Source organism: Mauremys mutica, unplaced genomic scaffold, assembly GCF_020497125.1.
Source record: "Mauremys mutica isolate MM-2020 ecotype Southern unplaced genomic scaffold, ASM2049712v1 Super-Scaffold_100274, whole genome shotgun sequence".
In the NCBI taxonomy this organism is placed as follows: Eukaryota; Metazoa; Chordata; order Testudines; family Geoemydidae; genus Mauremys; species Mauremys mutica.
In genome coordinates, this window is record NW_025423301.1 from 125,835 (window position 1) to 193,628 (window position 67,794).

Genomic DNA, 67,794 nt, shown 5'->3' on the forward strand with positions numbered 1-67,794 from the left:
CAATCTAGGAATACTATTAAAATGTGGCTTCCAGATGAACTTAAGTAATGGACCAAGCTAAAACACTATCATAGAAAAACAGAGCATAGTAAAATTTTAAGCATGGAAAAATTACAGTGTAGACAGGGGGCTACAGGTTTGTTCTGTGCTGATGTGTGCTAAAATTTCCATATGAAAATCTGTGTGTTTTTAAAAGTGACATCCCATGTGAAAAAAAGATACTTCAGTACAGAAAGCAGATCCCTCTGTTTCTTCTGTGTGGAGTATTACCAAGCCCACGCAATAATTCATAGAGCTGAAATAAGTGATGTACTGCAGTAATGCCTATTTGTCCACAAGAGGGTAGCAAGATTGCATAGTTAGCTACAAAAGCTTGTTAAAAATCACAGTCATTTGTAGTGGATCAAAGGTGTATTTAATGATCTAGGGCCAGATCATTAGCTGGTCTAAATCAACTTTCATTGACTCCACAGAAATATGTCAATGTATGCCCGCTGAGGATTTTGCCCTTCATATTCCAAACTCATGGGGCAGGTACATTTTCAAAGTTTGGTGTGTACGTATAATTTATGTATGCAGAAACTCAATAGAGTACTTAGAGAGAGAGAGAGGTTAGTTAGGCACCTAAATGGCAGTGTGTGTGTGTGTGTGTGTGCGCGCACATACATGTACGTGCAGTTAATCTGCATGCACACCTTGGGTATTTGCATATGTAAATTAGGCATTGCACACACTTAACTATCTGCAAAGCTTGTAATTAAGAACAATGCCAAGTTATTGCTATTTTAGTTTTAAAAGAATGCTTTGAAAGGGAAACCCTCAATGAAGACAAACATTTTGGAAGGGATATTAAATCTCACGCTTCAGATTTTCAGCCAATCACAAACTAGCATAGACTAGCTTGAGACCTGGATAGGGAGCAGAGTATCCCACATCTGCCTCCTGCAGAGTTCTGACACCTTCCTCTGAAGCCTCTGGCCACTGTCGGGGTATATCTTCACTGCAGGGTTAAGCCAGGTGATCCACACCCAGGTGAGCCTAGCCCAGGTATGAGTGTCCGCACTGCAAAGCTCTGCTCACATTACTGTGTCCTCACTGTTTCTGCACTTGCCCATGTGTATCCAGGGGCATATCGCATGGTTCTTTGTACTGATCTGCTCTACAATTTTTCCCCAATCAATTGTGTCACGTGTGGGAGAACTTGTCTGTCCTTTGAGAGGAGTCATGGGAAGAGGACTGGAGGACTGTCAGCACTTGAGTGATTTTGGTTGTATCCTCACTGCAAAAGTGAGGTGGGCTCCATCTGAGTTAAAACAGAGCCTGGGTTCTAACCTGTGTACCCAGCCAGGTAAACTGGCTCAGGCTTCAAGCACCTCCAAACCCAGCTCCGTCTTCAACAGCTCCAAACCCAGGTGAGTGGTTTTCCTGTGTGATGGTGGGACTGGGGATGGGAGCAGGAGGGGGGATGGGGTTGGGCTAAACTCTGGGTTAGAGCCTGGGTTAACTGTGCAATAAAGACATACCCGTAGAGAGAGGATAGTGGACTAGTACAGTAGATAGAGATACTACAGAATGTACATCTGCACATCCATACTCTCACCCTCTCCTGTAGAACAACCTGAAATGTGAGCCATCATCTTCCTCACCACCATCACCTTCCCCATCATCACCAGTGGCCATCATTCTGGCACCTCCCAAGGAATACATCTCCTTCTCCTACTGCCTCTGTGCTGAGATGCCATTTTTATATGTTACACTGACACAATTATGTTTGATGCATATTCAGTAGGGCATTTTCCCCCTTTTCCTTATTTGTATTTCCTCACCTTACTAATGTTGGAGTGTCTTTGTTCTAGGTTAGTATATCAATAATTTCAATTTATTATCATATACATCAATTTGTTACCCTGGCCCTTTTGTGATTAGGTATCACATTTTTTTTATTTCTGTCCTAACCAGTTATTTCATTTCTTTCCAAGTTCCAAGTTGTGGTAGACCTGTTAAGTTTAAAAGGATATGAACTTAGGCAGCCTCCTATGCCAACCTACTTCAGTGCATCCTCTATGTTATGGGTTGCAGCCATACATGGACCTTATGCTTTGGATCATCACCATCTATCTAGGTGAAAGGTCCCAAACATATGTATGCTAACTTTGCCTTAGCTCAACATACAGGATGTGACCGGTAGGTCTCTTGCATGACAGCCAAAATATACTCTAATATAAACCTATAAACCTATTATAACAAAACAAATAATCAAACCCATAAGAAAATAAGCTTATAAGAAAAAATATATAGGCAAGGAAGCAGGCGAGCCTTAGATGTATCTCATGTACCTGTTATGTACGTCAGTTCATTGCCAGGATACTTCTGTGGTTGAATCACGTACCTGTGGTGAGAACTTTCCCTGAAACTCTATTTTCAGCTCCCCAAATACTTGGAATTTTCCACGGGGCTGTTTATCTGTGCAAAGTTTATCTGTTGAAAGTTCATAGGCCTCAAGCCTTATGCTAACTTGCTGAAGCTAATGTCTTACAGGATACAGGCCTGTAAGTTTCTTTCATTACTGCTGAATATAATGCAAAGCAGTGAATATAATAAAGGCAAGCTAGCCCACTGGGCTACAGTTCAAAAGATTCATCTGTCAGGCACACAATGAACCCCAGAAACACAGATCCCGATGACATGGCTTTACCTGTTAAACATGCAGTCCTTGTTGAATAGTCAAATGGGAACAAGTTTCTATTGATCATTGTCCAGAGTCCTCTGTGAGCAAACACATCATAAACATAAATCCCATGCTAACTATCAGATTGTGTTTAAGCAAATGGGGGATGCAGGATGGTTATGAGTGAAGTGAAAAGAATCACACTACTGGCTTATGTTTTCCCACAGTCAACAATGCATGGGAAACTTGTTTCATGACACCGGCTGGTTAATATGTCATGAACATAACTCAGCTGTGCCCTGTTACCTCACCTACATCAACTCCCATGAAAGCACTGCTGTTGAAAATACTGTGTTGCTCTTCTGGCAGGTTTTTTTTGACAGGTTCAGGTGATAAATAACATTCCATTTGTGATGACTTAGAGTACTTCCTAAGTCAAATGGGCTAAGAAAATAAAAGAAAAAGCGTGGCTTACTGATTTGAGATGTTTCCCCCTTGAGTAGGAAAAGATATTGCATTAGTTGTAGTTTAGAATAAAACCAGAAGGCATCTCTCTGAATAAATTTAATAGAAGACAAAAAAAGTAAGGGCATACAGACAAGATCTGTGGCAAATGAATGTCTCCATAATGTCTCAGATAACAGATAGAAAATGGTGTTAGAGGAAAAGATATATTTCACAGGCAACCTGCATTCTTGGTCCAAATGGCTATGAAAGGTGTGTGCACCTGGGACAGCTGCCATCCCCCCATCGACTCCGCCTGAGCCTCTCATGGCGCTGGAGTACAGGAGTCGACGGGAGAGCGCTCAGGGGTCGATTTATCACATCTAGACTACACACAATAAATTGACCCCCCCAGCTCGATCTCACAGCATCGATTCCGGCCGGAGCGTAGACCTGCCCTAGATATGGTTTCTTAGTTACTTCCCCCACCCTAGTACGTAGGTGAACCAGGTCCCATCTTTGGATGGAGACTCCAAAAATACACAAGGGAGCAAATTAGCAGGGCAAATCCATGAGCAGCCCATCCTCCCCCGCCCTTCATACGCAGGCTAATAGCAAAAATCAACTTTCCCTTCCCCAGTGAGATGATGAAACCGGAGAGCTACTCGGTTCAAGCTCTTTTGTCATTTCCACTTTCTGTCAGACTGCTTCATCAGCCAGCGGCAGTAGCCACATTAAAGACCCCAGCGAGTGGCAGGAGAGTCAAGTGCTGAAGTGAACGACAACAGTGAGCTCTGAAGCAGCTGTCTAAGGCAGGGAAGACAGCGGGGTCCCCAGTATTTCCCCGGGATTCAATAGCATGGAACATCTCATTGAGTTTAAGACATGAAGGGACCACTAGATCACAGACTATGCCTTGCATGTCTCATTGGTTGCATGAAGTGATGGTAAATGCACCTCTGTGTCGTCATATTATCGCTCTGTCAGTGTGGCATTCAGGCTAAGCAGCGGTTCGCCCAACTCTAACACTACCAAGGAGTGTGCTCACCTGGAGAGATGCTCTGCGGAAAGCAGACCCGGCCCTTAATAATCTCCTCATCATGTTCAAAGGGGAGATTCCTGCAGACCATGTCATAGAGCAGGACCCCCAGAGACCAGACTGTGGCTGACCTGGCATGATATTGGTGATTGAGGATCCATTCTGGGGGGCTGTACACTCTGGTCCCTGTAGAGGAGATCAGAGGAGCACGGTTAGCAGAAATAGTTCATCTCTTACCCTAAGCAGAGCAACCAGATATTAATGATTTGTTCAGGTGTTATCAGGGTGACCAAGAGACCAAGTCTGGTACTTCAGCCCCAAACTTAGGTTGCAATATCTTAATATTGTTTAACTCTCAGCCCAGTTTGATTGGGATTTAAACCCCAGCAGCTGTGCTAGGGCATAGACTACAAATGAAGCAGAACCAAATGGAGTGCAACCAACCATGTTTCCCAGCTGCAATACAAGCCACAATACGTAACAGCTTTCTTAAGGCCACCGTTATCCTGACTTCATCTCTGTCAATGTAACCATTTCTCAGTGAGGTAAAGAGAGAGGCAGCTTGCAGATGCTTCAGTCCATGGTGACCCAGTGCAGCCAGAGCATTTGGGGAGGTGCTGAGGCCTTGTCTACTGCACAAGGACCCCAGACAACCTTACAGTCCTTTCTACATAAAAGGGTTTCCTTGCTTAACCCAAAGAAGAGTTTATTCCTTTTCTGGCACTGACTACTGTTGAGTCAGGCAGGGATAAAGCCTGCCTTCTCCAGAGCTGGGGAGAAAGGTTTGTTGTACAACGTCAAGGGAGTGGTTTTAGTTTGTACCGTTGTGCATGTGATAATTATGCTTGGAACCCTGTTTTGGCCTCTGCAGAGGCTTACGCCCTTTGCCTTTGTTGTATCTGATCTCTTCCCTTCTGGCAGGAAGAGGAGACTGAGGTCAGAGCTCCTAGTCTGGTTTCTGGCCACTTGACTGTTGTTTACAAACTTTGGGTTGTAAAAAGAAACCTGATGTCCCACCAGGGGGCACCACTAGCTTGGGAAATTCTGCAGGAGATGGGTGGTTGGGAGGGGCAAACCCATCCCTTGTCATGAGCCGTTACATTAAAAACAAAAAATGCAGCACCCATCCAGCAGGGCAGAAGCAAAACAAACCCTCAACAACAAACTGATCTGGTTTTTTGAAAGTCAAGGGCCCTATCCTGAATCTGCCTTTCTAGTGGGTCAGAAAGAATGCCTGCTGCTCTGTTTATCTGTCCCCCACGCAGATCCCTGAACCAAGGTCAAACAGTCCTCCCTGGGTCTGGAGCTCCCCCCTCCCCAAAGATCTGACTCAGGTGCCTTTGAGGAGCAGAGGAAAGGGAGCCAGCTGTAAGCAGATCTCCCACCGATCCTATTTCACAACATTCATCTCGTGACAAAATGCAACTTTCCAATGAAACAAATAATTTAGCGAGATGGCGGAGACAGCAGCTTCTCCTCTTGATCCCCTCCCCACATTGATGTCCATCCATCCCCACAGAAAGAAACTGCACAAGAGCCCTCTTCTTTATCCTTGAGGGGGGAGGGGGAGGACTTCCCCTCCCCTGCATTCTAGCTGGTAGATTAGGTTAGGATCCAGCACCTGAGCAGCCATGACTGCAGAGAGGTTTCACTCAATCTTTCTCCATCTAGGAGGTGAGGCAGATCCTGTTTGCACCACCCCTGGAGGGTGGAATACCAGCCAGACCCCTGCTGAAATGCTACAGATGTCGTGGACCTAGAGAAAACCAAATCACTGGAACCAGAGCCCAACTTTCTCCTCTTATTGCTCACAGGGACTCCAGAGATTGATGCTTGTGAGTTCACACCCGGTTTCTGCCATGTGCCCCGCCCCCAGCCCCTGCATGACATGGGCAGCTACCACCGGTTAACACCCAACCAAAGGGCAAACACATTTGTGAAATGCTTTTTGGATACAAGGCAGGGAGGAAAACCCCAAAGGTATCAAAGCTGCACATCACACAACAGTATATTTAGCAAATGAGAATGGCAGGGGGAGGAGGGAACAAACCATTCCCTGGCTGGGAAGTTACTGCACATTTACAGGCAGGGAACAACTCATTTCAAAGAGGAATTTCCCTGGATTCCCTCCCTACGCAGATAAAATAGAAGGGGATGGAAACAGACACTCACCATCAAAATCAGTGTACACTGTGTCCTTGAGTAATGCCCCAGACCCAAAATCTATGGAGTTTCAGTTCCCTGCTGTTCAGATCAACCAGGATGTTCTCGTCCTTGATATCCCGGTGCAATACCCCACAGCTATGACAGTGCTGAACCGCCTCCACAACCTGGTGGAAAAAGCTGCGGGCCTGCTCCTCGGGGAGAGCACCCCGCTCCGTGATGAAGTCAAACAGGTCCTGCACAGGATCCGGTCGCTCCAAAACCAAGACGAAGCTGTCCGGTCTCTCAAACCAGTCCAAGAGCTGAATGACCCCCGGAAGCCTGAGCCCACTCTCTTCAGGAGCAGGATCTCCATAGGCACTCTGCTCCCGCAAGGCTTCACAGAGAGAGAAAGGAGAGCTCCATCAGAGGCAGGCAAACCCACCCACCAAGTCAAGAGCTACTGTGACGAGGTGGGACTGGTTTTAATGTTCCCTCTGAATACTGGGGGGGCCCCTCAGCTCTGGCCGACCCTCTGTGGCCTGGCAACTAATGGCCAGGCCCTTCCTCCCTGCAGACTACGGGTGCCATCGAGCACCCTCGACCTAAAGGGGGGCAGGAAACTGGAAGGGCCTGGCTGGTGCAACTCTTCCCCCATGAAGAGGGGGATGCTGGGGCATCCCTGGGAACTTCCCCAGGTCACTGGCTGAAGTGACCCCGCTCAGTTCGTTCTCGAAGGGGGGAGAGGTGTGATGAAGTGGGACTGGTTTTAATGTTCCCTCTGAATACTGCAGGGGGGGTGGGGGGGGCTCAGCTCTGCCTGACCCTCTGTTGCCTGGCAACTAATGGCCAGGCCCTTCCCCCCTGCAAGGGGATGCTAAAGGTGTTGGAGCCAAAGAGATCAGGTGACCTCCTGGCCCGGGAAAGAGACTCAGCCCAGAGAGGAGGGGCTGGAGGGGGTTTGGCAGTTCTTGGAAGCTGGCTGGGGAATGGAGGGGAGCCCCGAGGAGGCTCGGGCCTCCCGGTGGGGCGGTGGCCTCCCTGGGGCCCCAGATGGACCTAACTAAGGGGGGGTCTTGTGGTCTGTACCGGCAAGACCTGGTTTGGACCGTGTTCTTGTCATCTAAATAAACCTCTGTGTTACTGGCTGGCTGAGAATCACGTCTGACTGCAAAGTGGGGGGGCAGGACCCTCTGGCTTCCCCAGGACCCCGCCGGGGTGGACTCGCTGTGGGAAGCACACGGAGGGGCCTGCTGAATGCTCCACGGGAGAGGAGGCTCCCCAAAGTCCTGACTGGCTTTGTGGGGAGCAGTTCCAGAGCATCGCCCGGGGACTCAGTGACACCTACGACACCTTCACTACAGAGCCAAGACCATGCAATGCAGAGCCACAGCACATATCCCTGCCCAAGACACTTACCAGCTCTCCCCAGTTAGAAACCCGGTCCCGGTCCACGTGCTTGATGGCTACCTAGGACAGAACCAGCCAGACAATCAGAATCGGGTCAGGCAACCCCAGAAAGAGGGGAGGCAAACAAGGGACCAGTGAAGGGGAGGCAAGATGGTGGCTATGCCAGGGCAAAGCAAAGGAGATGTAATGGGGTAAGGGACGGGTCTCTCACCAAAGGTGGAGCTCTATAGAGCGGGCTGCAGGGGTGGGATGGGGGGGTCCCTGTCCAGGTTCTACTCACCGGGGCGCTGTCCAACAGGCGGGTGCCCAAGTAGACAGAACCAAAGCCACCACTTCCCAGCAGCGGGCCCACCTGGTACAGCTTCTCCAGCGGCTCCTTGTCCTTCCCTGCAGGCAGAGAGGCACAGACACCAGGATCAGACCCAGCTGTGTCCTCAAAAGACCGGGCCAACCCTCCAAACCGGACCAGAGCCACATCCCTCCTCAGAACGACTCCTAACCCCCCCAAACTGGACCAGACCCACATCCCTCCCCAAGCCAAACTGGAGCAGACCCACATCCCTCCTCAGAACGACCCCCCACCCGCCAAAACCGGACCAGACCCACATCCCTCCCCAAGCCAAACTGGAGCAAACCCCCATCCCTCCTCAGAATGACCCCCCACACCCCGAAACCAGACCAGACCCACATGTCCAATTGGTCAAGCCCTTGGGCAGTTGATTGGCCCACTGGCCCTACTTAAGCCAGCAGCAAGCACAGAAAAGTATCCAAAACAACTGAGCTCCACCCTGCTCTGGACTGTGCACCTTATGCTTCTTGATTTCCTGGCATCCTTACCCAGCTTGAATCCTGGCATCTGACTTGTGGTTCTGGACCTCCAGTTTGTTTCCTGGCTCTGGCCTCCTGGTATCCTGATCTGGGCTTAACTCTGGTTCCAATTTCTTGTTTGTCTTCTGATCTCCCGGTATCCTGACTCAGCTGACTCCTAACTGCTGTTGCATGACTGCAGACTCTGGCTGCAACTACTAAAATCTAACTACCCATGACCTGGCCTTGACAAGGGGAGTTCTTTGCATCCCAGCACAAAAGGAGGGGAAAGAGATCTTCACACAATTTAATTAAGCATCAACTGTACCACTTAAAGCAGCAATTAAATTTTATTAACTGCTGTCTCAGTCTTAACTATAACATCTCTGCTGTAACATTAGTTGTGTTTTCTGGGTGTTTATACAAATGCTATGTATTTTTTTTAATTACCTACTAGCTAATTAGGTAGCTGAATGACACCCCCCCCCCAGCCTGAGCTTCTAATTGACACAAATTCCTCAACATCTCTTTTAACCCCTGTAGCAGGGGGCTGGTGCAAAAGCACCTAATTAGCCCCTGCTCAGCCAGCCCCAATCAGGAGAAATAGATTGGGGCTGGGGAGAAGTCTGGTGCCTGGCCTCTGGAACTGGCTGCACCTGTGGGCCTGCTCGTTGATGAGCTATAAAGGCAGGCTGGCTGGCAGCCAGTGTAAGGGGGGAATGGCCAGGGAAGGGACAGTCTCCAGGCTGAAGGGAGACTCCCTGTAAAGTTTGTAAATAGTATTGCTGGTGGTGGGAACTGTCTGTAAATAAAAGCCACGGGTGCTGCAGTAAGAAAAGCCTCATAGTGCTTTATTGGTAGAGAGAAAGAGCTCAGCAGGGAGGCAGCCCAGGAAAGGACCCGGTTACAACCCCCCAACTCATTCAAATAGTAAAGTAACTCAGAACTTCAACTCTGTTGGCCATCTTTTCATCTAGTACTTGACTTCAGTGCCTATATTTAACACAGTGTTTTGTAGTATTTCTGTCCATCTCTCCTGGAACCATTGACGCATCTGACACCCTTGTGATTCACTTTAGAGGAATGTTCTGTTGCTTGCAGCTATACCACTTTGGACTGTGATCTTGACACCAATGTCCAATCATGTAAGCAGGTGCAGGCCTGGTCAGTACTTGGATAGGAGACCGCCAAGGAAAATTCAAGTGCTACAGGAAGTAATGTTTATGGATTTCTTTGGCAGAACTCTTATCATAGAATCTCAGGGTTGGAAGGGACCTCAGGAGGTCATCTAGTCCAACCACCTGCTCAAAGCAGGACCAAACCCAACTAAATCATCCCAGCCAGGGCTTTGTCAAGCCTGACCTTAAAAACCTCTAAGGAAGGAGATTCCACTACCTCCCTAGGTAACCCATTCCAGTTCTTCACCACCCTACTAGTGAAAAAGTTTTTCCTAATATCCAACCTAAACCTCCCCCTCTGCAACTTGAGACCATTACTCCTTGTTCTGTCATCTTCTACCACTGAGAACAGTCTAGATCCATCCTCTTTGGAACCCCCTTTCAGGTAGGTGAAAGCAGCTATCAAATCCCCCCTCATTCTTCTCTTCTGCAGGCTAAACAATCCCAGTTCCCTCAGCCTCTCCTCATAAGTCATGTGCTCCAGCCCCCTAATCATTTTTGTTGCCCTCCGCTGGACTCTCTCCAATTTATCCACATCCTTCTTGTAGTGTGGGGCCCAAAACTGGACACAGTACTCCAAATGAGGCCTCACCAGTGCTGAGTAGAGGGGAATGATCACATCCCTTGATCTGCTGGAAATGCCCCTACTTATACAACCCAAAATGCCATTAGCCTTCTTGGCAACAAGGGCACACTGTTGACTCATATTCAGCTTTTCGTCCACCGTAACCCCTAGGTCCTTTTCTGCAGAACTGCTACCCAGCCATTCGGTCCCTAGTCTGTAGCAGTGCATGGGATTCTTCCGTCCTAAGTGCAGGACTCTGCACTTGTCCTTGTTGAACCTCATCATATTTCTTTTGGCCCAATCCTCTAATTTGTCTAGGTCCCTCTGTATCCTATCCCTACCCTCCAGCGTATCAACCACTCCTCCCAGTTTAGTGTCATCTGCAAACTTGCTAAGGGTGCAGTCCACACCATCCTCCAGATCGTTAATGAAGATATTGAACAAAACCGGCCCCAGCACTGACCCTTGGGGCACTCCACTTGATACCGGCTGCCAACTAGACATGGAACCATTGATCACTACCCGTTGAGCCCGACCATCTAGCCAGTTTTCTATCCACCTTACCGTCCATTCATCCAGCCCAGACTTCTTTAACTTGCTGGCAAGAATACTGTGGGAGACTGTATCAAAAGCTTTGCTAAAATCCAGAAATAGTACATCCACTGCTTTCCCCTCATCCACAGAGCCGGTTATCTCGTCATAGAAGGCAATTAGGTTAGTCAGGCATGACTTGCCCTTGGTGAATCCATGCTGACTGTTCCTGATCACTTTCCCCTCCTTTAAGTGGTTCAGGATTGATTCCTTGAGGACCTGTTCCATGATTTTTCCAGGGACTGAGGTGAGACTGACTGGCCTGTAGTTCCCTGGATCTTCCTTCTTCCCTTTTTTAAAGATGGGCACTACATTAGCTTTTTTCCAGTCATCCGGGACCTCCCCCGATCGCCATGATTTTTCAAAGATAATGGCCAATGCCTCTGCAATCTCATCGGCCAACTCCTTTAGCAACAATACTGAAATAAATGACTCAGTCAAGCCTCCCCTCTGGGATGCGCCTGAAAAAAATTATTTTGGATAACATATAAAACTGCTTAGGAATAGGGGAGTTCACTCAAGTAGCCTCACTGAATTCCAGTTTAGATCATTATATTGCCCCTCCTAAAACTCCATGGATTTTCAGACGCATGAGGCATCCCTTACTTTCTAGCCTAGACTGTCACATATTGTTTGTAACTAAACAGAAGCCATATACAAAATGAAATATGGCAATGTTTTGCAGCATATAAAGGATTTTACAAATCTCTCTTCTTAAAGGTTTGGACTTTGCCATCTATCCTTTATAACATGCCGCAGTTTTGCAATTCAGAAATTCAGATCACTTTTCCTTTTTTAAGGATTAGCAAGAATTCTGTCTCACCTGCAAACTTGGCACAACAGGCTTCACCCACTTTTGGTCTGAAGGAGTGATTGTTCTGAGTGCTGCAATATTCTACCAGTTCAGTCATCAACCTACACAACTTCTCTTGATCTACTAAAAATAAGTGAACAGAATTTGTTAGTACTGCATGATGTTTCAAGCCTGATAAATATACATACCATAGGCAGGGCCGGCTCTAACATTTTTGCTGCCCCAAGCAAAAACAAAGAGGGCCGCCCCCCCGTGTTGCGTCGCCCAAGACCCCGCCCCCGAGCATCGCGTCGTCCAAGTCCCTGCCCCCGAGCATCCCCCAAGACCCCACCCCCGAACGTCGCCCCGCCCTAGTCCCCGCCCCCCAAGCGCCGCACCGCCCTAGTCCCCGCCCCCCCGAGTGTCCCATCGCGCCGCCCTAGTCCCCGCCCCCCCGAGCATCCCATCGTGCCGCCCTAGTCCCCGCCCCCCCGAGCATCCCGTCGTGCCGCCCTGCCCTAGTCCCCGCCCCCCGAGCGTCGCGTCGCACCGCCCAAGTCCCCGCCCCTCGAGCGTCACGTCGCACCGCCCAAGTCCCCGCCCCTGGAGCGCTGCGCCGCCCAAGTCCCCGCCCCTCCAGCACGGCGCCGCGCCTCCCATGCCCCGCCCCCCCAGTGCCGCCCGACCGAACCAAAAAAAACAAAACCAAACCCCGATCGCCGCTACGTCCCGAGGTGCCGCCCCAAGCACGTGCTTGGTAGGCTGGTGTCTGGAGCCGGCCCTGTCTGCTGTGTCAGCTATCTGCAGAGCTGGGACAGCACACAGGGGGAGTACACGCACGCAGCCGATTGATATCAACATTGAACAGAGCAGAGCACCGCACTGGTAGCATCTGACAACACACATAACATAAAACTATGGTGTCAAGTATCAGAGGGGTAGCCGTGTTTGCTGCTTTTACAGAACCAGACTAAGAATCCTGTGGCACCTTATAGACTAACAGACGTTTTGCAGCATGAGCTTTCGTGGGTGAATACCCACTTTGTCGGATGCAAGTAGTGGAAATTTCCAGGGGCAGGTATATATAAGCAAGCAAGAAGCAAAACTATGGGTCATCCAATAAAATTAGCAGGCAGAAGGTTTAAAACAAACACAAGGATGTACTTCTTCACCCAATGCACGCTCAACCTGTGGAACTTGGTGCCAGAGGATGTTAAGAAGGCCCAATGTATAAATGGGTTCAAAAAAAGTTCATTAATGGCTATTAGCCAAGACAGTCAGGGACGCAACCCCATGCTGTAGGTGTCCCTAAACTTTGACTGCCAGAAGCCGGGATTGGAAAATGTCAGTGGCCCCGCCCCCCGGGCTCGCTCCGGTACCTAGAGGCTGCAGCTCCGCAGCGGGGGCGGAGCCCGGGTCGGCCCCAGCAGGAGCAGGGCCCGGCCCGGGCACGGGGGGGGGGCGGGATTAACGGGCCCCAGCACAGACCGCGCTGCTCCGCCCAGGCTCCCAGCTCACAATGGAGCAGCCACGCGGCGCTCATCCAGCAGCTGATCACGCTCCGCCCCGCCCCCCTGATCTGCGCATGCCCAGAGCCGGGAACCGCAACCCGAACTACATCTCCCAGCCTGCCCCGGGGCGCTCCCGCCCTCTCCAGCCCAGGTAAGGGAGGGGTCAGCATGTAAAACTGCGCATGCTCCCTGTGAGCCCTGCTGGGGGTAGGAGAATAAAGCTGCCGCTGCCGCCTCTGTGTGAACCGGTGAGTGAGAGACCCCCGGGGGGCGGGCGGGAGAGAAAGTGACTCTGCCCCGGGGAACCTGGGAGAAGCCTCGGAGCTGCCTCGGCCCCAGGGGAGCTGCAGCAGGATCCGCCCCGGCACCGCTGGGATGGGGGGGGGGGGGGGTGTCAGGCAGGGAGGGGAGAAGCCGGAGTTGGGGAGGGGGGGGTTGAACTGTCTCTGGGCAGCCAGGAAATTCCCTGGGGGGGGGGGAGTTAATTGGATCCTGTCCATGTTTGTGCCTCTCGCCCCCAATACAAATTCTCTCCGGTTCTGCCCCTTTTCTCTCTCAGTGTCTCACACGTGGCTATAAGATCTGGGGAGATTCCCCCCCCCCTCCCCCTCCACTGATCCGCTCTCTCGGCTCCCCTGATTTTCCCCGGTCTCTGCATAATCCTGATTTTCCACCTTCAGTTGCATAGTTTGTGACGCGTTTTCTCTGCAGATCTCAAAGACTGATACAAAATACCCTAAACACTTGCCCCACTTGGCAAAGAAAATCTCAGCTTTACACCTTTTCTCAGCTTCTTGAACACGGATATAAAATGTTTGCAACTGGTGCCTATTTCCTCTCTATTCATTTAACAAATATGAGCTAAAATCTGAGTGTTTCACATCAATATCAACAACAGATATAAAATCCCTCTGATTTTCCACTTTCTTCTCTCTAAATTGCAAAAATGGATCTAAAATGGCTCAGATTTCCAGCCTTTGTCTTTCATTTCTATGTTATCATCAAGTGTCAATTAAAAATTCTTTCATGTTTGGGGCTGTTCCCCATGTTTCTAAATCCCAGCAACTTCTTCCTTGGAGGGAACCTGTTGCCCTGAGTCCTTCTCCATCTTGGAGGTTGCAGGGGGTTAAATTTCCCAGAGATCATCTTTCCCCTCTCCTTTGAGAACCATTTCTTCCCCTACTTTATCTCTGTTAAAATCTTTGCCGGTGAAAGAGACCAGCCACATATTTAATACATATCAAAGCCAGAGGCCTCTCCCTGTCTGGGGGCTCAGTGGTTCCCAGCTGGTAACGGGAGAGTTGGCTGGACCCTTTTCTTTTCTCCAGCTGGCACGGGATGAGGAGGTCACTCTGAGTGCAGGGTGGGTCCAGAAGTATCTCAAACCCCATGAGAAATGGTCTCTGTGAGGGGTTGATTCCTGCAGTGCTAAGCGGATGTAGCCACCTCTGGGGTGGATCCATGGTGGCCATTATTTGCTAGTGACAGGCCATGGACATTTCTTGCCTTTCTTGCCCTCCAGGCCTTCCATTCTCCTGTTCAGGAGGCATCCCCCAGGGCTCCCTCTGCCTGTGTGGCTGGCCAGCAGGGGGCAGTGATAACTTTCTATCCACTTATCACACACTGTGAGGTAACACTGTTGCTGGGGGGTGGGGTGGGGTGTCTTTGTGGGGAGATTTCAGCTGGAGCTGAAGGAGCATTGTGGTGGGGGAGGTGTTTGGGTGGCTGGACAGGGGGTACTCTAGTCAGGTAATAAAAAAGGTAATAATTGGAGATATACCAATCTCCTAGAACTGGAAGGGACCTTGAAAGGTCATCTAGTCCAGCCCGCTGCCTTCACTAGCAGGACCAGTTTTTTTTGCCCCAGATCCCTAAGTGGCCTCCTCAAGGACTGAACTCACAACCCTGGGTTTAGCAGGCCCATGCTCAAACCACTGAGCGATCCCTCAGTGGTTGGTGTGTTCTGGAGATTTGGGGTTTGGGGGGGTAGTTCTGATGTGCCCAGCCCTGAGGCTGTGGGTCCTGGAGGTGGGTATTGCTGGGGGTCTGTTGGTTGCAGAACAGCAACGGTGGGTGTCTCTTGGGGAGGCGGGGTAAGGGGTTAGAGGGAGCCTGATGCTGTGCCAGGGGCTCTGTCTGGGCTTCCCCCACTGGCTCCTGGGATCGTTGCCATGCTCAGGCCCCTTGGCCGCCCCGTACCCGGGACCTGCAGATACAGTGACGCAAAGGCGGCGGCGTAGACGGTGGCCAGGTCGCCCAGGAGCAGCTGCCGGGCCACGTGCGGCGGCTCCCCCATGGCGCGCGGCGGGAACGGGACTCCGCCTCCGCGCACCCGACACGTCCCCGGCCTGCACGGGGACTTGGGCGACGCGACGCTCGGGGGGGGGGGGGGCGCTCTTTGTTTTCGCTTGGGGCGGCAAAAATGTTAGAGCCGGCCCTGCCTGTGGGACCATCGTGCCCGGCCCCTGAGATCCTGGCAGGGGAGCCTAGTCCCCGGCCCCTCCCCTCCCCCACAGCCACACCACCATGCTGACTGTGCTCTGGCCCGCCTCTCCCACTGGGCAGCGTGAGGCGCGCAGCCGGCTCTGGCATGGTGTCATGGCTGCGAGCTCCTGCCGCTGGTAAGGGGGCGGGGAGTGGGGGGGTTGGGTAAGAGTGGGAGGTCTTGTGGGGGAGGAGGGGGTGGTTGGATGGGGCGGAGGTTCTGGGGGCGTGGTCAGGGGATGGGGAACAGGGAGGGTTGGGAGTGGGAGTTCCGAGGGGCCTGTCAGGGGGTGGGGATGTGGATAGGGATCGGGAGGGCAGTCAGGGAGCAGGGGGGGTTGGATAAGGGGGTGGGATCTTGGGGGGGAAATCAGGGGTTGGGGAGTCCCGGGGGGTGGTGGTCAGGGGACGAGGAGCAGAGGGGGGTTGGATGGTGGTGGGAGTCCCGGGGAGGCTGTCGGGGCGGGGATGTGGATAGGGGTCGGGAGGGCAGTCAGGGAGCAGGGGGTATTTGGATGGGTTGGAGGTTCTGAGGGGGGCAGTCGGGGGTGGGAAGTGGGAGGGGGCAGATAGGGGGGCGGGGGCCAGGCTGTTTGGGGGGGCAGAGCCTTGCGCAACCCCGATGTGGCCCTCGGGCCAAAACGTTTGCCCACCCCTGTGCTAGGGCCTTGCTGATGCGGGATGGGCCAGAGCCAACAGGGCAGGGTGCTGCTGGTGTTGCAGGGAGCTGGAACTGCTAGAAATGGAGGCTGTTAAAGGTTCTCTCCAAGCTGCGGGCTGGCTGCCTCGAAGTGAAACGTGCCCTCCGCTTCCCCTTCCCCGTTCCCTGATGGAAACGGAATCGACTCAACGAGCAGGGGATTTGCTGGCCAGGCCTAAGCCCCCCTCCCCACTGCAGCCAGATCCCATTTCCTCTGAGCCACTTGCGCCCCTGCACGGGAGTGGTGGGCTCCAGCTCTGAGCCAGGCCTGCATATAGGAACCAAGTGCACGTTAGCTGGCTCCCCTCAGAAGAATAACATACTGACGTGGCTGTCTCCCCCCTGGGCTATTCAACGCTGGGCCCGTCTATAGCACTTCACAAGGACCAAAGAGGCCCCGGTAGCTTTATCTGCCGCCCACTCCTGGGCTGGAGGGGACCTGCTACATCCCTGTGTCTGTTGTCAGAGTAGCTGGGCAACCCCCAGCACACCCACCAGTGACTCAGACATCCCCGGCTCTGCCCCAGGAAACTGCCCAGCTGACAATAATGGTTTTAGAAAACTCCAGTGCCCTCTTGTGTTTTTTCCCTCCCTGACCCAGGCGGGACAAACAGCCTACGTCCATGGGGGAGGACGGCACCGACACTGACGTGAGCGCTGGGCCCAGGACGGAGGAGGAAGAGGTAAGACAGCAGGTGTGGTGTGCGTCCTCCTGTGTGCAGTCCCTCTGTGTGCCAGCAGGAGGAGTGCGGGCAGTATCCCAGCAGCCTCTGCCTGGCGTGTGCTAGGCACCGGGCTGGTAGGTTAAATGGTGGTGGGTGACCTGAGGCTGCAGACTCAGGCACCAAGTCTAATTGTGCCCTGCCTGATTAGCTGCTATGATCACTTGCCAGCAGGCCAGTCCCAAACTGCTCTTCTCTGGCTACGGGGTATTTAGCTTCCACAGCACTTGCCCCTGCCCCAAACACCCTGGGCCTGAGGGTTTGGTCTCTACAGCTTTGTCTGCACTTATGGTGGTGAGTCGAGCACAGACACACCTGTAGCTACACACCAGCGGGAAAGGCTCCTGCAGTGGGGAGGCAGCCGGGACCTGCCGGGGCTTTTCCCTGCTGGCAGAACCGTTCACCGCGGCGGGGGAAGGCTCCTGCAGTGGGGAGGCAGCGGGGACCTGCCGGGGCTTTTCCCCACTGGCAGAACCGTTCACCGCGGCGGGGAAAGGCTCCTGCAGTGGGGAGGCAGCGGGGACCTGCCGGGGCTTTTCCCCGCTGGCAGAACCGTTCACCGCGGCGGGGAAAGGCTCCTGCAGTGGGGAGGCAGCGGGGACCTGCCGGGGCTTTTCCCCGCTGGCAGAACCGTTCACTGCGGCGGGGAAAGGCTCCTGCAGTGGGGAGGCAGCGGGGACCTGCCGGGGCTTTTCCCCGCTGGCAGAACCGTTCACCGCGGCGGGGAAAGGCTCCTGCAGTGGGGAGGCAGCAGGACGCTGCACTGCTAAAAGTAGCAGTGTGGACGTGGGAGGCCCTGCTTGGGCATGTTTATACCCAGGGCTCAGGCCTGTGGGGAACTGTATTCTACTTGCCTAAGTCGTGTCTACGCTGCTAGCTGGGCGTGCAGTATCTGTACTCTACACGCCACCGTAAGTGTAGCCTTATAGCATTCCCCCCTTCACCTCGTGGGACAGAGCCCTTGGCCTCTGCAGTCCTCCAGCTCCACCCCAGAGACTGAACGCTTGACCTCCATAGCTCTCTCCCTCCCAGGAGGTGGAGGGCTGCCCGCTGAAGGGGGTGTGAATGCTTGCCTGGCTGGGAGAGCCTTTTGCAGGTGCCCCATACAGCTGTAATGGCTAACCAGCAGCGCTGCTTGGTGGAGCCTGGCGTGCCGCCCTCGGCGGAGCAGTGGCTGCCCTGTGGAGATGAAAGGTTCCCAGCTCCAAGGCCCCTGGGAGCGAGGGACATTTCTCAGGGCCTGTTGAGGCTCGCAGGCTCGGGGATGTGTGGGTGTGTGTGTCACACTGCCTCTATACAGATACCAGTGTATCAGTGAATTCTGCGGCTATCCCCAAACTCACTGGCCACCATGTTCTAAGGCATTTTTGCTAAGAGGCTAGCTTGAATTGGAAGGAGTTTGCCACCAAGTATCTGGGAGCCCACAGTCCCTGTGCACCGCTTGGAGAGCTCCTACTGGCTCTCTGCCTCCTCTCGGTCCCAGGTTCAGGTGCAGATCTGCAGAACTGTTCTCGTTTGGATCAGGGTAGACTGGGCCTGGGACAAGGAGTCAGGAGTCACTCCATGACCTTGGACGTGTCACTTCCCTCCCCCGTGGCCCAGAGATCCCGACCTGCCTTCGGGGGCGCTGTGGGGATCAGCAGAGTGTCTGTACAGCATGTCAGAGAGAGACAGCTCTCTGTGCGAAGTGCTCCATCTTACTGCTCTCGCTCTGCAGTTCCTTTCGTTGGATGACATCAAGGACACCAACGTGGTGAGCTTGGACATGAAGAAAGATCACCAGCCTAATGTAAGTGACGTGGTCCCCGTCCTTCATGCCCCTCTCATGTCCCTCCTGCCTCCTGATCTGGGGGTTTCCGAGACTAGAGTCTGCCGTGTCCAGTGTGCCAGCTTGCGCACCCCAGCACCCCCTGTAATTGAGCAGTGCTGTTAGGGGAGACCCCTGCCAGCGAGGGAGTAGTTCCAGGCATTCCTGCAGCCAGAACCCTCCTCAGCAGCAAGTGGTGACACACGGTGGGTACCAATGGCTGCCATCTGACTGTTTGTACCCTGGCAGGATGGTGCTGCCCAGCACCCAGCCTGCCTTGATAGTCCTGAGAAGCAGATGAAAACACTCTCTGTATGTGTGAACGCTTCTTCTTGGCTGCAAGGGCTCTGTCCGTGGAGTGCAGCCGGGCCCCTCTCTTCCCGCGATGGGCAGCTGGGATCATGCTGTCCTATCTCTGCAGACTGTGAACATTGTCCCCTTGACGCCGATGGCCCTGGTACCCCCAGAGGAGACAGAAAAGAAGGACAACCCCCTGTTCAGGTAATGGCTTCCCTCGTAACGCCTTTCAGTCACTCCTCTCCTGCCATCTGCTTTCTGTCTCGCTTGGATTTTCTCACCACTGGTGTTAGGGTCTGGCCCTGCTCAACATCTTCATTAACGAGCTAGAGGAGGGAGAACAGCGGGGCAGGGAAATAATCCAGAGGGCTCCAGCGAGTTCAGAGATGTGGGCAGGACATTGCATGAGATTCCTCATGGGAAACGCAACTGGGGGAAGAACAATCATGCAAGGACAAGCCTGGGGATCAGCCAGGGACCGTCAGGAATGGAGGCGGGAGAGTGCGAAGCCAATCCGACGTGAGATTGCCATGTGAGATGGGCCACCATGAGCCTGGGCTGATAGAGGCCTTGCGTCCTGGAGCAGGGAGGGGATAGCTCCCTTCTGCCTGGCTCCGGGGAGATCCTAGCTGGGATTCTGGCCCCATTGTATTGGAAAGGGGGGGTGTCATTAACAGATAGTTAAGGGTTAAGGTCTCTTTTACCTGTAAAGGGTTAACAAGCTCAGTAACCTGACGGACACCTGACCAGAGGACCAATCAAGGGACAAGATAATTTCAAATCTCTGTGGAGGGAAGGCTTTGTTTGTGTTCTTTGTTAGATCCAAACAGAGAACAACCCCCAAAGAGGGGCCAGACGTATATCCAGGCTCTCCAAGCTTCCTGAAGTATTCTCTTCTATTCAGTATAGTGAGTATTAGAAAGGCGGATTAGTCTTATAATTAATTTCTGTATTTGCAAATGTGTGTTTGCTGGAGAAATCTCTTTATTTCTGTTACTTTTGATTATTCTGAGAAAGTGGGGAGGGGGGAGTCCCTCTAGGTTTATAAGCTAGACCCTGTAATATTTTCATCCTGGTGTTACAGAGATAGTGTACTTTTTCTTTCTTTTAATAAAATCTGTTCTTTTTAGAACCTGATTGATTTCTTCCCTTGTTTGGAATTTCAGGGGAAGAGGGGCGGGGGGGGGAAGGGAATCCCTCTTTGTTTGATTCAAGGAGTTTGAATCAAGGTGATCTCTCCCGACGGCTAAGGGAGGGGGAGGGGGGGGAATGGGCTATTTCCCTTTGTGTTAAGATCCAAGGAGTTTGGATCGGTGTTCCCCAGGGAAAGTTTTGGGGGAACAGGGAGTGTGCTAGACACTGGAATTTCTAGCTGGTGGCAGCACAACCAGATCTAAACTAGGATTTAAGTTTAGAGGAGTCCATGCAGGTCCCCATCTTGTGGACGCTAAAGTTCAAAGTGGGGAATAAACCTATGACAGGGGGTCTATGCAGGGGTGGGTGCAGTTCAGAGAGTAACAAAGCGTTTTGGGGTGCAGAGGGAGAGATGAGCGGAGCTAAACCTGTCCTGTCTCGCTAAGCAACAGGGGGATGTGACACCAGCCTGTGCTGCTTAGAAGAGCGTGGGCAGCCTGGAGACAAGGAGATCTTGGTCTCCCTTATGTAGCCCCCCCCCCCTCCCCCGCTAGGATCTGAGCCAACAAGAAATCCCATTCTGTGCTGGCTTGGGGATGTGACTGGGCTCAATGGGACCCAGCGGGTCTCTCCCAGGTCTCGGTCTCTTTCCCTTCTTCCCGGCACCCCATGCGACCTTTTACGAACCCATGCTCTGGCTGCACCCTGGAAACCAGCGATGGTGCTGGGTCAGAGCTGTTCTAACGCCCTCTTTCTCCTCTCAGCCGGAAGGGGGAGATCCTGGCCAGCCGGAAGGATTTCCGCATGAACACGTGCACCCCTCACGCCAGCGGAGCCTTCATGCTGGAGCTGGCGGGCCTCTCACCCACGCAGTGCTTCCAAGCAAGACGCCAGGCTGGGGACCTTGGCAGTGCTACAGGTGCAGGATTGGGCTGGGGATCTCCCCTTACCCTCCCATAGCCACTCCAAAGACCTCCTGGGAGGGGATGTGGGAGGTGCAGAGTCCATGGGAGAGGCCGACCTGAGGGGTATGGGGGAAGCTGGCTATACAAGCCAGCCTTGGTCACCAACCCAGCAGCTATTCAAGGGGGGTCCTCAGGGAGCCAAGGGCTGAGACCCCAGTGGGGTGATGCTTGGGGGACATCATTAACAAGTCTCTCCCTCTCCCCCGATTCTGCCTCATCCCTGCCAGGAGGGCAGACTGCCGCCCCGGGATCTGGAAACGCGCCCATGGAGGTCAGTGCCTGTGAGACTCCTGTCCCAGTCTTGAACTTCTCTGAAAATGAAGGTGAGATGCGGCCAGTTTGCTGTGTGAGATCCAGGGTGCTGGCGGGCTTTGAGTGGGGTGGCACCCCCATAGCATGGGCCCAGCAGGTTGGTTCCTAACCACAGGGGTCACTGGGGATGCTCGAGTTCTGCCTGGCCTATGTTATGAACGAAACCAAGTCTTGTTCTCTCAAGAGTTGCAGCCTTCAAAGGGGGTTGGTTTCCAGAATGGAAGGAGAGGTTCCCTCTCGGGAGCAGGGAGGGTGGAAGATGAGTGGCTTTCCAGGGGCTGTTCCTATGCTGGTTGTGGCCCCATGGATGGAAAGGGAACCAGGAGTGACTGTGCTCCTCTCTGGTAGGCGCTGTGGCACCAGACGGGGGTGGTGGTGGTGATGACGATGATGATGCAGGAGGAGGAGGTGATTTCTTGCCTGATGCCCCAGAAGGGGGCGTGGAGACCAGTCCTGCTGCTGTCGAGCACATTCATCAGCAGAAGGTAGGAGAAGGGCCATCGTCGTGGGGGCGGCATGGGGAGATGGGGCTGCCGCACTCACCCCTGTCCAGCAGCCTGGGGTCCCCACAGGCCCAGCTGATCACTCTCGCCTCTGTACGATGCTTCAGGAAACGAACTGTCTTGTTCTCTGTCTGCTAGAGTGTGCCCGAGGGCAAGGGGTACATGCTGCGGGAACGGGCCCCGGCCGTGGAGCCCAGTGTCCACATCAAGGTGAGAGAGGTCTGTAGGGACACATCCAGAGGGGCAGCAGAGTCCCTTTGGGAATATGAGCAGTTCCCAGATAGTAACTCAGGTGGAGGCTGGTGATCTGGGAGCCAGTGTGTATGCCAGGGAGCCGCTCCCTATGGGCATCTGAAGAAGTGGGTATTCACCCACGAAAGCTCATGCTGCAAAACGTCTGTTAGTCTATAAGGTGCCACAGGATTCTTTGCTGCTCCCTATGGGCACAGGCCCTAGAGCTCATCACTGTGGGTCCTGAACTGGCTGCCTAAGCCATGCTTTGGTGAGACGGGGTGCTCCCTGCCTGCTCAGGGAGGGGGACTGCCGTGGGGAATCGAGTGGGAACTGGCAGCCTGGCCACCGAGCTGTCCCATTCACCGTTCACTCACGTTCTGTGCCAGGAGATGCTGGATCCGTGGCGAAGCCTTGACCCCTTTGACGACTCTGAGGATAAGCCCTTTAAGAAAGGTAATGGGGGGCCAGCTGATGGGTGGCTTGGCCTGGCTGCTCTCCGGGGTTTAGCAGCTGCTTGACCATAGCAGGGCCTGGGATGATATCCTAGCCTTGGTGTTTAGCCCCAGGAAGCAGGAACCACTGGAAGGGCGCCTGTGGTGTGAGCAGGGAAGCCCCCATCTTAGCGCCTCCTGCTGTCCATGGAGCAAACTACCGTTCCCCCAAATGGGGGTGGCTAGTGGAGTGAACGTGGCTGCCCCATCCTGAGCTGAGCCGTGCGACCCGGAGAGAGTGTCCCTGGCTGCCTGGACCGGAGCACCCAGCCAGAGAGCGGCTGCAGCCCAGGCTGTCAGATATCCTGGGCTGCACTTTGACACCCTGATGCTGTAAAGCAAAGGGGCCTTCCTCCTTCCTGGCCAGCCCCAAACCCGTCTCCCCAGGCACTTGCAGGATTGCTCCGTGCTGGGAAGAGGGGTGGTGTCAGGCCCCAGCAGCACGTCTTCCAGTGCAACAGAGCCACAGAGCGTGCGGAGCTGCCTCTGAAGTGGAAGACAGATCCAGCGGGGACTACGCTTACAGACCTTGTCCTGAGTCCTGCGGCATGTGACTGTATGGCTGGGTGTCAGTGGCTGCTAACGCACACCCAGCCGCCCAGGGGTCTCCCTAGAATCTGCACCTGGTGCTGGTGGCTGCAGAGACTGGCAGAGCCCCCCTCCTGCTTCCTTCCTTTTCCCATCCACTGTGACTGCAGCTTACTCCCTTCTCTGCACCCGGCTCCAGGCAGACCCTTCACGGTGCCGCATGACCTGGACAATGTGCCCGGCAGCAAGCGGAAGAGGCAGACACCCAGGAAGCTGCAGGACTTCATGAAGTGGTTCTCTGCAAGCCGTGAGTATCTTCACTCCAGCTCTGCTCCCCTACCCTGCAGCCTGCTCCCTGGCAGGGCCCTTCTCTGCCGAGAGGCATGGCCTCTTGACGCCCACGGCCTCAGCATCATAGAATCTCAGGCTTGGAAGGGACCTCAGGAGGTATCTAGTCCCAGCCCCTGCTCAATGCAGGACCAGTCCCCAGACAGATTTTTACCGCAGTTCTCTAAATGGCCCCCTCAAGGATTGAACTCACAACCGTGGGTTTAGCAGGCCAGTGCTCATGGCGGCTGGTGTCTGGACTCTGTCCTGGGGACTCCCCTTGTTCTAGTCACATGGGACCACAGCGCCCGCCCGCACCCCCCAGGTTCGGTGGCCCTTGTACTCAGCCTGTCTCCTGCCTGCCATTTGGTGTGGATCACAGGGACTCCCATCCAGCCCAGTAACCCGCACCAGCTGCATCAGGAAGGGACAGGAAACCCCAGAACAGAATATGCTGCCTGGGAATTCCCCAGCTGGGTAATGGATGTTGAAAGGCAGAGTGACCCCGTCAGCCTATTGTGATAACAAATTCCATTTAGTTCAGGCCATCCCCCCTCCTCAGGTCCACACACACCAGAGACTCTTGCATTGCCTGTCGTAGAACTGCACTGTGGAGACTGTCAGGGGAAAAGGTGAGGGCTTGCAAGCCTGGGGAGGGGGTTTGACATCATGGGACAGGTCATTCTAGTTGGGCGTTCTCGCCAAAATGATCGGCAGTGAAACACTTAATGGTGCTGACATTTAAAGCGGTGTCATCGTGATTCAGAGTCGGTCTAATAGGAGGAATGGTACAGAGCTATTGGTTCAGACTGTCTGCAGACTCAGGCAGATACAGCTGCATCAGCTAGGCATGGTTCACATTGTCCAGGTTTTCTCTAAAGCTAAGGGCCCACAAGCGTCCTAAAAATGAAAACTCATTCTCTGGAGCCCTGTTCCGCTGCCAGGGATGCAGAGCTCATGGGCCCTGCCTGTAGGGGACGGTTCTTCCCAACATCTCTCTGTTACTCTGGTTTCTATTCCTTATACGTTGTTCCCTGCCTAATAGAATTGTGGGTGTTCTCATCTACAGATACTTGTCTGGTCCTTTCTGAGCTCAGTAAGGTCACTGCTACGAGAGGACTGAGCGCGACTCGTGGCGTTTCCTCTCATCAGTGGCTGCCCTTTGCTCGGGTATCATGAGAGAGCAGAGAGCTGTATCTGATATGACTGTCCCTAACCCACTGGTTTGCATCCCTCTATCAGGTCCTCTCGCCGCTTTTTCCCCAGTGGCGCAGGCCTCCTTAGGCTGCCCTGCCTCTCCAGAGCAGGTTCTGGTAACCCTGTAACCGTGTTGTGGTACCAGGGCTGGTAAAGTAGCGTGCATGGCCACGGGGCTCTTTGAGAGGAGGTGGCATCATCATCTGGCATCCGTGTTTGTCCATCTTATCCAGGCCCTATGGCTGTAGTAGCGGAGCCTTGCCATCTGTAATATGGGACTGAGACCCAGGGACATTGTGACTCACCCTAGGAGACACCGGGAGTCAGGAAGAGCAGGGACTTGAACCCAGGTCACCTCAATCCTCGGCGGGTGCCCAAAACACTGGGTCAGCCACGCATCTGTCCTTAATCCCACCCTTGCTCCCAGTAATCTGCTGGCTGGTGTCCGACTGACAGGGCTATCCCCGCAGAACCCGGCTGGCTAATGTCACCCATTTCTGGTCTCTCCCCAGAGAACGACAGAACTGACAGCAGAACCACCAAGAAGAAATGGCCAACGTTCGCTGGTGAGAGGGATGTGGCTGGTGATGTGTGCGAGAGGCAACATCCCTTTGCTGCCCACTCGGCTTGCGCTGAACGCCCCTTCGCTCCCCTCTCACACCCAAACGCCTCTGGAGCCTGCTTTTCACGGAGCCCTGCAGAGCAAAATCAAAGAGTGCGTCAGCGCTGTCCCAGCCCCAGGGCGTTCCTCCGGGCTTGTCTACGCTGGAAACGCTCCAGCGGGACACTGCAGTGTCGACACTAGCTGTGCTGACGGGAGGGGTTCTCCCATTGACAGGGCCAATCCGCCTTCTTGAAGAGCCTGTCTACATGGGGACTTACGTCAGCTTTGCTGCGTTGATCCAGCATGTGGATTTTCACACCCCCTAGTGATGTCACTTGGTTGACGCACTTTTCTAGCATATACCAGCTCCCATGTGGTGGGAGATCCAGGCGGTGAGGTGGAGGGTCGGGGGGAGAATGTGCTTTGAGCCCTCTTCCCACCGGGACACACACATCCCCACCCCAGGGAGCGCTGGGCCAAACTGGTTGGGGTGGGATGCCCAGCCAGCTGTCTCACTGCAGGGGGATGGGAACTGCATGCCCTGTTGGTTAGCAGAAGCTCCCGCACCAGGGCTTGGGCTGTGTGTGCCTGTCCTGGAGCTCTTCCTTCCCTCGGGGGCGAGGGTGGAACCCAGCCAGTTTGTGACTGCAGCCAAGCCAGGGCTGTGCCTAGAGCCCGCGGGCAGGAGCCGTGCCAGGTGTCCCTGCCACGCAGCCTGGCTCCATCTGACTCTGCCTGGCAGGGCAGTTCCCATGCTCCCACTGTGTCTTGGCAGATCTGGAGGTTCTGTACTGGAAGCAGCTGAAGGAGCGGATGGCCGCGCAGAGGAAGCTGCAGAGGAGAATGGTGAGGCAGCAGCGAATGGGAGCTGCCCTCGGTCTGCCTTTCTTGTCGAAGAAAAACTCAGTTCTCGCTTTTTGTTTGGGTGCAGCAAAATCAAATTCTTAATTTCTCCAGTAATTACCATGGAGGGAGAGAGTGCCATAGGACACAGGGTCACCCCAGTCCTGGACAGGTCTCTCAACTGGTAAACAATCACAGCAAGCCTTTATACCTTTTACAGACAATTTCTAACAATAATACAGACAGTAAAAAGCAACAACTACATTTTGTTTATACATAGCAAAAAGGCTTATCTTATTTGTCTCAATCCTAGGAAAAGCAAGCCTGCATTTTGGTTAGTGATTGCAAGGTCGTAATAACTTTGTACACAGTTCCTGTCCTGTCGCCTCGCACTATCTTTGCTCCTACAAGTCTTACGTCATTAAGGTTACAGTATGGCCTGACTCTTGCTAACTAACATTCATTAAGATCTCTTCAAATCCTTGTTAATTATTTACTGGCTTCCACAACCTGGACCACGACGGGGGGGCAGGTACTCCCGAAAGCCTCGGAGCTGGGGCAGTCTGTGTACCATCACTGCCGCCCTGGGCACGGGATCCTGGCCACTGTGCCTCACTCCTGCCCCAGGAGATCTGGGCCAGTTCGTGCCCATCAGAGGGGTGGCATTGGCTACGTTGGGCCAACCCTGCTAGAAACTGGAGTGAGAATTGGGGCTGGGGCTGTTGCAGTTGCCGGACAGTGTCTGCTCTGAGTTGCTGAGCTGGGCTGTACCTGAGCTAGACAGGCAGGCTCTGTGCCCCTCTCTGCCCCTTGGAAGCCAGCACAGGATTTCCTGGCCCAGGGCAGCTGCTCTGTGACGGTTTTGTGCTCTCTTAGGTGGGTCAAGGACCGAGCAGGTTGCAGGGACTCCCCACAATCCCTGCTCCCCATGGCTCGGCGGCTCCATGCTCAGCACATGGGAGCTAAGCAGGGCTCCACATCCGGGCAGGAACTTTCCCACGAACCTTTGACCAAAGTCCTTTCTCCTTCTGCAGATGACGTCCTGGAGCAGGAGGACGTCCACCCGGCAGCCCTGGAGCAGCTGGCCGAGGGCGACCTGGGTAATGTAGTCCCAGCAGATCCCCTTTCTTGTCACAGACTGGTGGAGCCTCATTTACCCTGAGGGGCCTGTGCTGGCAATGTGCCTGAGCCTGGGAGCTCAGCAAGGCTACGCAACAACATAGAGTGGGCGTTACCATAGCTGGGCACCTGTGGACTGTGTCCCAGCATGCAGTGCTCCAACTTACCATGGAGCACTGCATGCTGGGACCTGTAGTCTCCATGGGTTGCAGCTATGTTAGAGATGAGTAGAGCCCTACCACAATCCACAGTCCATTTTAATCAGTTTCATGGTCAGAGGGTTTTAAAATTGGTCAATTTAATGTTTTCAGATGTTTACATCTGAAACTTCAGGGTGTTGTAACCGTGGGGGTCCCGATCCAAAAAGGGGTCTTGGGGGATGGGGTGTCGCAAAACCCATCTGGCCTGTGGGTTCATCAAAACCTGCCTATGTTAGGAGAGTGGTGTGTGTCCCCACCCCTGAACATGTGCACGTACCCAGCTGCTCAAGTAGCAAGCCCCATGTGCTTCCCGGGGACAGCGAGCCCCCTGGCGCTGGGGAAGTCAGGTCCCCGTTAGTGGGTTGGCAGGGTTTCTGTGATGGCTGGCGCTGTCTCGCAGTGGCAGCACCATGCTGCTCTCAGCTCTAGCTTCCCCTTCCCTTTCAGGCCCCTGCACGATCCCTGACTCCCTGAGCTATGAGGAGCTGGTGAGGAGAAATGTGGTACGTACCCATCCCTTGAGGGGTTGGCGCAGAGCGCAGGGCCCCTCTGCCTGAGCCTGGCTCTGCAGTGCCACCTGCCCATTGGCCTTTCTTGCTGCCTGGGAAGCCGGGCCCTTCCTGATGCTGCAGCTATGGGCCGTGGCTTTCCAGAGATGCCTGTAAATGTTCATTCCCTCCCAGCCCAGGAACAAGAGGGATGGGCGGGGGGGGGGGGAGGCTGGACTTGTTAGCAGGTTGGAAAGCCTCCACCCAGCTGGGCCAGGGACAGCATTGGATTCTCTCAGCCTTTTAGCTGTCTGACCCTCCATTTCTAGCCTGTGCTGTTAGAGGGCCAGGCCTGAGCTCTCCAGCGGAGAGAGGGAGCTGCCCCGCTGCTCTGTGGGGTGGGCCCTCAGCGCTGGAGGGGTGAGCACCACCACTCCCATTGCAGCTGGGGGACTGCGCCCCTGCCAGCGCTGCCCCAGGTGTGGGGAGCGGCCATGTCTGGAAGCGCTGGCATGAGTGACCCCTGCCCATGACTATTTCAGTGTTCCCCTGAGCCCGGCGGGGAGGTGGGAATGAGGCAGAGCTGGGGCGGGGGTTGGAATCTGCCCCCCTCCTCCTTTTCCCTGATTCCGCCCCCATCTCTCCGGCCCCAGGAGCTGTTCGTTGCCAACTCCCAGAAGTACGCCCGCGAGACGGTGCTGTCCCAGCGTATCCGTGACTGGAAGGACAAGATGGAACCCAAGCTGCAGGAGCAGGTGAGGCTGGAGCATGGGAGCCTGTGCCCAGCTGTGGGGGAGCTGTTCTGGGCAGAGGCCGGGCTGGGCTCTCTGCAGGGATGAGCCCCAGGGGTGGGTGGAGTGCGCAGCAGAGGGCTGGGAGCGAGGGTGGCTGGGCCCCTGGCAGTGGGGCACGCAGGGTGTTGCTGAAGGGAGGCTGGAGAGCACGTCCCTGTCCCCGTGCAGCTTTGGCCAGAGCTCTCAGCCTGGCACTCTGCTCCCTGCAGGGAAGCCCATGCCTGGGTCCCACTCCCTGGCAAGCATGGCTCTCACCCTGCTGACTTAAAGGCGCTGCCACCTCCCCGTTGCACTACAGGCCGAGCACGTCTGATTGGCCGCTGCCTGGGGAATGAACAGCGGCATAACCTAGATAAGAGCCCAGGGCTGGGTGGCTCCCGGCACTGTTGCTGCCCACCTAACCCTGGCCCATAGCCCCCTCTGCCAGTCTGAGGGCACCTCTGGCATCTGCCGGTGCCCCCCAGCCTGGGCTCCCCCCACAGCTCTGCCGGTGCCCCTCAAACCCAACCTGCAGCCCCCCTGCTGTCCTGCCTTTGGCTCCCCCCACAGCTGTGCTGGTGCCTCTCAGCCGGGGACAGACAGTGACAGTTGTAACTGCCTGGGTCCTCCCCCGCTCCCCCAGCTAGTGGCCATGGGTGAGTGGGGCTTGGCCTGGCCCCTCAGACACTGCGCCCAGTGCTAACTCCCCCTCTCCCGCGCAGGAGGAGCGAGCCGCCTTCGACATCCACAGCTACGGGGACCAGCTGGTGGCGAGCTGTGGGCGGCTGGGCGAGTGGCACTCCTTCGCCAGCCTGGTGGCGGGGAAGCCGGCCTTCGAGGTGTGTCGCTCCATGCTGGCCTCGCTCCAGCTGGTGAGTGTCTGGGCCCAGGCTGCCTCAGGAGGGTACCCTGCTCCCCAGGGAGAGCAGTCAGCCCCTCCACCCTGCCGTGGGGTGGCTTCCCCCAGAGCTCCCTGCAGTTAGAACTCCCCCGCAGGCTGCTGCCCTCTCCCCTTGGCTGAGCACAACTACCCAGGGTCTCTGCATTGCTGCCCCCATGTACCACTCTGCAGGCCCTGACCTGTGCCCCCTCACTGGGGTGTGCCCCAGCAACAGCCCTTGCCCCCACTCCTGGACCCCCATCCTAGCCGGTCCCCTAACCCTGCTCTTGCCCCCGACAGGCCAATGACTGCACGGTGGAAATCAGCCAGCAGGCAGGCCTGGAGGAGGCGGTGGACACCATGCGGCTGCGCCTCCTGACCCAAGAGCGAGCACACGAGCGATTCCGCACCTACATGGCCCCCTCTGTGTCAAACTGACAGCACCCCTGGCTTTCCGGGCTGCATGGCATCCCCAGGGGCTGCTGCGTTCCTAGAGCCCTGCCGATTCCTTGTGTATATACTGAGTGCCAGCGGCACGCCCTGTACAGCCTCTGCCTCCCCCTTTGCTCTGGCTCTGTCCCCGGGCACAGCCTGGGCAGTAATAAACCACAGGTGTGGTTGTATGAAGTGCTGTCCCTGCGACCGGGGGTGGGGGGATTGGGCCATGGGCCGCCAGGCGAGCAGGCCAGGCTCCGGCTCCAGAGGCTATAACCAAACTACACCCTCCCCATTCCCAAGCTGGGCCCAGCGTTTGACCCTAAATTCTCCCAGGCCAGGCGGGGCGGATCCTGTCTCGTCCTTCCTAATCCCCCCCTCCCTCCAAGTGTGCACCTGTTACAGAGAAACATGGCTCAGCCTGGGGTGGCCCCAAGGGATTCCTTCCTCAGCTGCCAGCATGGGCAGTGCCTGGACCAAAGGCTCCTGCCCCCACCCCGGTGGCAGGCGTAAGACGGGAGTTAGACCAGCCAGCCCCCTGTGCTGTCTTCTGCTAGTGCCAGAGGCTGCGGAGGGGATGAACAGAACAGGGCAATTTATCGTGTGCTCCAGTCAGTCAGAGGTTAGGGCCACCTGGAGCATAGGCTTGTCCCTGCCCACCCTGGCTGGCCCTGTCCTCCGGGAACGGACTGAGTTCTGGTTGGGCCTTCACAGCAGCCCCTGGCCCTGAGCTCCGCAGGCTGACTGCACACTGGGCAAGTTCTTCCTGTTGGTTTTGAATCTGCTGCCTGTTAATGTCCTTGGGTGACACCTGCTTCAGGTGTTGCGTGAAGGGGTAAATAACACTTCCTGGATCATTTTCTCCTGCCCCTTCCCGATTTCACAGGCCACTCTTGTATCCCCCCCGCGTCATCTATTTTCCAAGGTGAACCACAACCACCCAGGTGCCCCACACGCCGGTCTCTTGTTTCTAGGAGATGTGAGGACTGTGGCAGCACCGCAAACTGGGTTGGGAGCTGCAGAGCAGCAGCTGGGTCTGATGGTGACAGGCGTGGTCCAGCCAGTTTAGAGAACAGCACTTGGCAGCTGGGGGGGGGGTCCTGCCCAGCTGGCCCAGGAGGGGCCAAGCCCCTGCAACTGTGGGGTGTGTGTGTATCCTGCCCACCTGGTGCAGGAGGAGCCAAGCTCCTGCAGCTGTAGGGGAAGGGGCCCTGCCCACCAGGCCCAGGGGGAGCTGAGCCCCTGCAGTTGTAGAAGGCCCCTCCCCGCTGCCTGTTTCACAATGCTCAGCACGGAGCAGCAGTGCTGGGCTATAGAAAGGAGGCCAGGCCCCATGGTTTTGCCCAGCTGCAAGCAGGGCGTTTATTGCTGCGTGGCTCAGCTGAAAAGCATCTGGTAGGTCTCCATGTGCCCCCTGATGCTCTGGACGATCTGCGCCTCGCTCTTGCTCTGGCTGTAGTAGTCCAGGAAGAGCCCGTCAGGGCTGAGCAGGTAGATGATCACTGTGTGGTCGACGATGTAGTCGTCGTCCTCGTCCCTGGGCCCGGCGCTGTAGTACACGCGATAGGCCCTGCCGGCCTCCCGCACGTGCTCCGGGCTGCCAGTCAGCCCCAGCAGGCGCGGGTGGAACTCCCTCACATACTTGGCCACTGCAGCCATGTCGTCCCGCTCGGGGTCCACGGTGATGAAGACGGGCTGCACCTGGGCAGCTGCAGCTCCTGGTCCAGCAGCTGCACCACCTGGCTCATCTTCTCCAGCTCCTCGGGGCAGATGTCCGGGCAGTGGGTGAAGCCGAAGTAGAGCAGCACCCACTGCCCCAAGAAATCGGCCTTGGAGTGGGGCTGCCCGGTGTGGTCCACCAGGTGGAAGTCCCCCTGGCTGCAGCTTCTGCTGCTGTCCCTTTTCAGAGTGCAGGTAGAGCCACATGTCCAGGGCTGGCCCCCCCCCAAACAGGCAGGTGATGAGCAGCCAAGTCCTCAGCTGTATCTGTGGGGTGGAGCCACCAGTCAACGGGGCCCCCTGGGAGAACTGTCTCCTGGTGACCCTGTTCCAGGAAAGGGTCTGTGCTGCCCACCTCTGCTGGTGGGTCCCTGCTGCTGCACCTGGGAACCACCTTGCAGGCTTGGTGTATCCGCTCCTGCCAACGTCCCAGGCTTTTAAGCAGGGTGACGGCCAGACTGTTTTATTGGCTGTCGACACGAGCCACCTGGCACAGCTGGCTGGAGGGCGTCTCTGGGCATGTTCCTGGAAAGCCCAGGATCTCCCCTGGAGGCTGAGCTGCTGGGCCGTGCATGGAGCCAGGGGCCAGCGGCTCCGGAGCAGGAGGGTCTGGAACATCCTGGGCAAAGCTGAAAGGACGAAAAAGAGCCTCAAGTAACGAGTGTTTTGGGCTGGGCTCCTCCGTAACGCTCTGCAGTGCGGGAATTGGGGACGGCCTGCAGGCCAGGCTCTGGGACATTGGGGGAAGCCAGAACATAGCACAGAGGTGGGAGACACAACTGAGTTTAGACCCTCATGGCAGAGGAGGCTGGTAACGCTGGAGCTCAGGTGAAAGGCTCCTGGCCCATGGGGGGATCCTCACCTCCCACGGCTCTGCAGAGACCAGGCTCCTGCCTTCCAGCCACGCCCCTCCCATTGCAGCCCTGGGCTCCCCACAGTGCTGCTGACGTCCCGCAGCCCCCTGGTATCCTAGCCCCATGCTCCCCCTGCTCTGCTGGTGCCCCTCACTCCTGACCCACAGCCCCCTGCTAGCCCGGGCTCCCCCTCCCACCTGGAGTCAGCGCCGTGGTCTCTCCCCATCAGCAGATTTGCTCCGGACGCGCCCAAACGAGGAAGTGCCGTGACGAATCCCCCAACACCAACATGCACACACCGGGCCCCGCCCAACACATGCGCAGTTGTACAGCCCCCGCCTTCTCGGAGCGCGGGTACTCGGTTCCGCCCCTGGGCACTGGGTCTGCGCCTGCGCTCTGGGCTCCAGGCTGATGTGTGACAATCCAGGAAGTTTCTGGAAAGCGTAGGGGACAATTTCCTGGTGCAAGTGCTGGAGGAACCAACTAGGGGAAAAGCTCTTCTTGACCTGCTGCTCACAAACAGGGAAGAAATAGTAAAGGAAGCAATAGTGGATGGGAACCTGGGAGACAGTGACCATGAGATGGTCGAGTTCAGGATCCTGACAAAAGGAAGAAAGGAGAGCAGTAGAACAGAGACCCTGGACTTCAGAAAAGCAGACTTCGACTCCCTCAGGGAACTGATGTGCAAGGTCCCCTGGGAGACTAACATGACGGGGAAAGGAGTCGAGGAAAGCTGGCTGTATTTTAAAGAATCCTTATTGAGGTTGCAGGAACAAACCATCCTGATGTGTAGGAAGAAAAGTAAATATGGCAGGCGACCAGCTTGGCTTAACAGTGAAATCCTTGCTCGTCTTAAACACAAAAAAACAGCTTACAAGAAGGGGAAGATTGGACAAATAACCAGGGAGGAGTATAAAAGTATTGCTCAGGCATGCAGGAGTGAAATTAGGAAGGCCAAATCACACTTGGAGTTGCAGCTAGCCGGAGATGTTAGGAGTAACAAGAAGGGTTTCTTCGGGTATGTTAGCAACAGGAAGAAAGTCAAGGAAAGTGAGGGCCCCTTGCTGAATGAGGGAGGGAACGTAGTGACAGAGGATGTGGAGAAAGCTAGTGTACTCAATGCTTTTTTTGCCTCTGTCTTCACAGACAAGGTCAGCTCCCAGACAGCTGCACTCTGCAGCACGGTATGGGGAGGAGGTGACCAGCTCTTTGTGGAGAAGCTCTCCTGGATACAGAAGCAGGTGGATGGGGGATCCTGCCCCCCCACACCTCAGAGTTGCCGCCAGTCACTGATACTTGAATCTCTTGGGGGGGGGGGTGTTGTGGTTTGGGGGTAACTTATGAGGGTCTTTTTCTAAGCCACTAATATTTTTGTATTTTTTATCCTGAGACTGAAAGACTTAGGGGGCACTATGGGGCTGGACAGGGCCTATGGGGCTGATGGGGGGGGGTTGCTGTGGGGCTGCATGGGGCCCTGGGGCTGATGGGGGGCGCTATGAGTCTGGATGGGCCTGTGGAGCTGATGGGGGGTGCTATGGGCCTGGGGGGGGGGCCTATCATAGAATCTCAGGGTTGGAAGGGACCTCAGGAGGTCATCTAGTCCAACCCCTTGCTCAAAGCAGGACCGTAGTTTCCTCAGGAAATCAGTGGTGTCACGGAGATAGCTGGGAGTGCTGGTAGCATAGGGTCTGAGCAGAGAGTCTACATATCCAGACAGTCCTTCAGTGAGAGTGCCAATGCCCGAGATGATGGGGCGTCCAGGATTTCCGGGTTTGTGGATCTTGGGTAGTAGATAGAATAACCCTGGTTGGGGCTCTAAGGGTATGTTGATTTGTTCCGGTGTTAGTGTAGAGAGTGTCCTGAGTAGATGGTGCAGTTTCTTAGTGTATTCCTCAGTGAGATCTGAGGGAAGTAGCCTATAAAATTTGGTATTGGAGAGTTGTCTGGCGGCCTCCTTTTGGTAGTCGGACCTGTTCATGATGACAACAGCACCTCCTTTATCAGCCTCTTTGATTATAATGTCAGGATGGTTTCTGAGGCTGTGGATGGCATTGCGTTCTGCACGACTTAGGTTGTGAGGCAAGCAATGTTGTTTTTCCACAATTTCTGCCTGTGCACGTCAGCAGAAGCATTCAATGTATAGGTCCAGACTGTCATTTTGACCCTCAGGAGGAGTCCATGTGGAGTTCTTCTCCTTGTGCTGTTGGTGGGAGGGTAACTGTGTATCAGTGCGCTGTTCAGTGTTGTCCTGGAAGTATTCTTTGAGTCGGAGACGGCGAAAGTAGGCTTCCACATCGCCGCAGAACTGTATCATGTTGGTGGGGGTGGCAGGGCAGAAAGAGAGCTGTATCAAAAGATTTGCTAAAGTCCAGAAATAGCACATCCACTGCTTTCCCCTCATCCACAGAGCCGGTTATCTCATCGTAGAAAGCAATTAGGTTAGTCAGCCATGACTTGCCCTTGGTGAATCCATGCTGACTGTTCCTGATCACGTTCCCCTCCTTTAAGTGGTTCAGAATTGATTCCTTGAGGACCTGTTCCATAATTTTTCCAGGGACTGAGGTGAGACTGACTGGCCTGTAGTTCCCTGGATCTTCCTTCCCTTTTTTAAAGATGGGCACTACATTAGCTTTTTTCCAGTCATCCGGGACCTCCCCCGATCGCCATGATTTTTCAAAGATAATGGCCAATGACTCTGCAATCTCATCGGCCAACTCCTTTAGCACCCTCGGATGCAGCGCATCCGGCCCCATGGACTTGTCCGTGATTGGTCCAGCCCGGCACCTGTCAGGTGCATCCGATTGGGTGGCAGCCCCTGGACAATGGACGGGTGAAAGGCGCCAGGCAGCAGCAAGAGGTGATTGGTTGAGGTGTCCTGGCCAGGAGATGCAATTGGGTAGATGGCACCATGGAGTGCAGGCTCCAGCAGGCTTTCGGCCAATCGCAGAAAGGGCTTGGGGGCAGTGCCAGAGCCCATTGGCTGCCCCAGGGTGGGCGGGGGCATGTTTCCCTCCAGCTTCACCCCATGGAGGGGGCCAGGCATTGATGCCCCATTGGTGGCTCGGCAGTTTCTGGTCTCTGATTGGTTGGGCAATTCATAGATTTAGATAACTGGTAGAGAGAGGAAAAAAACTCTAAAATATTGTTGCATTAATTTGCAAGGAGGCTGAGTGGTTAACTGCTTGCAATTATAGCCCTGTTTTTCAATCTGCAGTGCAGACATACATGCTATCCTCATGCCATGGGGGAAACTCTGGGTTGGGGAAAGAGGGGGCTGTATGCACTAGCAAGGGGTGCAGAGAATCCTCCAGCAAGTGACCGGTGCCCCATGCTGCAGAGGAAGGCGAAAAACCTCCAGGGCCTCTGCCAATCTGCTCTGGAGGAAAATTCCTTCCTGACCCCAAATATGGCGATCAGCTAATCAGTTCTGGAAGCTACTGAAGCGAATTAAACTGGGGAGGAAGATGCAGTCCTAAAACCAACCTAAGAAGCTGTTTTTAGAACAAGCTACTGGTTGTGGTGAAGTGAATAAACTACTGCTAAATCCATTCTACTGTTTGATAAAGCCTCAATTTCTGTCAGGTACTAACAGCATCGTCTGAGCCCATCTATAAGGCCAAATAGTGTTTTAACCATATTGGGAATTAATGTGAAACCAGCTCCTCCACCACAGCAACTTCTTTTGTAATATAGCCTGGTCCACACTTGGAACAGACCTGTACTAATGACACTTCTGTTGATACATAGCTATTATCAAAGTTTAACCACATCTCCCCGAATGTGGTGGGGTTGGGTTTTGTTTTAGGCGAACAGTCGAACGTAGTGGTACACTACTAAAAAGTTAGTCTTCAAGAAAATTCACTAGCACAATTTTCAGGGGAAAAAAAATCCCTGTCCCACTGACTGACACCCTGCTAGTTACACCCATATCAACAAGCATGGTTTAGTGTGGTTCTGATCCCTGTACGTAGGATACAAGCCAACCTATGCTTAAATGAGAGTGCTCTTCCTAAATGTTCTTTAAATGTGTTTGTATTTGAAAGCGGACAGTGATGCGGTTCCAAACGTCACAGTACATGTGTGCTAATGGCCTACTGTCTTAAAAGTGATCTCTCTCAGAAAAAGACACTTATTTATGCTCTTAGGTACTGAGTACATTTCTCAGTTTGGACAATGGAAAATTAATTAAGCCAGTATCATTTTTGTGTTTAGTGTTTGGTTTCTTGTGCTGCAGTGTTTGAACTTCCAATATTTTTAAAGTTCTTGTTGGCCTTAGGTTTGTAAAAGCTTAATTTTGTAAGGGATAAACTTGGTTCAGTCTAAAGTCATGTGTACTTTTCAACCAGCATTCATGGTTTAGTCTGTACTGTGGGATTTTGTACTAAGTCTAGAGAACGACTTCTGTCTAGGCATAGGGATGAACGTCATGACCTGAGGTTCTCCTTCTCCCTCAACCGCTGATGATTTTCATTCTAAGTCCAAATATTCCCTTGCAGTCATTACTACTCCTTTTTTTCTTTGCAAAACATTCACCATAATGTAGCAGTCTGAACATTGTCATTTAACACTTTAGTAATTGGCTACAGAGACTCACGTTCAGGTCAATGATTCAGATATGAAATAGGATAGTGACTATGGAATGACTGAAATGAATTGGTCTCGGTTCCATTCCCAGTGGCTTAGGTATCCACATCGTAAAACACATTTTCACATTGGTACCATTTATTGGTAGTCTCAGAAAAGAGGCTAACAAGTGAATGATCAAGCTGTTGCTCCAGGTCAGAATTGAGGCATGCAGGAAGGCTAATGTTAGGAAGGCTATGTTGCTTGCAATCCCTCTACAAAAGCTATACTATGTTGATTTAGAGAAGACTTAGGTTGTTCTAGCAGTTTCCATGAACACTGAACTTTTAGGGAAAACATCTTCTGTCCCTCTCTGAAGACTTGATGATAAGACGTCGCGGCCCATGATGCTCACTGTTCACATACTCAACACAAAGGAGGTAAGGGCAGCCTTGTGTCATGAATTGCTACTCTTGATGGCACTGATAAGGATATTGGTATGGAGAGGGCATAAGTTGGAATACCAGGGAAGTTGCCACAGGATGCCAAAGAATAAGCAACCCTAGAGAATAGGAAATTACTTATCCAAGTGTTGCTCCTGATTGTACCTGTCTGGTACATGATTAGCTAACCCTGCAGTCTTTGATTCTTCTTTCCATAAAATTTAATTTTGATCAAAAAAACCTCTAAGGTACATCTGCACTGCAACTGGAAGGTGTAATTCCCAGCTCAGGCTGACGTACTTGTGCTAGCACTGATGATGGTAGTTTGCCAAAACTAGCAATGCGGTTGCAGCAGAATGGGTGGTGGCTGTTTGGCTAGCCACCTCAGCACATACCTAAGGTCTCAAACAAGATTGTACTCAGGTGGCTACCCATATTACCATGATCAGACTGCTGTGTTTAGAGCATTCGCTTGATCAGAGCTAGTGTGTTAGGCCAGTTAAAAAGCTGCAACTGATGCAGCTGTGCTGCTGTAGCACTTTAATTAAGATGCTCTAAGCTGATGGGGGAGAGCTCTCCTGTCGGCATAGTTAAACCAACTCCTCGAAAGGCGGTAGCCATGTTGATGGTGGGTTAGGTCGGTATAACTAAGTTATTTGGGGGTGTGGATTTTTTCGATCCCTAAGCAGTGTAGTTATACCAATGCAGGTCTGTAATGTAGACTAGAATTTAGTCTCTGAGCTGGGAACTATAGCTCCCTGCTACAATGCAGATGTACCAATTGGGTAACTACACCTCTACCCTGATATAATGTGACCTGATATAAGACGAATTTGGATATAACGTAGTGAAGCATCGCTCTGGGGGTGGGGGGCAGGCCTGCGTGCTCTGGCGGATCAAAGCAAGTTCGATGTAATGCGGTTTCACCTATAACGTGGTAAGATTTTTTTGGCTCCCGAGGACAGCGTTATATTGGGGTACAGGTGTACTTATCACCATGATTGCCAAGGTTTTTCATTTACCAAAGAGAGACATTAGGGATGGACTAGATGTAATCCCTTTTCCATCTCCCCTGTTACTGGCAAAATTGTTCCCTGCTATACTACTGTATATTCTACTGCTTTGTCCAATCTACTTTAAAATTACTCCAGTGTTAGGGCTTCCATCACTTTTGTTAGGAGAATATTCCATATTCCTAGGCCAGGTCTCCACTCAAAACCTTTGTCAGTATAGCAATGTCAGGAGTGTGAGAATTGTGAGACACCTATATTCTGCCAAAAGCCCTAGCATGGTCACCATTATACTAGCATGAAAATGCTTCTGCCGGTGTAGCTTATTTCACTCGTTGAACTCCTGTGAGCCATTGGTTCCCAAAGTGGGATTGTTGTACCAATATAATAAAAACCAGCAGGATCTTATTAAAGGGGAAAAGACATTTGTCACATTTATTGTAAATATTATAATAAAATAGAAGATAACAGCAAACAACGTTGTTTAACTACTTATTCCTATGATTACTTATATATATGTATACATGTATATCCATTCACACAATCATTCATACAAGTTCTGCATAGATATTATAGTTACCAGCCTAAAGTTGCTTGTGACAGAATACTGGCCAGGTATCCTGTACACAAGAGTGGAGCCGAGTCCGTGTCAGGTGCACCTGATGTTCCTAGAAGCTGGCAGCAGAACCGTTGACTCAAAGTCCTTATTCTCCAGGGTTCAGTTTTATAGGGATTTTCCCCTATGTTAGGTCTTTATTCTGCTGTTGCCAGATCAATCAGCAGATAGCTGGTTCCATTCTGTCCTTTGTTTCCTTTGAGGTGCCGGGGTGGATTCCAGTTCGCCCTCCGGGGGTCATCTGGTTGATTCCACTTGACACCTTCTTCGGCCGACACTGACTCTTTCAGGCTTGGTAACTCCCTAGACACTCATTCAACATTTAAACTAGACACTCATTCACATATACTTTTTATCTTAACTACATTTATTTTACAGTTTCTTTACCCTTTTGGGGTGTGAGACTCCTTGTCTTTTAACAATTAAAAACATAAAGTGAGGTAAAAATGACTTTAACAGAGGTGGGGGTCTCTATTTGTATCTTACGCGCGCGGTGAGTTAACAAGGTGCTGACCCAATTACCCAATCAGCAGCTCACAGCGGCCATTTACAAAACAAAGTAGCAGTTACAAACTTTCACTTAGAAAACAGGCACTTAGAGTCAATTGACGTCAATTAACTAGTTACAAAGCAAAGTAGCGACTTCAAAGTTTCATTTTAGAACACAGGCGCTTGGAGTTAATTGACGTTTACAAAGTATCTCCTTGAGCAGGCTTGTACAGACATTATTTCTAACAATAAATCCTTACAACAATGAATCCTTACAAATCTACTTTTAACATAAACCTTACATAGATATTTCTGACACTAAATCCTTACAAACTTACTTCTAACATAAACCTTAAGTTATAAAGTATTAGTTAATAATAAAACCATAAATCAATAAATCATTTCTCATATAATGTAAACCTTCTTTAATATCCCTACAGGATCCCTGGGTCTCTGCTGATCCATTGTTGTTATGTGGGGATCTGTACTTTGAGCCAGGGCCAAAACATTCTGGCACTTTTGCTATATGGATGATGCCATTTTATTCTCAAAATGGCATCCTGCACATAGCATGACCTCTCATGCACCAGACATGAGTGGTGGGAGCTTTCCAGTAGTACTGCCCTTGCCCATTAAGTATATTGCACCCCCTCACTCCCCTTTGAGGGCTTAGAATTACTTTTTCTGCCACAGATGTCAAGACTCAACACTTCTACAAGATAAGAACGTAATAACCCATTTAGGGAAACAGAAATACAGATCAAGTGAAGTAGGGTTTCAGGACTCTATGGTGGATATGGGAACTGAGCCTAGGGAATCCTGAGACCAGTAAACTCAACTGTGTGTGGGCTTGTGCTTTTGTGTCATAATAAACCTAGCTAATATACATAAGTTTCATGTTGTTGTTTTAGGAAATGAAAGGAATCTAGGCTATTTAGGTGCCAAAGGGGACCTTGGTGAAAAAAAGTTTGGGAACCACTGATGTATAAACTATATCAGCAAAAGACAAAAGCTCTTTTTTGCCAGTGTAAGCTGTACATATGTTAGGAGGGTTTGCCAGTGTAACTGCACCAGCAAATCTTTCTAATATAGACTTGGCCTTATGGGATGGCAATCTCTCTCTCTGAAATGTCCATCTTTTCCTCCTAATCTTCAGTATACACCAGTCTGTGAGGAAGAGACTTGTTATCTTTCAGGAAATGATCAGCTGAGCAGCACTATCTATGAATAAAGAAACAATATTCATTTTACTATCAGGAAGCTACAGTGATATCCTAAGGCCTGGTCTGCACTTAAAAATTTGATCAACTAGCTGCATTGCTTGGGTGTGAGAAACCCCTTCCATCACTGTAGGAAGCACCTTCATCATGGGTTCTGCAGCAGCACAGCTGCAGAAACCGTGATGTAGATGTGGCCCAAATCTGTTTCTTAATGTCATCTGACCACAGCTGTCTGTTCCCCCCTCGAATCATGCTAAAGAAGTTCTGTCTCTGTCTTTAGACACACCCAGAGGCTTCAGGACAGGAGGTATGACCTGGTGTGTTCTGTTGCTTGGCATATAGCAATTGGTTACTAAAATGGCTGAATTGTCCTGCCAATAAGTTTTGTGGGTACATTCTTGTTCTCTGGAATTTGAAAAGTGCTATCTGCTAGAGATCTACAGATGTACCGTATATACTTGATCATAAGCCGGTTCGTTTATAAGCCGACTCCCCCAAGATGGATAAGTAAAAAATGGAAAATTTTTGTGACCCATTCATAAGCCAACCCTATAATTCAGGGATCGGCAAACTTTGGCTCCCGGGCCATCAGGATAAGCTGCTGGCGGGCCAAGACGGTTTGTTTATCTTGAGCGTCCGCATGCATGGAGGTAAACCTAAGTAAACAAAGTGTCCCGGCGCACCAGCTGCTTACCCTGATGGGCCGAGACAGCAACTGGTGGGGAAATTTGGGAGCGGGGGGAAGAAAAGCTGAGAGTCAGGGGAGTAACCCCTGTGACCACCCCCCACATGACCCCACCCCTAGCTTGGGACCCCACAGTCTCCCCATCCCATCCCTTCCCACCTTAGCTGGGGCACACTAGGGGCGGGCCCGGTAGTGTTGCAGCAGCCTGCTCCAGTGGGCGGGGCCAGGCAGTGCGGTGGCAGCCTGCCAGCCAGCCTGTCCCTGCAGCCCAGCGCCCCCTGCTGCCCCTCGTCCCAGCGCCCCCTGCTGCCCCCAGCCTGTCCCCACAGCCCAGCGCCCCCTGCTGCCCCTCGTCCCAGCGCCCCCTGCTGTCCCCAGCCTGTCCCCGCAGCCCAGCGCCCCCTGCTGCCCCCAGCCTGTCCCTGCAGCCCCGCGCTCCCTGCTGCCCCTCGTCCCAGCGACGGAACAGTCTTGGGGGTTTTCTTTCCTTTCCTGGTTGTCCGTTACATGAGATTTGAGAGAAGACACAGAGACAGGGAAATAATATATGGTAGGTGTTAAGAGAAAGGGATTAAGGGTACAGTTCAGGTCAGGTTAAAGAATAATGACGGATTGGGGTTAGCGGATAAATATATCTTTATGGTTCTGGAGAGGGCTCGGGATCCTAATTCAAATTAGAACAGGGAGTAGAGCTGGAGATAGAGAATGGTGCTAGCATTAGGGGTACGATTAGAAAAAATGTAGGGTTAGGTTATGGTTATGGTTAAGATTAGGGGAAGGGTATAATCAAAATAAAAGGATGGTTTTGGATAGCAGAGTTAAAGTGATTCTTAGCTTGATAGGAGGAAAGTCAGCAATATGGAATCAAAACAAGTAGAACTCGAATGCAATTAGGACTAGATTTGTAACGTAATTTAATTGCCAATCTCGCACTGAAACAACCTCGCCCATGTTCCCATGTCACCCACCACCTCCCCCAGCTATACAGGATGTTCCCTGGTACCCACAGGGACACACCCGTAGGAATTCTCTCCAGGTTGATGACGTTGGGGTGAACGGAGGCCATTTTTTAACACTTTCTATGAGTCAACTCCGGTAACTCAGGGGTTTAGGAAGACACTTCCCCTCTGAGCGGGATATTCCACCATATCCCACTAGGGGGCAGCCTGGCACCATCCCCTGAAGCGTCTGTCACTGGCCGCGGCCAAAGACAGCTGGGCTCCGGTCCGCTCCGCCCCTGCAATTCCAGTGTCTCCTTTCGTGCTGGGAGGGGAAATACCCAGCGAGCCGGGGGAGGGGGAGATGGGCTCCCACCCTGACCCTGCTTTATAGCCCGGGGCGCTGTGGCTCCCTCCCATGCCGGGTTTCACTGCACGAGGGAAGCCTTTGGGGCCAGCTCCGAACCCCCTGGCAGTGAAGGCAGCGATGGTCTCCGGGTGAGGCCCTCGGAGCGCCGCCTTCTCTCACCCACACTCCCCGGGGGCACGTGCAGAGAGCTGGATTCTGCCTCTCGCCGTGTCAGATGCAGGCACGTCTCCATCCAACCAGAGCCCGTCCAGCTCCCTTCATCTCCATCCCCCTGATTGAAACCCGCATGCAAACCCTGCCCCGGGGGGTTCCTGGTGAAATACAATCCCCGGGTTTTAGGAGCCTCAGTCTCTCCCCAGACACAGAACTGCCCGGTCCTGCCCGCTGGCGAGTTTCCCAGGAGCGGCGAAGCCCGGAGAGATCCTCACGCTGACCTGAGCTGTCTTGGGTTCTCCATCACTGACCGCAGTTACGGCTGGCGCTGGCACCGGCAGCCCCCCGGGCAGGGGCGGCTCTAGGCACCAGCTAAACAAGCAGGTGCCTAGGGCGGCGAAATTTAGGGGGCGGCGAAATGACGGGCGTGTATGTGCCCGCTTACCGGAAGAGCGGCGGGAGCTCTTCCCCGGCTGCAGAGGAGAGGCCGCTCCTCGGCTTGTCCCCGCGGGCGCACACCAAGAAGCGGCCCCTCCTCTGCAGCCGGGGAAGGGCTGCGCTACCGGCTCCTGCCTTTCCAAGGTAAGCAACCCCCCTCCCCTCCCCTCCCCCCCAGGCGGAGCTGGTAGCGCGGCTCTGCCCCGGCTGCAGAGGAGGGGCCGCTTCTCCTCCGCTTGTCCCCGCCGGTGCACTCCGAGAAGCAGCCCCTCCTCTGCAGCTGGGGCAGGGCCGCGCTACCGGCTCCCCCCGCGCGTCGGCAGTAAGGCCCCCCCCCGGCGGAGCGGGGTGCGCGGCCCTGCCCCAGCTGCAGAGGAGGGGCCGCTCCTCAGCTTGTTCGCGCTGCTCTCCTGCGGGCAGCGGCCACCCCCCACCCTCCAGACCAACCGGTAGCCAGCTGCGGGCCGCCTCCCTGGGGGGGGGGGGGGGGCTAGGGCGGCGCTGCGCTGCGTGGGGGGTGGGGGCTCGGGCTGCGGTCGGCGCCGCTCGGGGGGGGGCGGCGCTCTTCTTTTCTGCCTGGGGCGGCAGAAAAGCTAGAGCCGCCCCTGCCCCCGGGGCAGGGCTGGAGGGGATGCGATATGTGTATGAGGCCCCTATGTTAGTGTATAGCAACGGGAGGACAAGCTCTGCCCCGTCTCTCCCGGGCCGAGTCGCCATCTCTGCGGAGTCCTCCAAAAACCAGGTCTCCCTGCAGCTCCGCTCCCTGACAGCCGCAGATACCGCCTCGTGTTACTGCGCCCGGAGACACACACAGTGACACAGAGCACAGCGGGGACTGGTAGAAAAGGGGATGCGGTTTCCATGCAGACATGCAGAGCATTTAATGCCTCACAACTTCCATTAGTATTCTCCCTTGTTCGCCAGGGACCCATCACACCTCTCTGGAGTGCCTTCTGTCTGTGACAGTCAGTAGAGTTTCCCCTGACCGTTAGTTAAGCAGCTTATAATGGCTGGCAACCATTAGGGGGAATTGGACACCTCAGAGACACAGTAGCCTGAACTTTTGCACTGTCTTCCCTTATGGGTCTAGAGGCAGTTGAAGCTAGTCCTGAACTGGTTTTTGCTGAGCAGATTGCAGGAGTGCAGGGTTTGCTAACCACCAATCAAATGCTAACACGACCAAAGCCTGTGTGTGAGTGTGTATAAAAATTCTTGTTTTTTGTATGAAATTACAGTTTTTGTATCTTGGTACAAGGCTGTCCTTTCTTCTGCAGAATAAAGCAACCTTTCCTTATCCCTGTCTGGCTGCCATTGGCTCTCAGCTAGGCGGACCCGACATTTCGGTAACATGTCTGTCTGTCTGTCTTTCTATCCCCATACACCCCATCATCCATCTAATCTATCTAGCTATCCCCGTACACCCCCTCTCTATCAGTCTCACTCAGGGCACGGACGTGTATCACACTCATCTCTACAGGGCCACCCAGAGGATTCCGGGGGCCTGGGGTCTTTGGTGGCAGGGGGCCCTTCCGTTCCGGGACCCGCCGCTGAAGTGCCCTGAAGACCCGTGGTGGGGGCCCCCGCCGCTGAATTACCGCCGAAGCGGGATCCACCGCGGAAGTGCAGCCAGGTCTTCGGCGGTAATTCGGTGGCGGCCCCGCTGTGGCTACTAGGGGCACTTCCGCGGCGGGTCCCGGAACGGAAGGGCCCCCTGTTGCCAAATTACCGCCGAAGACCTGGCTGAACTTCGGTGGCGGGTCCTGCTTGGGCGGTAATTCACCGGCAGGCGGGGCTAAAGGACGCTGGGCTGGCGAAGGCCGGGAGCAGAAGCAGCTCCGGTGGCCCGGGATCCACGAGAGCGGCCAGCTGGAAAGGCAGTATGCAGTGTAAGAGACCGGGGACATCTGTGAATATATTTGTAAGTATGTAGATTAAGGGGTCATGGAGAACTTGGAGCACAGATCCCCTAGGCACCTTTTGAAAACTCACCCTTATATTTCCAAGGACAAGAAAGTGAGTTTCTGGAGAGTTTTGGCCTCCTCTTTTCCATAGCAACACTTTGGTAAGAGGGTTTGCGTGACTCTGAAGAGGCTCAGAGATGTTTAAGTGCAGAGTTAAAGATGGCTGATTGGGGGCAGGGAGTCAGAGGTGTATGTGAGGAATCACTTGGAGAAATATTTATCCTCACACAGACAGTAAAATATATATTACTATAATTTCTCCAATAAAACTCATACTGACTGGGATGACATGTTTAATTTTTGTTAGTGAGCAAACTGAAAGACAGGCCGTTATATTGAAAATTCCAATACTGACACAAGTACAGGTGGACAGGAAATAGCCAGTTAGTTTTCTTATTACCAAATACTACAGTGACCATCCAGAGCATTACTAATCCTTGTGTCAGCTGTAGTGTAGGGAGCTGCTGAGGGTGAGCAGTGTGTTCATTAAAAATGTAACTGGTAATTAAGAAATTCTACCCTTCAAAATATTCGTTTACTAAGGGTGAGGCATTCAGGTCACTCCAAAGGCAGCACTTAGCAATAGGTGGGCCAGAGAACATTGTTAACCCAGCAATCCTTGTTTCTGAGGTGGGCGGGGAGAAAAAGAGACCCAAGTAAATTATTATATTGTGTTCTCTGTTTGCTCAGCTTCTTTCAGCTCCTTACATGTAAGTGCACGCTTCATAATCTACATTGCTACGGACTGCTAGTGGCTCTCTCTGCTTAATCAGAGAAATAACCTGAACAGGCCTTAGACTCAGTCTGAGGTGCAGGATTAATTTAAACCTTGGTTTTTTCCAGACAAATGAAGGCTTAGGAGGACGGATAGTTGGTGTGGAAGTACACCATCAGGCCTTGAGCATCTAAGGGTTAATTTTCAGTCTCACTTCCCTCAAAGGGTTAAATCTGTTAGCAGTATCTTGCAGTTCACACTCCTGCAATCTCAACCTAAGGAACAGCCATCCTCAGTCCTAGCCTCCCTCCAGCAGCTAGCATGCATCCTGGACTAGCATCATGGTAACAACGAAAAGGTTCCTCTGCATTCCAGTTACACATGGGAACATTCTGTAGCTATGACTGATGCAGTCCCTTGGCAGTTGTAATTACAGGTTGTAGTTTAAGAACCAAGAATGTTTGTAACATGGATTTTGTGTTGCTGTAGCAACAGCGTCGGACAATAATAAAGCCGCCTCAGTAAGCACAGAGACCTGTGCTGGCCTTTCCATTCTCCTTCCAGCACACTCACAAGGAATGGATATTGTGAGCTAACTCTAGGTTATCTTCTCTCTTTTAATATGGTTTCTTTAGACACCTTTTACATTTTGATTTAGTGTTAGTGAGCACTGGTTTGACAACTAAGGGGACTGGAGTCCTCTCTTTATCACAGACAAAACAGCCACAGGGCAAGACTGCATCCCTGGGCCACATAAGTGTGCCTCAACTCTGACTTAGAGGGATGAAATGGGGACTTCAGTCCTTGATCTCTCTACTGAGACTGCAAGCAAGAGAGCAAACAGCAACAGCAGTTCTGTGATTGGGTCACCTCCCTACTAGCAAGTGGGCTGAGACCCACCAAAATCATTTCGCAAAGGCAAGTAGGTAGCCATCACTTGGTATCTAGTTTCACTCACTACTGAGCTGGTCGGAATTTGATGTCAGAGGCAAAAGGCTCCATATCTCATTCCCATTCTCCATCGTGTTCCAGAAACACAGAGAGAGATGGTGTCTGCCTGCCATGTGCTGGGCTGGACTGCAGCACGGTCACTTTCACAGAGTAGCAGCCTCACCGGTTTGATTCTGGAATGCCGAGATTGCTGCACAACTGGCAGGTCCACTCTTGTGACACTGGCTTTGGGGATTCATGACGCCACACATTCTTCCATTGCATTTCATTTCCTTTTATTTTAATGCCACCATTTTACAACAGAGCGAGATACAGGTATCTGAAAGGTGCCTCGTCAGGAGCCTGAAGTACACCCTGACACAGATGGTGGGGGAAAGAGTGTTGACTGAAGAACTTGGCTAAGTTCGAGGCCATCTCCTTAATGCACCTCTCCCAAACCCACCGGTGGAGGTTCAGAGATGCCACCCTCCGACACATCTGCAACTAGTGGATAGCATGGCATGGAGGGGGGAATCCTTTCCTCACCCCCAGCTTATTTAAACCCATTCACCTACTAGATACAATATTTACAACTTTTAATATAAAGATAAGTTCATATTCTCGATCCTGAGAAATGTTTAATCTCTTTATGGAATGCTCACTGTAAACAAAGCACCATTGACACCTCGGGGGGGAGGGAGGGAAAAGGAGACAAGGGAGGAAGACAGCTGCTTGGGGTGGAAGGCACCTGATCTTTTGAACTCTGCAGTTTAGGGCAACCCCACCATCCTGCCTGCCCCGTGGATGGAGCCCTCTCACCTGCTCTCCCCCCTCTGACACCAAGTGGAAACAGACATCCTTTAAAATCATTTTTAAAATGGGAATCGGATCTTTCAAAACCAAAAAAGGTTAAGAAGGGGGTATTTCCTTTCCCCTCTACACAGACACACACAATTTGAATGTAACAAAAAAAACCAAAAAAAATCGTATCTTCTACAAACGTTTCTCTCCCCTGAAAGGCTGACGAGAGGAAGAGCACAGCCCCTCTGTTCTTTGCGTGACCACCAGTGGCTCCTTCTCCCTCACATACCAGGTGTGGAGAAGTCTCAATAGAAATGGCATCGGTGCTCAATTCCAGCGTAATTCTTTAGCTGATCAGTCAGCAAGCCCCGCCCTTCCCAAAAGGGCAGATTGGCATTGCACAAGCCCCACCCCATTTGGTACAATGGGGCGGAGCTCCAAGTGACCAGCTCCTTCATGTGGAATCTCAAGCTCCAAGGAGCAATTTCCAGAAGTCACCTGAATGAGGGACAAAAATCATCTCCCGCTTCCAAGATTTGACTGCCTCGACTCCTAAGGCTTAGCCCAGCCCCTCGCATAGTCTCTGCTGCTGCTTCTCTCTTGGAACAATTTAAATTGAGTGAGCAGGGAAGGGGGGGGGGAGAAAAACATGGACAGTGAAGTATGGAAAAAGTCATGTTCCTGAATACCCAGCATCGCCACAAGGCCAGAGTAAAGGGCCTTGGGGAGTGGGGAGGGAAGCACAGCAGGAATCGAAGTGAATACTGCTGGAGTTTTCGCAAGGGGCAGGGTTGATAATCAACCCTGACAGTCATTCCCCAGGAGCAGGGTTCACAGACTTGCATGCCCTCTGGTGGGAATCCAGAACAGAAGGCTCTACACGTGTGCAAATTATACAGCTCTCCTTTGGAAGCAAATTCTCTGAGATGGACAGAGGAGGCAGCTTGGATCCTAGCACACCACCTCCTAACCCAGAGACAAGGAGGGCTTATCCGCTGCTTGTGGCCTTTAGGTTCCCCCCACCCCCAGAAGTTCCTATGGATATATACATTCTTTTAAAACAAACTCCCTAGGGACAGTCCAATAAGAACCTTACTGGTGAAGTATCCCTCCTCCCTCCCCACCCACAGGTCTCTTCTCATCAAAGCCTCATGTCCCATCTGGACACAAATTACTTTTCATTATTTTTTAAAAATAAAAATCTCAAAAGAAAAAAAAAGTGTCCCCAATATTCCCCCCTCCCTCATTGTTGCTCCCTTGGCACAAGGTAAACTTTAAAAAAAAAAAATCTACTGCAGCCTTTTCAAGTCACAATAGGATTTCCTATTGTGATGTTGAGTTCCCAGTCTCTAGGGAAAATGGAACAAAAAACCACCCCAAAAAACGAACACCTTCATCTGCAGAGAGAGCGTGTCTCTAGCTCCCGCTTGCAGAAAACAAAATCCATCGGGATCCAGGATACAACTCCTGGGACTCGCACCCATTCCCACAGCCTAGCACTAGCACCGCAGGACTGGCGTGGTTCCAAAGACACTGCTGCCACGTTCTCCTCACATGGTCCCTTGGCTACTGGAGCCCAGCTCAAACCAGCCCATCTTCTCTTGGGTCAGGTCCAGGCCCCGTAGCTTAATGCAGACCTCCCCGAGAAGGATGTTCTTCCAGAAGCTCTCCTTGCTCAGGACGCTCAGGCGCAGTTCCCGCTGCTGAAGGTCTCCTTTGGGAATCCCGTCGTAGACGAGCTGCAAGACAGAGAATGGGGAAGGCCCATACCGGTCAGAACGCGGTACCTTGGCAGCTTGGAGAAGGAAGTTCTCGGTTACAGAATGGGGAATCCCTTCTGCTGCTGCCCCATTACTGTGTCTTAACCATGCTCTGGAGGGAGAGTGTAGCTCAGTCTCCATGAGCCATTCAGTGCTTGGCCTCTCTGCTGAGAGGACCAGACAGGAGATGGGCCCTTTTCCCTGGAAACTGGTCCGAGACACCAGTTCATTTGACAAGTTGCTGAACGTTCCCTCGGTCAGCAGCGATTTTTGATCCCTACTGACCCAAGCAATCCAGCCAGTGCACTAGTAGTGGCAGGCAATTGGATTCCACCCCCATCCTGGAAGGATGATAAAGATTCACGTAGCTGACTCTAGATCTAACCTAACCCCCTCACAGCTGAATGCTCTGTCCATGAGCCCTACATGAGTGTCAAAGGGAATCAGACGGTACCATTTCATTGTAAGTGGGGTTGCAGGTTTTCCGAGCCACTTTGGTTTTTCTCTTGGTGGTTTTCTGGGGGTCAGGCAAGAGATAGATCTTGACATAAGGATCGGGGTCATTCCCGTCCTGGAGAGGCTGCTACAAGAGGGAGACACCAAACAAACCCCAGTCATTTCCACGGCACCAGGACACAGACAGAGCCTGCGCAGCAGCCACAGCTGCTGCTGGGATACAAGGCACCTACCAGGCCTCGGATGTGCATCACCATGATGAAGAGCTTGTTGTTCTTGTAAGAGATGGACAGCTTCACCGCCCCTCCCACCTTCCCAATGGGCCGAGACCACGTGGCATCTGGAAAGAGGCAAAGGACAGAGATAGTGCGCAGGGCCTACCAGCACAGGGAGTGAGCTACAGAGGCCAGCATAGGCCAGAGACCAAGCAGCGACACAGCTGTGCAGCCGCGATTCTAAACCACGTGCCAGCTTCTTAGGAAGAAGCATAAAAGAACTTCAATGGAATGCCCTGGAGCGGCTGTTTTCCCCTTAGGTAACCACTACTTCGACTCTCATTCTCCTGCTCCTTCAAGGGGTCAGGAAGGAATCCACCGCTGTTGTTTAGTACAGCACAACACAGGTACATTGTGTGGGTGTGTTACACCTTCCCTTTGACACGCCTGATATTAGCCTCCATACCAGACTAGATGGACCATATACAATGAATACCTGCGGGCTTTGGAGCTGGATTGGTGCCTGCAGCCTTCTCATCCCGCGGGAGGGGGTGGAAGAATGTATACACAAGATCACACTGCAAGGCAAGAATAGCACAAGTCTGGCTTCTATCACACAGATGTAACAGGCTCATGTGACGAAGTGGGACTGGTCTTACTGGGGACTGGGTACAGATCCTAAGTTTCGAGCAGCACAAATGCCTGACACTCTGTCGCCTAGCAACTGATGGCCGGGCCCCTCCCTGCAGAGGTGCTGGCTAAAGGTGTTGGAGACAAAGGGGTCAGGTGACCTCCTGGCCCGGGAAAGAAGCGGAGGAGAGAGGAGGGGCCGGAGGGGGTTGGGCAGACTGGAGCTGGCTGGGAAAAGAGAGGAAGCAGGGAGAGGGGGCTCTGATCCCCGAGGGGGGCTGTGAGGCCCCAAGATGGACCTAACCAGGGGGATCCGGTTACCTGTGCCTGCAAGACCTGTGTTGGACTATATTCCTGTCGTCTAAATAAACCTTCTGCTTTACTGGCTGGCTGAGAGTCCTGGTGAATCGGCAGGGAGCCCGGGGGTGCAGGGCCTGACTCCCCTACACTCCGTGACAAGTGGTGGCAGAGGTGGGATCGACTGCACCCCGTGGATGGCGCTTCCTGCAGTAAGTGACTGGGGAGCAGTAAAACGAAGGGGCGATTAACCCCTGGGAGAGTGTGACCAGAGAAAAGGGCTTTGCAGTAACAGGGTCCCCCGGGGGATCGCAGCAAGCGGTCCCAGGGGCGGAGGAGGCTGCAGCTCGACCCTGGCAGAGAGGTGGTGACCTGAAGGACTGGCACACTAGGGGTCCCCCTGGAACCCATGGGGAGCGGCAAGCACCCCGGCCTGCGAGTGGCCAGCAGGAAGATGTATGCCACGCAGCGCAAGTGTGACCTGGTGGGGCTGTGCCAGCGGAGAGGGCTGCACAGTGGGAAGCTCACCAAGGCCCAGCTGATTGCACAGCTGGAGGACGCAGATCGTGTGAATGAACCGATCCCTGTGTCTGAAAGAAGCAGCCGGGCAGATGCAGCACAGGCACCAGTGTCTGTCCCCGCTGGGAGTGGTCAGCCGGCCGCTGAGGGCTTCCCGAGACCTCCCACCCCTAGGCCTAGGGGGAGGGGGAGCCCAGCTACCGAGGGCACTGTGACCGCCCCGGCCAGCAGGGGATCGGCCCGGCGAAGCTCACCCCCCAGCCGGGGATCGTCCCGGCGACACTCGGCCTCCGTGGAGCGCAGACGGCTGGACTTGGAGAGAGAGATAACACTGAGAGAGCTGGAGGAGTGTAAGGAACAGAGGGAACATGAGGAGAGACAGAGGGAACGTGAGGAGAGACAAAACCAGCGTGAGCTGGAGGAGAAGTAGAAGCAACGCGAATACGAGGAGAGGGAGAAGGAGAGGCAACGTAAATATGAGCTGGACCTGGCCCAGCTGAACCACAGTAAGGCCCCGGCTGCGGTGAGTGAGGGGGGACCCAAGCCTACAAAGAGCTTTGATAAGAGCTTCCTGGCCCGGCGTAAGGAGGGGGAGGACACCTTCCTGACGGCCTTTGAGAATGCCTGCGAGCTGCACCAGGTTGACCCTGCAGACAGGATCCAGTTTCTCACCCCCTTACTGGACTCCACCGCTGTGGAGGTGTACAGCCGAATGAGAGGGGCGGAGGCTGGGGACTACAACCTGTTCAAAGAGGCCCTGCTCCGCGAGTTTGGGCTGACCCCGAAGATGTACCGGAAGAGGTTCTGGAGTCAACATAAGACCCGGGAGGTCACATACCTACAACTGGTCAACCGGGCGCAGGGGTACGCCCGCAAGTGGACGGCTGGGGGCCAAACTAAAGAGGACCTGCTTGACCTATTCATACTGGAGCACCTGTATGAGCAGTGCCCGTCAGACCTGAGGCTGTGGTTGATGGACCAGAAGCTGGAGAACCCGCAGCATGCAGGCCAGCTGGCCGACCAATACATGGACAGTCAGGCAAGGGATAATAGGGAGGTGTCTCGAAGGAGCAGGTCTGCCTCAACGCAGAGAGAGAGTCACCATGGGACCTCCCAGAAGGGGCCGAGGGAGGGCCCCCACCAAAGGGAAACATCTGGCATCAGGTCCAGCCATCCCACTCGAGGGGACCCACGAGACATGGGCTGCTATCAATGTGGCCAACAAGGCCACATACGGGCCCAGTGCCCCAAGCTCCGGGACAAACTGAGCAGACCAACCCCACACCGGGTCAACTTGGTAGAGTCCCAGCCGGATGAGGGGCAGCGTTCGCAGGAAAGGGGGGCTGGCCGCGTACCACCTGCGAAGGAGGGAGGGGGGCCCCGGGTCGACCCCTCTGAGGGGCTGGATGCTCCCCGCCCTGAGTTTTGGGTTTACAGGGTGGGCACAGGGCTGCCCCTCCGGAGCAAGTGCCTTGTCCCCCTGGAGGTAGACGGGAGGGAGGTCACTGGGTACTGGGACACGGGCGCAGAGGTGACGCTGGCCCGGCCCGAGGTGGTGAACTCAGATCGGATGGTGCCCAACACCTACCTGACCCTGAGGGGTGTGATTGGGACCCCATTCAAGGTGCCTGTGGCGAGGGTATACCTAAAGTGGGGGGACAAGGAGGGCCCAAGGACGTGGGGGTGCATCCACATTTGCCCACGGAGGTGTTAATGGGGTGGGGGATCTCGAGGACTGGCTCAGTAACACCCGGGGTGCCCTGGCCATGAACCGTAGTCAGAGTCGACGCAGGGCTCTGCCCCCTGACACCGGGGAAGGTACTCTGCCCGAGGCACCGGACCCTGACCCAGTGGGGAGGGAACGCCCAGGGACAGGGCTCAGAGAGGCTGTGGCCCCAGACCCAGCCAGTGAGAGAGAGCAGATCCCCATCCCTGCCCCAGCGGCTGAGTACCAGGCCGCGGTGCGGGAAGACCCCTCCCTGCGGAGGATAGGGGACCTGGCCAGCCTCGGGGGGGGACAGACCATGGGACGAGGTGGCCGGAAAAGGTTCCTGTGGGAGAAGGGGCTCCTGTACCGAGAATGGGCTCCCCCAGGGAAGATGGAGTCAGGGGGGATCAGGAGGCAGCTGGTGGTACCCCAGGAGTATCGCCACCAGCTGCTGTGCCAGGCCCATGACATTCCCCCCTCAGGGCACCAGGGAGCCTGGCGTACCCAGCAGAAGCTGCTACAGAACTATTACTGCCCTGGGGTCTTTGCCCATGTCCGGCAGCACTGCCGCTCCTGTGACTTCTGCCAGAGGGGGAGGAAGGCCCGGGACAGGGGGAAGATGGCTGTAAGGCCCTTGCCCTGCCCCGAGGAGCCTGTCCAGAGGAGGGCCAGGGTCAAAAGGGGGGCTCTGAACCGAGAGAGCCCGAATCACAGCCCCCCAGACTGGAACGTGGGGAGAAGGCCCCAGCCCCGCGTGCACCCCAGGGGTATTGGGGTGGGGAAAGGGCGCGGGCGGCATAAGGCTTCCCCCCTGCAACCTGCAAGTGCCCTCGAGTCCCCCCCAACCTACAGGGGGACAGGAAACTGGAATGACCTGGGGTAACTCTTCCCCCAGAACGGGGGGGACTCTGGGGCAGCCATGGGAATGTAGGTGGGTTCGAACTTCCCCAGGTCACTGGCTGGAGTGACCCCGCTCAGTTCAGTCTCGAAGGGGGGAGAGGGGAGTTGTCACGGAGTGTAGGGGAGTCAGACCCTGCACCCCCGGGCTCCCTGCCGATTCACCAGGACTCTCAGCCAGCCAGTAAAGCAGAAGGTTTATTTAGACGACAGGAACACAGTCCAACACAGGTCTTGCAGGCACAGATAACAGGATCCCCCCGGTTAGGTCCATCCTCACAGCCCCCCTCGGGGATCAGAGCCCCCTCTCCCTGCTTCCCCTCTTTTCCCAGCCAGCTCCAGTCTGCCCAACCCCCTCCGGCCCCTCCTCTCTCCTCCGCTTCTTTCCCGGGCCAGGAGGTCACCTGACCCCTTTGTCTCCAACACCTTTAGCCAGCACCTCTGCAGGGAGGGGCCCGGCCATCAGTTGCTAGGCGACAGAGTGTCAGGCATTTGTGCTGCTAGAAACTTAGGATCTGTACCCAGCCCCCAGTAAGACCAGTCCCACTTCGTCACAGCTCATATCTCCATCCGTAAGCATGTCCTAGACACTTCAAAGCAAGATCTGTAACTCCACCACCATCAGTTAATATAGCACCTTCCATCCTCCAGAATCCCAAGCCAGAGGAACAACTCACCACTTAGATGGCGCGTCTGATCTTCAAAGAACTTTACAACCTGGAGTTAAGTTAAGACTTACAACCCACCTGGGATCAAAGCTAATGTTCCTGTCCCCATTTTACAGATGGGGAAACGGAGGCACAGAGAGACGCGACTTGCCCACTTCTCACTAACACAGTCTGGAAAAGGGCCCAGGAATCCTGTCCCTTAGTCACTTGCTGTACTCACTAGATAACACTCCCTCCTAGAACTTATCCATTAAGCCACGTATGCTAGATCAACCTTCTCCACTGTGGACTGAGAGGCGCTGAGAAGAGAATCTTACCTCAGCCACCTCTGGGGCTGAGTGGATCAGATGCCAGATGTAGCCATTCAGCTCCTCTTTCCTCCTGTCGGCCATTGCCTTGCCGCGTGACCGGCCGATCACAAACCTACTGGGGAAACTGACCAGTTGTGTGTGTGCAGGAGAGAGAGAGAGAGAGAGAACAGTTAGCAAGTCCCCAGGGCAGCAGAATGCACTGCTGAAGCAGTAGTGCCCCTAAGCGAACTGCTCTTGCCCGAGGCAGCAAGTGTTGGTCTGAGGCACATCACACCACAATGGTGCTGAGTCGACTGTTTCTCAGTAACAAAATCTAGAGGACTTTCCAGGCCATTCTGGACAGGTGCTGCCAGCAAACACTGGTGGGCAGGGAACATGGGCAGGATGGGAGGGCCCTAAAGCCAAGGATAGCTGGAGCCTGACCGGTGTCTCTCAGCACCAAGAGGATCGAGACGGGCTCAGTCTGGGTGGGTGCTGTCTGGAGTCAGGGAGAGCTGTAGTGGGCTGAGTCAAGTTACAGTGGTCAGGGGAAGTCAGGAAGCAGCATGGGGGGGGGGTTGGTGGAACAATAGGGGGAGACTTGTCCTCGTGTGTGCTGCCTGGAGGCAAAAAAGCAAGCCAGGGAGGTGCATCCTCCCTCCCAGCATGCACCCGCCCAGAGATGAACCAAGCCCCAAACCAGCTGCAGAGTAGCCAGCCCCTTTTCTCCAGGGGTGGGACAAGGAGCAGGGCTGAGGAAGAGAGGAGGGGCTACCTGGGCAGGTGAGAGGAGGGGAAGATGAGGCGTAGCTTGTCGTGCAGCTCCTGGAACTCCTCAAAGGTACGCTGGACATAGGTGACCTCGCAGGGGCTCTCCCGCTGCACCTTCACGATGTACGTCTGCAAGACAGGGAGGCAGAGCCTGGTATCGCTTGCATGCCTGAGTCTGATCTCACGTACACCAGTACAGATCGGGAGCAGCCCACCTGACGTCCAGGTTAGCTCAGAATCAGACCCACCATGCATGCACTGAAATGTAAGAAGTTTGGAAATCAGACCAAGGTTAAATGATTTATTTTGGCATCACTTCAGACCAAGTTAAGGACGGGGGAAAGTTTTCAGGAACATGCGTTGAAAGGAGGCAGACATTCAAGTCACCTTTGAAGGCGTCATGGAAGGGTAAGTGGAAAGCACTGGGTTCTAGTCAAATCATACAGTGTGAGGGCAGCCGTCCAATGACAGGTCCCACATTTCCCTTTGCCAGAGTACAGGGTTTCCCTCCTCTAAACCACTAACTATTCCTAGCGAGGCCAGAATCAGGAAATCGCTGCAGCAGCAGCCTTCATTTGGTTTGTGTCTCTGCCCCTGGGTCTCCACTGAATGGCCTTCCTCCTAACCCACCCCCCGGCACAGAATCCCTCTCCCAGATTTCTCATCTCCCCCCAGCACATGTCCGGCAGAAGCAGAGCTGCAGCGCTCACATAGCCTTTGCTGGGGTTGAAGACTTTCTCGCGGCGGCAAAGGAAGACGTCACGGATCCAGCCGGATGTCTTGAGCGTGTGCACGCGGGGGGCGAAGGAAAGCACGGGGCGGGTGTCTGAGCCTGTGAACTTCATCTGTGCCAGGTTGTGGATGAAGAAGTTGAGCTTGGTGGCCACGCTGCCCAGGCTGGACTCAATCAACCTGCAATGAGGAAGGGCAGCGTCTCAGTGAGGGAGGGGGACTCCACCCTGGGCCAAAGGCAGCTGCTATTCATGGCACCCCTGGCTCCTAAACTCTGAGTGCACAAGGGCCCCTCAACCAGGGATGCTGGGACACAAAGAGCCTGGCTCCTTTCCTAGGAGTGGGTGTACAGCCACTGAAGGCCCTTCCATCTCTCCCTGGTGACAGAGGGGTGCCCCCTTCCCCATCTGTCACCCAGCGCCAGCTGCATCCTTTTACCTGGTGAAATAGGTGGTGGCGTCGGCTTCGGAGTCCTGCGGCCGCAGGGCGTCATAGACGCACTTGAGGTCCTCGAAGTCGGAGAGCTCCGGGATACCACAGGACAGCATCTGGAGAGCAGGGCAGCCAGGTCAGTGCCAGGAGCCCAGAGGTGGGGAAGGAGCAGGGAGAGGGAGATGGACCAGCCAGTCCTGGGGCCTCTACCGTAAACATGGCTCAGGTGCGGGTCAAGATGGCCTGTCCAGCATCCCCCCCGAAGACTCCTCCAGCGGAGAGGGACGGGGGCCCTCTCCCCATAACACACATCCACACCCCATGAGATGTACTTCGCGAGCCCAGCCCAGCGCTGGGTGTGTCTGCCTGGATCCGAGTCACCCACATGGGCGAGGACGGCTGGGTGAGCGCCGTATGATTAGGCAGTCAGTGCTGCACTTCAGACAGCCAGAGGGGCGCTTGCGTGACACTAAGCACACGCCTCCCCCCAAGGGTGGAGCACGCTGCTTTCATAGTGCTGTCAGATGGGACACGAGAGCCCAGAGTAGGGGGCAGAACCAGAGAGGCCAAGAGGCAGCTGCAGACTCCGAGGGGGAAGGGAATTTCCCACCACTGGGGGTGGGAGGCATCTCAAGGCCTGGGCGTGGAGGGTGGCCCACTCTTTGGAGATCCAGCGAGAGCAAAGTTGCCCCGGTGCCTGGATCAGGGCAGCCCCCCCGTGTTCTCACCAGGCCCAGCAGGTTGAGGAAGAGGTGGGTGTGCTTGCGGATCAGGTTGTACGCCTGGCAGCAGAGATCCACAAAGTCATGGAAGCGGCTGGAGGGCTTGTCACCACCATTAATGACATAGGCCATGTCCGAGGTGAAGACGAACGGGGCCCGGTCCCTGCACCATAGAAAAAGAGACACGTGCCCAGATCAGCACAGGGAGTGGAGCAGAGGGGTCGACCACGGGAAATGGAACAGACAGCCACTCCAGTCTGTCCTGCATCCATCACAACACAGCCAGGCTCCCTGGCAGCCGCACAGCAGACCTTCCAAACCGCTGTGCCCACAGTACAAACTGTAGCCCTGTAGTCTCACAGAAACCTGGCCGTCCCCAGCACAACAGCTGCAGGGAGATGATGTTTGGTCAAGGGAACCAGGACTAAGCTCTGCTCCAGCATGTAGTACAATGGGAGCAATCTCACCCCTCTGCCATGCTCCTGTGGGTGACACCCACCTTTTGATGTTGCCAAACATCTGGGCATGGCCCAGGAACCTGCCGAAGCCAATGTGGAACATGTGGCCGGTGGTTTTGAGCATGATGTTGTCGTTGTGCCGGTCGCAGATCCCCAGAACGTAGGTGGCCACACAGCAGCCGGCGCATGAGTAGATGAAGTTCTCCACCGCCTGGGAGAGGGAGAAGGGGTTAGAGCAGGCGAGGGGGGAAGAGAGACTTCAAAAAGGAATTGAGAGGAAGGGGAGAGAGCATGGGAATGTTTAGTCCCGCACTCTCAGGAGCAAGCCTGGTCTGTGGGGTGGAGGAGGGCACTTAACGATGCTCAGCGCCCCCACCCGCCTTCACCAGTAACAAAGCATTACCAAAAAAAACAAAAACAAAAAACCTTGCACTCTTGCTGTAGGTCCTACACATAAACAAATCTGTGGGTACAGAATCACAGGGCTGGAAGGGACCTCAAAAAGCCATCTAGTTCAGGCCCCTGCGCTGAGTCAGGACCTAGTATATCTAGACCATCCCTGACAGGGGGTTGTCCAGCTTGTCCTTAAATGTAGGCACAATTCAGGAGCACAGGTGCACCTGGCTGGCTTGGTTTATGCAAAAGGTCAAGATCAAGTTCACTCACTGAAGGTCCTAAACAAAGCTAAGCGTGTGGCCAAGCCAGGCTCAGGATGCATCTGTTGGCCGTTGTTTACGTGGAGGGCTTACAAGAAGTGAAGCATATTGGCTGAGGCATTCGTTTGTGCATCATCTCAAGCTGCAGAGGCTATTTGCCTCCCTCGGACCCCTGCTCCCTGCCCTATAGAGGGATTTGTATGGCCCCTTTCCATTCCAAAGTCACCCCGCTGCATCCCACTTCACTACCTTCTCGTACTCATCCTCCGTGGGGTTGTGCTTCTGCAGCCCGCCTGCCAGGGGGCGATCCTTGAAGGAGCCCGTCACCCCATGCTCCACCTGGATCTTGCGCAGAGTCTCTGTGTTGGGGATCATCTCCACCATGCCTGGAAATGGAGGCAGCAGGTATAGGGTCAGCACCCAGAATTGCCACTCGCTCTGTCCATTCAAACCCCTCCCCCTGCCCTGGGTGGCGCAGAGAGATCCCAGCCTGGGTCCCCAAGGTCTCAGCAGCCCCTTGAGGGGCCAGCCGTCACCGATTTGCATGCCTCAATTTGAGAGCCTGACTTGAGGCACCTTGGGCCTGATTTCCAGAGGAGCTGAAGGTCAGTGCAGCTGCACTGACCAAAATCCGCCTCTGAAAATCAGGCCGCAAGAGTCTTCCACAGCGTCTCCCTCTGGTGGCAGGGATGTAAGGCAACTCCCATGGATAGGAAAGACTCTGGGAAGGCAGGACAGTCCTTGGCAAGGTACATCCCTATAGATTTAACTGGTGGGGAGAGATACAGGAGGCCAGAGGGTCCTGAGCCCTTATGCCAAATTTACCCCACTCATGAACTGGTACGTGGGCAACAGCTCAAGTCTGGGATTATCCAATTCTTGCGGAAAGCCCAGGGTATATCTACCAGCTCCCGTGGCACATCCCTTAGAGCCTGCTCGGAGGCGCAGGGTTATGAAGCCTTGAGTCCCTGCCTCGCAGGAGGCCAAGGACCTTGGCTATGTCAGGTGGCTCTGACACCGGCTCAGTAGGCGATGGATGTGCAGGCACCGATGCCCCAGACCTCTGCAGAAGCTGGCTTTCTAGGCGGAGTTAAATACCATCCAGTTAGCTCTGACTACTGAGGGGCAGCGAGCTACCTGTGTTGCCATCCTGCCTTGTGGGATGCCTCGGGGCACACCCAGTAACAGGTCCAGGGGGCAGAGCTACCCTCTTCACCCCCTGCACCTGCTGACTGATATTAGCCTGTGCTGTGGTTCTCTGGCCCAGGGCCGGCTCTAGCTTTTCTGCCGCCCCAGGCAGAAAAGAAGAGCGCCGCCCCCCCCCGAGCGGCGCCGACCGCAGCCCGAGCCCCCACCCCCCGAGCAGCGCAGCGCCGCCCTAGCCCCCCCCCCAGGGAGGCGGCCCGCAGCTGGCTACCGGTTGGTCTGGAGGGTGGGGGGTGGCCGCTGCCCGCAGGAGAGCAGCGCGAACAAGCTGAGGAGCGGCCCCTCCTCTGCAGCTGGGGCAGGGCCGCGCAACCAGCTCCGCCGGGGGGGGGCCTTACTGCGGAAGAGCGGCGGGAGCTGGTAGCGCGGCCCAGCCCCGGCTGCAGAGGAGGGGCCGCTTCTCGGAGTGCACCGGCGGGGACAAGCGGAGGAGAAGCGGCCCCTCCTCTGCAGCCGGGGCAGGGCCGCGCTACCAACTCCGCCTGGGGGGGAGGGGAGGGGGGTTGCTTACCTTGGAAAGGCAGGAGCCGGTAGCGCAGCCCTTCCCCGGCTGCAGAGGAGGGGCCGCTTCTTGGTGTGCGCCCGCGGGGACAAGCCGAGGAGCGGCCTCTCCTCTGCAGCCGGGGAAGAGCTCCCGCCGCTCTTCCGGTAAGCGGGCACATACACGCCCGTCATTTCGCCGCCCCCTAAATTTCGCCGCCCTAGGCACCTGCTTGTTTAGCTGGTGCCTAGAGCCGCCCCTGCTCTGGCCACAGCTGCACAGCGGTCTTCAAGGGACGCCATTACAGCAGCCAATGGATGCTACCTCCAGAAAGTGCTACTTGAAGCACCTGCCTCACCTTCCTCCAGAAAAGGGGGTTTGGGCTTAAACACGTGTCAGAGCCCGCATCCACACTGCAGCAGAGACATACCCAAAGGGACAGTCGCTGGGTTCGCGCTGTTCACCCTAGCTCTGCAGCCACTGAGTTCCCTACAGTGTCCCCCTGCCGAGAGCATCACAGCCCCAGAGGAGCAGGAACCCCCCCAAGAGATCTCCTGGGAGGAAAATGGGAGACCGTCACACCCGGGCTCCGACTTACCCCGTCCCCGGCCAGTGGAGAAGCAGCGAAAGATGACCATGCGCATGTCCAGCCCCTTCTGCACCCAGATCTTATTCATAATCCGGATCATCTGAAGCGTCAGCATGTCCTGCCGGAGGTCGTCTCCACACTGGCAGTCACAGGAGGGAAGGCGCATGGTCACAATTGGGGCATTTCCATGAAGCCAACAGTTCATGGTTCCCTCTCCCAGGGGAGAGCTCGCACACCCTCCCCACAGAGGCTCTTCTCAGATTTAAAGAGGGCACTGCCAGCTCTGCCTCTGCCCAGCACAGCCTTCACAAACCCCACAATTCATGAATGCAGGACGGGTCTCTTCCACAATGTGTCTGGGGCTAAAGGGGGCTCACTTTTGGGGGGACAGATGCGATTCTGTGGGAGCCGAGGGAGTGGGAACATCATGGGAGAGGTGCCAACAGTCAGGTCTGGACTGTGGAATAGGGAAGGGGTGGAAGCCTCCTCACTTGGGACACTGAAAGTGGAACTGAGCACCAGACCGGGGGAATAGATTGTAGAGAACGACACTGCCCATGAGCTACATGATCCAACTGGCTTTTTAAACCTTCAGCTTCTGTGGCAGGGATTTTGTGGGTGAAGAACTGGACTCAAGTGCCTTCTGTTGATGGCCTCCCGCCCCCCCATCCTGCTATTTAGTGAGAGCATTTCTAGGGGAACTAGGGTTTGTCACGCAGCCATGGCTTGCAGTGGAGCTGGTTCCCATCACAGTTCGGAGACTTTTGCTCACTTTTTGTTTGACAAGCACCTGGTCTCACAGCTGCTGCAGAGATGGGAGCAGCCCGAGAGGAGGAAGTGTCCTACTGGCTAATATTCTGCAATGAACTCCTACCCGCTTTGAACCAGAAGCCTCGGCAATGGCTGTTTGATCAGAACCGCTTGTGCCAGAGGCGCAGGCACAGAGCCAACCAGATAAGCCGCAGCAGCAGCCGGGCTCACCTTAAAGATAACACGGATGTTCTTCCCGAGGGCATCCACGTTCTGGAAGGAGAGCTTCAGGGGCACGGCCTTGGAGTTGAAATAGGAGCAGTCCTGCCACCAGGGAGGGAAGGAGGAGACTGTCAGGAAGAACCAGAGCTACCCGGGGATATGAACACCGCTGCAGGCCTGAGCATCCTAGGGTTATGATCTCAGTCTGCCAGGGGACACAGGCCCCCTCTGGTCAATTCCCTGTCAGTAGGACAGCGGCATCAACCAACCTGCCCCCTGCAGGGATCACCAGCTCTGGGCCCTGGCTATTTGGGATGTGTACAGCCACCAGGCCCAACACTCAGGCCAGGGGATTTGTGCACTAGCCAGTCACCAGGCTTCTCTCTGCCTAGCTCACGCAAGGCCCTGGGGGGCATTTGACTCACGTCCCCAAACCCACGCCGAAGTTCAGCTAGACAGGCACTGCAGCTCAGGGGAGGCAGGGAGCTGGATGCATCGCATCAAGGTGGGTGCAGGTGGGTTCATGGGGATGGGGTGCAGATCAGGAGCCAATCTGGAGTGTTGGGGCAGGTGGAGAGGAGACAGGGCTGGGGGTCAGGAGCACATGGGTCCGAGGTACGCAGGCTGAGCACGGGTGCTCTTTGCGGGGCAAGTAGATTAGGGGGAGTCTGATGGATGGACGATGCAAAAGGTCTCCTCATAAGAATCCATCGTCTTGGCATTCTGTGCCCCGGGGGAAATTAGCCTACTACAGCAGGTGGACCAGCAGTCCTGGTCCCGATTCCCTTCTCGCCCCGGCTCGGTCACTCACCCTGGGCACGATCCCCTTCACCAGCAGGCTGGGGCTAAGCGGCAGGCGGCAGGAGCCATTGGTGCTGAAGAACTGTTTCACGTCGACCAGCCCGTCTCGGAGAATGGCCTGCCGGAGACGCAGGGAGGGGTGGGTCACAGCCTCGCATGCACATCCCCACCCACAGCCCTGCCAGCAACCCACTGCCCCGGAGGGATCGACTGGCTGAGGGGGAGCTGCAATCCCTTCCCAACGGCAGCTTCTCACTCTCCAGCTGCAATGCATGCCTGGGAACCCTGCCTTGCTCAGTGACCCCTGAAGAAACAGCACTAGGCAGGCCTGCCTGGTCACCCTCAGCTGGAGGGAAGTGCCCGTGACCTCAAGGAATTATGGGCGAGGAGGTTGGGGGAGCCTCGGCACGTGTGTGAGGTATGGAAGGCCCCTCAGTGGGGGATGGGAGTTGGGATAGGAGCATTGTTCCCCCTTCTCCTCCATGGCCCTTCAGCAACTCCTGAAGTGCAGCCAGCACTCCTGCATGGCTCCCAACAGCGCCTCCGACTGGACGAGGCGGGAACTGGAGCAGCTGGGAGGTCCCCTGACAGCCAGCGCTCATGGCCTGCTCCCTGCAGACAGAGGAGCACTGTCCGTAACCAAAGCGAGCAGCCAAGGCCGGCTCTAGGCACCAGCGCTCCAAGCACGTGCTTGGGGCGGCACTTTCCAAGGGGCGGCACTCTCGCCCCCCCCCCTTTTTTTTTTAACTTGGGGAGCAAAAAGCCGGGAGCTGGCCCTGAACCAAGATGTTCCCCGTCAGCTGAGGCTTTCAGACTGAGCGGGAACTGACACTGCAGTTATGGCTTCAGTAGCTAGATGGCAATCATGGCAGCCTGAGTTGCACAGGCTGGACTGCAGTTCAGGCTGCCCTGCCACTGGGGAGCCCGAGCATCATCCCCCGGAGCTGGGCCTGGGCTGCGGCGGCGAGAGGGGCTCAGCTCCGGGGGATGATGCTTGGGCTCTCCAGCAGCAGTCCAGCCTGGGTGTGAGGAGCCAGGGAGGGAGGGAAGTGGGGCCTGGGGATGCAGAGATGGGGTGGGGGAGGGGTCCTGCTGCCGCTGCTGCTCTGCTCTGAGTCTCCCCAGGGCGGCGTGGCGTTTCCCCACAGGAGTGGGCTGTGCAGAGAGCTGCCGCTGCCCCTGGACCCAGCCCGCTGCGCACCTCCCCCGCCTCAGCCCCGCGCTGCCTGCCCTGGGCGGGGAGGCAGAGCCCGGCTCCGAGCAGCGGGGGATACTGCCCCGCCAGGGGACCCCCGCAGGTCGGGCACCTGGGGGTCAGTGTCCGTCCTCTCGGCTCTGCCTGCACGGGGCTGGGGAAGCAGCTGTCAGCACCTGCCCCTCTCAGCCCTTGCACCTCCTATCCCGTTCGCAGCCCCTTCCCCTTGTACTCTCCCTTCACTCACACCTCTCCCCTTGTACCCTCCCCCAGCCCTGTCCTCCCGCACCTTCCCCTTCCCCTGCACTTCTTCTCCCGCAACCCTCCTGATACCCCCTCTCCTCCTCCACCCTCCTCTGCGAGTACATCACACCCCACTTCTCTGCCAGTGTAGAGCCCCCAAGCACCCCCACACCCGCTCCTCTGCCTGAACCCTCTTTACTAGATCCCCATCCCTTTCTGGGTACAAGGTTTGAGGGTTAGTCCCTATGCCTTCCATGTGCATTTGGAGCACTAAAGATGGGGTTGCGGGGAACGGAGGGGGGTGAAATTTATACTAAAGTGAAATAAAAATAGGAGAAACATTTTGATCCCCACTGCAAGTGTAAACGGGGATTGCTGTGGTGAACGAGGAGGTCACGTTTGTGGGGGGGAGCCCAGGGCTGGGTGGCAAGGGGTGCGGGTGGGGGAGGGCATTGGTGGGGGGAGGAGTGCCCAGGGCTGGGGTGGGGGGCAGCCAAAATATTTTTTGCTTGGGGCGGCAAAAAACCTAGAGCCGGCCCTGCGAGCAGCCCCTTGAGTTTTGTAGTTTCAGTCTGACTCCCCTGCCCCTCCCACAGGTACAGGCTAAGCACCAACCTGTCGCGAGGACGGAGCAGCCTCCCGAACCTGCTGGGCCAGCTTGGCCAGGGTGTTGACCAGGCAGCACTGCCGGTCGAACTCCTCTCGCAGGCCTTTGCCGCAGCAGCAGAGCAGGGCCGCCAGCAGGTACTGGTAGCGGATGCTGAACTGGGAGTCCTTGAGTCCATCCTTCAGCAGCCTGGGGGAGGAGGGCAGCATGGAGAGGTCAGGACAAGGGGCTCCAACCCTTCTCATTCCTACTGTCCCCGGTTCAGGAACTCCAGGGCGGGGAGCTGAGGCTTGTACCTCACAGGCTAAGAGGGGCACAAGTCATGGCTGGTGATGCTAATGGTGGGATGCCCACTCCCCCGGCACCCCTCATCTCTTGGGCAGGCCCCAGCTGAGCACAGACCCCTCCCAAAGGCTGCAGCACACACACCGACATTACCAGAAGAAGTAGTGGGTGATTCTCAGGTCACAGATGGCTCGCTTCATAAGGAACCGTACCAAGGGGCTATCCAGGTAGCACTCATACTTCAGGGCCTGGGAGGAGAGAAGCAAGGACATTTCTCCATCAGCAGGCCGGACAGATGGACAGGCCTGGCACTAACCATAGGCCATGCTGTTCACTGAATCATTCAGACCAACGTGCCTCACCTGCACCAGCTGCGGCAGGTAATCCAGCAGCTCTGCATCTGACATGGAGTCGATCCAGTGTATGGCTGTCCTCCGCACCTCCTGATCCGGGAACCTACAGCCACAAGCCACACATCACTGGGAGGAGGTCACAGCAGGCTCTCTCCAGAGGAACCCAGCCCACCTGCCTGCAGACGAGACCACCGGGTTCTCTGCAGAGGGTCTGCTGCTGCTGCCGCCATCACAGCCTCTCATAGGCGCACTGCGGAGGTGCTGAGAAAAGCACAGCTGCAGCCTCCCAGGCAAACCACATCATCCCCCTGGGAATGCCACAAAACATGGGAACAGAGATGTCTGTCCTGTCTCCAGAAAGTCTCCTGGTTCCCTTATCGACTCTTTTTATTTTCTGGGTGGGTTCCTGTTGGATCAGTTCCCCCAGCTCCCTACTGTGCTCACTACCAGGCAGTAGGTCGTGGTTGCAATATTAAAGGGAATACTAGTAGGCGATAGCCAGTCTATGTCCACCTCCCCCATGCCCAACCTGTGGGCAAAGATTCTAAACCCACGTATGCCCAGCCTGTGCCCCTGTTCCTCCCCCTCCCCTCCACGGTGACACAGCGCAGTTTTAGGATTGTTTGGGGTTCAGATGTTCATAGGATTTGGATGCATCTTAATGCGGCGACTGGCTGAGAGGCAGAAGCCACAGCCCCCAGTGAGTGGCTGGGGCGAGGAAAAGGAGCGGTCTTTGCCCACCACACGTCCACCCCCCAGGACGGACTCCCCAGGCAGCGGCTTACGTTGCATGCAAGAGCCCGAGGGCATCCTGGTGGTTCATGTAAGTCCATTGCTTCAGCAGGGCGTAGATATCAGGCAGGCAGGCCCACTCCCAGCTGGGGGCACTGGTGAGCAGCAGAGGCAGCGATCCAGGCTGCTCGTGGCAGTAATAGCGCTTCTCCCACAGTCTCTTCCGGTCCGTGTCCGTCAGCCTAGGGCAGCAAAGGTCACAAGACACAGACCTCAGTCCCTTGGGAGAGCAGTGCGTTTCCATCCCTGCTGTACATACGGGGGCCCTGAGGCCCAGAGTGGGGGCGTGACTTGCCCAGGATCAAAGAGCCCTGAAGAGAGGGCTTGACACTGGCGTTACTGGGAACAGGGTCTGGCTCTAGGAATCTCAGGAGCTGGACAAGAAATAAAAGGGTCATTGCTCTGAATGGCCACAAGAGAGCAGGAAAGTCAATCCTGGGACACCCACTTTGGCTCCTGTTACTAGAACTGGGTAGGGCTGCCTAAGAGAAGACCTGAAGCTTGTCGCTTTCACGATGGAAACTGGTCCCATAAAAGATATTACCTCACCCATTTCGTCTCTCTAGTATCCTGGGACCAATGTGACGTAGTGGCTTATGAATCAATCCCATTTTCTGAGGAAGGCAGCTGGATCAAGTCCTGATCAAGCAGCATAAACCCTTCCACCTCAAGCCTGACACATTCAGGGGGTCAGCTGGCCGGGCAGAGGCAAGTGACTTTGATTCCTCTGGACACATCTTAGCTGATTTTCAGCTTGGATTGAAATTGAGGAAGATGAGGCAAGGAGAATTTCAAACACGCCCCCACTCCGTTCTCTCCCCCTGAAAATCCTGATCAGCACTGTAGCAACCTGGAGCCCCTGGGCTGCACACGATTTTCCATTCCAGTGTCTGCAGGGAGTGACAATCCCTCACTCCTGGGCCTGGCTCTTACAGAGGCAAATGACACTAGTGCATTGTAGCC

At 54.6% G+C, this 67,794-nt stretch overlaps 2 protein-coding genes and 2 pseudogenes across 2 annotated transcripts; 1 reads left to right on the forward strand and 3 right to left on the reverse strand.

Annotated features, from left to right (window-relative positions):
* Window positions 1–2,621: 2,621 nt before the first annotated feature.
* LOC123360579 lies at window positions 2,622–15,444 on the reverse strand (annotated as a pseudogene).
* Window positions 15,445–15,746: 302 nt separating this feature from the next.
* Window positions 15,747–30,194, forward strand: LOC123360580 (condensin-2 complex subunit H2-like). Its single transcript, XM_045001228.1, has 17 exons — window positions 15,747–15,769; window positions 16,934–17,015; window positions 18,772–18,843; window positions 19,283–19,362; window positions 21,057–21,211; window positions 21,485–21,580; window positions 21,918–22,054; window positions 22,211–22,282; window positions 22,693–22,759; window positions 23,525–23,632; window positions 25,362–25,415; window positions 26,229–26,330; window positions 27,331–27,396; window positions 28,063–28,118; window positions 28,757–28,858; window positions 29,599–29,748; window positions 30,057–30,194. The coding sequence occupies exons 1-17, from the start codon at window positions 15,747–15,749 to the stop codon at window positions 30,192–30,194; spliced, it is 1,560 nt and encodes a 519-aa protein (XP_044857163.1).
* A 1,374-nt stretch (window positions 30,195–31,568) lies between these two features.
* On the reverse strand, window positions 31,569–32,528 carry LOC123360575 (annotated as a pseudogene).
* Window positions 32,529–49,646: 17,118 nt separating this feature from the next.
* LOC123360581 (phosphatidylinositol 4-phosphate 3-kinase C2 domain-containing subunit beta-like) lies at window positions 49,647–67,075 on the reverse strand. The gene is made up of 18 exons (XM_045001229.1): window positions 66,825–67,075; window positions 66,049–66,142; window positions 65,840–65,934; window positions 65,410–65,590; window positions 63,367–63,474; window positions 62,565–62,657; window positions 61,593–61,722; window positions 59,557–59,693; window positions 58,693–58,862; window positions 58,200–58,356; window positions 57,478–57,587; window positions 57,018–57,219; window positions 56,312–56,436; window positions 55,564–55,681; window positions 51,024–51,105; window positions 50,546–50,652; window positions 50,311–50,439; window positions 49,647–49,835 (listed from the first exon to the last, which is right to left on the reverse strand). Exons 1-18 carry the CDS (start codon window positions 67,073–67,075, stop codon window positions 49,647–49,649), a joined length of 2,478 nt encoding a protein of 825 aa, XP_044857164.1.
* Between the last annotated feature and the right edge of the window lie 719 nt (window positions 67,076–67,794).

Bases quoted from the DNA above. Each gene is read 5' to 3' on its own strand.
- LOC123360580 (XM_045001228.1), top strand. From the start codon at position 15,747: ATGGCTGCGAGCTCCTGCCGCTG. The intron at 17,016-18,771 runs GTAAGACAGCAG...CTCGCTCTGCAG, and splicing joins CCAGGACGGAGGAGGAAGAG to TTCCTTTCGTTGGATGACAT. The intron at 26,331-27,330 runs GTCTGCCTTTCT...CTCCTTCTGCAG, and splicing joins GCGAATGGGAGCTGCCCTCG to ATGACGTCCTGGAGCAGGAG.
- LOC123360581 (XM_045001229.1), bottom strand. From the start codon at position 67,075: ATGGAAACGCACTGCTCTCCCAAGGGACTGAGGTCTGTGTCTTGTGAC. The intron at 57,588-58,199 runs GTGAGAACACGG...CCTGCTCTCCAG, and splicing joins TCCTCAACCTGCTGGGCCTG to ATGCTGTCCTGTGGTATCCC. The intron at 57,220-57,477 runs GTAAAAGGATGC...TCCTCATTGCAG, and splicing joins GCCACCACCTATTTCACCAG to GTTGATTGAGTCCAGCCTGG.